Below are 72,089 nucleotides of genomic sequence, written 5' to 3'. Positions count from 1 at the left end.
ATGAATGTAGGTAGGCGTGCTTAAACTCAAAATTCTACTTATCTATGAATGTAGGTAGGCGTGCTTAAACTCAAAATTCTACTTATCTATGAATGTAGGTAGGAGAGCTTAACATGTTTTTTACTTACCTATGAATGTAGGTTGGCGTGCTCAAACTCAAAATTCTTTCTAACGAGGCTGTTTTATTATGATGTATCCATTATTATTAGAAGACAGGAATTGTGAAAAAATGTGAAAAATTCACATTCCATTGAATAAACTTATTTTTTCAGCTATGAAAGTATAATATAAATTATCTGACGTGTTGGTAACATTTGGGTTATGAATGGTTGAAGTTTTGAGGTTGTGAATTTCGGTGTTCCTAACTACTGGGTGCAATTTTAAGGTGGAAATAATATAACTGTAAAGAATAAAAATAATTACTCTTTTGGACTATGTTTTTCACTTGATTATGGGTTTCCTCGGGCGCCCTTGACTTCTTCTATCATTCACTACCACGACATACATTCTCCTCACATCCTTTCTTCATTCATCTCGCATGCCACCAAGAAGTGATCTCACCTTTCAGTCAACCAGAATTAAGCACATAAATAACTTTTCCTTGCCCGTGATTTATATTAGTAAAAAAAAGATACACGAATTACATAATATAACAATTACATAATATAATTACACAATATAGTAGGTTATTAATTACATAATATAAGTATTCGATGTACCCCCATAAATAAGCAGGGCTTGTGTGTATGGGGGTGTTGTTATATTTGTTTATATTTGGTACGATTCAGTTCAAATCATCCATTACGTATGCAGATTAGTACGAAGTTAATCATTGAATAGCGGGAAATGACATACTTGACTTCACAATATGGACTAGTTATACCTTTGGTTATGGCAATATGGCATTCATCAATCATAATTGACTGATAAGTAATTGAAGGCCGTGCCTTCGCGAGAGGATGTAGATGTCAAGATATTATCTACTGTTATTAATGTAGATACCTGCATAAAAAACGGTAGCTGACTGCTGACTGCTATGTAGGACATTATTAATGTTTTTCCCTGCAGGAAAACATTATCAAAATACATTGACGTTCAGCAGTATGATTTGTTTACTAGTAGCTACCCCTGGAAAGATAACATCAACACGGTACTATTTTGAAATACTAGTGCGATGTCCCAGAAATGGAGAAATATTGTTTTGCAGGCAAACCACCTCTACCAGGGAAAGTAGCAAAGAACATTACTACATATCGCAACTTCTGTCAGCAATCTACCGCCCTGCCAACAACACCACCTTTCTAAAGGATTAATTATTAAATGTGTATCTAGTTGTTATTCAAGGCATTTATCTTAAACAATACACTTACACACCCCTCCAGCAGGTGAAAGTAAGTCCGTCTGCATCTACACAAAAGACAAAGTTTTTAAATGCATCTTGCAGCATTATTTACAGTATGACATGCAAACCTTCATGGTAGATATTATTTTTATTTTTTTTACACTTCAACACAACAGGGGTATGTTACCCCTTGGACAGTGTTTAAACCTACTTCGTACAAAAGTCTTCGAATAATTTATTTGAATGCTGAAATTAGTATCGGTGACATTTTCACGACCCACCTCCTCCGATAATGTTGTCACCCAGTGATTGGCTTGCAAATTTAATGCCAGGAATGCAGCAGGCTGAGATCGATATCTCTCGACTCCCGAGGCACTCGCAATTAATTACATTTTAGAATCAGCAACAGGAGCGTGGGCAGAGATAAACGCGATTTCTCTCTATTAGCAACCCGCTCAGATCGTGAACAGTTTACTATCATGACTGTTTGACATTTACAAAGAAGTTGTCGAGTCAAGACTTGCACTCAGGAAAGCATCTGTGACGGCACAATACTCGCATCTCACAAAATCACAATGATCACTGGGTCTGTTCAGAGCTCAGGTTTAGAGAGGCCATTACTTACCTGATCAAACACTTAGTACTCGGGCACACTCAGAATGATGGACTTGTTGACTCTGGGACTTAAGGTCAATAATCACACGAACAGTTTAGCGTTCTGCCTTACGAGGCACGGATTTTACTGGTCGTGCCACCAGCGAGTGTAGTGATTGCCATGATGTCCTATGATTGTCATATCAAGAATATGATTTGTGATTGTATTTGATGTGTGACAGCTGTGATTACGATCAATTCCGAATAAATGGTGTATTGTACAATGAAGATGTTATAGAAGATATTTTATTCAAGGAGTAGTTACAAAACAGCAAATTTTATCAAACGTTAATATAAATTAGAATTAACAGTAACTACCAATCAGAATTAGAAAAATGCCCAGGCCATATTTTTTTTTTTGAAGTGCCAAAGAGCTCTAGATATTTTACCATTTGGAGCATATTAAAACTATAAGTACTATAATGAAACTATATTCACGATTGGTTAATTTACGAAAAAATATGTAATGCAAATTACTAAAATATGTATACTAGAATATATAGAACCTAACATAATCTAACAGGTTACGTAATCAGCACACAAAACTTGTGCAAAAAATTGTATAATGTTGACATTTGAAACAACAAATTCAGTTGTTTTATGACTCATTGTGCTCAAAAGTCATTGGTTTGTATGTTATTCCATCCCACGACACGATTCTTTGAAAGACACGACTTTTAGTTACATATTTTAAAAGGACCATCTACATAGCATCCCTACAGGTTTGCCATTTAATTCAACAAAAATAGTTTTTAAATGTTGAATCATTCAATTGCAAAAAGATTCCCCTGCATCCAACCTACGGGTGTGATATTGCCCGAATCCCCATGACCCACCACTGAACAAACACACATTGAACAAACAGTCGCGGCTACTGCACTTAAATGCCTCAGATCTGAGATGACGAACCTTTCGACAGAACAACAGACCAACAGACAACAGACCTGATGCCGAGAGAAGTGTTCAAATAGCGACCGGGACGTGAATGGAGAACGGCAAACCCTCGACAAGTCGAGAAGACAGCGGGAGTCGGACCACTCGACCACCGAGACTGAACCACGAGTGGGCGCAAGACAGGGTTTGATTCCCAGAAGCGTACGTTTCAAGTGGCGTTGAAGTAAATTTGATTGATTTAAAGATGGCTCAAGGGGTATTCAGTGTTTTACTTGGCACCAGGAAGCGGCTAAGTTGGCTTCAACATAACGGACATACTTCCAGTGTGTGCTAATGTAATAATATAATAATGATGTGTCTTGACGTGATTGAAGTCTAGGTGGGTGGTGAAAAAACTATTCAATGTGGAGGTTAAAGCTATACATAAGTCAACTACAGCTTCCTAATAAAATATGAATGGCTTTAAAAATTAGATAAATAACCCACCAATACAAACATACAAACCATCACCTTACAACCTGCCTAATTGAGAGCTAATAATTAGTGACTTAAAGAATTATTTTTAATAACTAAAGACTCACTTATGCTTTAACTAACATTTTCAATTCATATATTTTAAAAATGTATACTTACCTACACAGGTTGTTAAATGGACGTACTTGACTTACTTTAACCTGTTATTCCCGAAATTAAATTGGAGTAAGAATTGTAACTAAAATTTTGGTTCCAGTTTTGTTTTTTTTTTTTCAACTTTTAACACTACAAAATCAGTAAGTATTGGATACTTAGGGTCAATGTGAGTGGTTGGGTGGGTTACTTGGATGATTGAAAAGAAATAACACGTGGAAGAATTATTTTGTTTAGTTTTAAAGAAAAAAAAATCAAAAGTCACCGAAGACCAAAATTTTATTTACTGTATTTACTCCTAATAATATCAGGAATCACTGATTCAAGTAAGTCAAGTACATTCCTCAACATCCTGTACATTATCAATTGGTTTATATTGTACATTAACCATTGGTTTGCCCGACGCTCACAATTAAATTATTTCTGATGAACGTATTGCTAAAATCTCAAATATTTCTTGAGGAATCCCTGGGGCTGGAAGTCATTTATATTTAATCCGATAAGCACCATATGTAATTTTTATGGACCGTGAATTAGTAACTTCCCGAGAGACCGAATTTTGTTTTTACATTGACTTCATCACTTGTCGTTTAGAATCCCACTTTATTTGAAAGATTAGACATGGCAAATTCAACTGCAGGTCTGTCCAATACACTAGGGCAGCGCGTCACAATTTTTTGTGCACGGCTGCTTCACTTACGTCGTTAAGATTCTGGCTTTATTTTAAGGTATTTTCTAGTCCTAAAAAAGTTGAATTGTTACTTTACCCCCGGACACCATATATGCATATATATATATATTTAATGTTTTGCTTTTATAAAAACTAACCGTAGATATTGATAACAAGAGGGTACGTGAGAAGTTTACAATGTTATGCATATTTTTTAGCGAAAGAACGAAGAAAGAAGTGTAAGGAGAATATATGATGCAAATGTTAATTGTAGAAGAAATCGGAGGCGTCCGAGAAAGACGTGGCACGATCAAGTAAACCAAGCTCTTGAGTCGGGCCATGTAAAGAGTCAGAATACAGAAGAGTATGTATTAGACCATGTGTGAACGTGAAATGTGCAAAGAATGTGAGTCAAGACCGAATTGTTTGGCGGTATGTACTCTCTGCCTTAGTTAGTTAGTTAATTTTAGTTATTGTTTTCTGTGAGCGTTCTATTTTGATCAACTATATATCGTATCTTTTGAGAATATTTTTAGAAAATAATAAACAAAAAGCACTCATGTTGACTGTTGCAGCCCTGAAAAACTTGATTGAATATTTAGTTAGACCTCAGACCTTCATCTTTTAAAAGCACACACATCTTTATTAAGTCTACAAATAAGATGCCACTGCAACCCGCAGTGCAAACAATTTAATTTAACGAAGAAAGGCAACAACCGTCGCCTGAGAACACATCAAATAAATTGTGTAAACTCGGTTTATTTGTCGATATTTAGCGCTACAGGATTATTACCACGGAATGATAAAAATTAATGCTGCAGAACAATAATGTCTACATTTACACAACGCTTTTTGAAACACCTATAAAATAAGTACCTACGTATTCGTAACTAATATTCTAATTACAAAAGTGTATTAGTTTGTCCTTCTTTCAAGTCACAACGGAGCGACCGATCGAAGTGACTTTTTGTTCGAAGTGAGTTTGAGGACTAGCAAGTGACGAAGGCAACTTTTTATCCCGGAAAAACATTTCATTTCAGTGGGAAAATTTTTGTACATTACTTTCACCCTTATGACACGCGAGCTTAACAGTGAATAAAAGCGAATACAGGGTTTTCCAATAAGAGGTGTTATTTTGATATTCAAAGAAAAATGCCATTTTTTGAAGTGAAACTTCTTTAGGCGCGTAATGAATTTTCGGGGACGGAGTAAAACCGAGTCACGATCGAAACGAAAATGCGGGTACCCCCACCACCGATTAAAGTTCATTTGATCTAGTCAAAGTTTTGAAGTAACATATAAATGCTTCTTAGCTCATCCCGACAACTGGCGTTGGTGGTGTAATGGTCAGCATAGTTGCCTTCCAAGCAGTTGATCCGAGTTCGATTCTCGGCCATCGCACATTATTTTTTTGTTTTTAACGCCTTTTTCATTCAATATCTTATTTTTTAGTAGGTCAGAACATTTTTTAAAAGAAAATAATATTGCAAAATAATAAAAACACTTATCTCACTGTGATAAAACATTACTCCGCTAGAGCGCGCTTTGCGTTATTGTGTTGGATTAAAATTATTATCTAATCCGTATATTATGATAATTGTATTACATTTATTTAATTAATTTATTTATTTTGATAATATGTAATAATTTTCAAAGTTTTGAAGTAACATATAAATGCTTCTTAGCTCATCCCGACAACTGGCGTTGGTGGTGTAATGGTCAGCATAGTTGCCTTCCAAGCAGTTGATCCGAGTTCGATTCTCGGCCATCGCACATTATTTTTTTGTTTTTAACGCCTTTTTCATTCAATATCTTATTTTTTAGTAGGTCAGAACATTTTTTAAAAGAAAATAATATTGCAAAATAATAAAAACACTTATCTCACTGTGATAAAACATTACTCCGCTAGAGCGCGCTTTGCGTTATTGTGTTGGATTAAAATTATTATCTAATCCGTATATTATGATAATTGTATTACATTTATTTAATTAATTTATTTATTTTGATAATATGTAATAATTTACAGAAAAAAAAATTAAAACTATCTCCCTCTGATAAAATATCCGTTCGCTAGAGCGCACTACGCGATCTTGTGTGGGATTCTATTTCTGTACATTGTACATTATTTTTAAAAATATATTATATTTTATTTTGAAAATTTTTGGAACTATACATTAATCGAACGTCATTCATCTATAAGAAATTATTAGAAAAAGCAAATCCATGCTTCGTCGTTGAATTATTTAACCTCTAATTTTCAAACTAACCTAAGAGAGAAAATAGAGATGATGAAATGAAAATAGAGAGAGAGGAATACTAGAAGTTTCACTTCTGTCTTGCGTAGGCTTGACACACCCAGTTTTTTTTTTATATAAATGATCGAATGTTTATTTTATTATAAAGAAAAATATAGGCCGTTAATAGTGAAAAATAACATCAGTCAAATGATCACCACGACCACGCCTACAGAACCATTTCCTTTTCATGAAATTTTCCATAACCAAATGGCTGCCTTATGTCCTCGATAGCCTCGCGAATTCCATCTTTGAGGTCTTGAATCGACGCTGGGCTGTTGACGTAGACCTTTTCTTTCACGTAACTTCAAAGGAAGAAGTCGCAAGGTGTTAAATCACAAGATCTCGGTGGCCAATTGTGATCACCTCTTCGAGAGATAACACGGTCCGGAAACTTTTCCCGTAAAAGATCAATGGTTTCGTTGCTTGTGTGGCACGTAGCGCCGTCTTGTTGAAAGTAAACGCTGTCCAGATCAATACCATCCAATTCCAGCCATAAAAAAATCATTAATTCCTTAATAAATATTCAAAATAACACCTTTTATTGGAAAACCCTATATTTAACATTTTGAGTCATCATTTACGATCACAAAACGTTAGCATCAGCACTGTCTACACAAGACTAATTTCCATTAAACCTTGTTTCAGAACCGACCGGTTTCACTACGCTCGTGTTATCTGCATTTTCAGAATGGTACCTACTTATATCTTTATGTAATCAAGGTAACTTTTTAATTCAGGTGTAAGTAAGACGAATTTTTAAAATATTTTTAATAATTACTGAACCACATGGAGAAAAATTTATTTATTTAAAATGCTGTTAATTTATTCAAAATCTGGTAAAACTATTTGTTTTCCTGTTAAAACGTTAATAGCGATAACCTTTAATGGATGAATTGACAGTGTTCCTAACAAATTATCAGTTAAAAGCGAATGTTGAATGAGGATGGCGGAACACGTATTCGTACAAATACTGATATTAATATTGACAAACCGATATTGTCACATTCCGTCATGATATATATAAGGAATAGAACACATGTTCTCGATATATTCTGAACGACTTATATGTTATTAGAAAATTGGCATGCTATCACTTTTTAACAGGATCATTTTTTTTTCGAGCCAAAGCGTTTTAAACTCAAATGTGGTTTAAAATATCATTTCCATTTATTATAATTGAGGTAATGTGTTTATAATTATTCTAAAGTTTTCTTCAGCAGTAACAAGATTTGCTTTAGTGTAAAATACATCTGAAAACTCTACGATAATGTAGAATGTCATAATTGTTAGAAAAAACAAAAATAAAAATAATTCTACAAACTAATGAGCAATGTATTTGTAAAACAACCCAAATGCCAATAAAATATTGTAAAAAACCTTTTCCCACCCTTCTGAATTGCGCTTAATATCAACCAATCAGAACAAATAAATAAAATGAAATATTTTCTTCAAAAAACTTGTATTCATAAATTAAATATTTTTTACCAAACATAACAAACATCGTAATTTACAACCATAGTAAAAATTGTGGCTCCCTTATCAGGCACAAGAGCTCCTCTATATAACATTTTTTAAATCAATCAAACTTTTACAAACATCTCAATATTTTCGAATTCATCTTAGTATTTTGATGATCAACAGTAATTATTATTACTTCATAAAGAAGTGCCTGCGCATTTGTCTGAAATATGGAATGTAGCGAGACATTTTAATTGGTAATAAATCGAAAAACAAATTGTACGGTCTTTGAACGATGTGTAATAAATACATCGTTTAACGGTTGTGATATGATTTTCCTTTAGTAAGGCTCGTAGATGCTAGAGTCATACATTTCATTTCTGTAAGACTTTATTCATGCAGAATACATTTTTGTGTAGAAAACCATTTGCAAGGTTTTCACCAAGGCGATATTTAATAATAATCTCGTGTTTTGTTCAAAAATCAATGTAAATTGATCATTCATTTCATGAAATTTGATATGTTTCACTAACAAAGGCAATATGGTCTGATTACATTTCTGATATGTCTTTTATAGATTTATCAAGCCAGAAAATTTTCTGTAATCACAAAGTATTTGTTGTTGTTATATAAACGAGCGCAAGCACAAGTCTAAATTATCGATGTGATACTGTTATATTTCAGATAAAGATATGACCTTATTAAATGTGTGATCTGTCATATTTCAGTGACGTCTTAATTTTTTCTAAAATGGTCCATGGCTGTATGAGAAAGACACCCGGTTAGCAATCGCATGATAAACAAGGTACACATTGGCTACATAAAAAAATAGATATGATTAGATCTGTAGGTATTATATTTTTTTTATTATGGTTACTAACTCAAGTTTAAAATAAATTGCTTTGTTAGTTATTTGTTCGTTCGACTGCCTCTGTGGTCGAGGAGTAAGCGAAGTCGCGAGTTCAAAACCCGGCGTGCGCAATCAAATTTTATTTGATTAATTTGTGTTTCCACAAATTACCCATTAAAAATAAATACGGTACTTGACTTACTTTGACCGGTGATTCCTGGCATCATTTCAAGGAAAAAAAATGAAATTTTGAAATAAGTAGGAATTGGACAGCCAGATTTTTTACAATTTTTTTTGATAAAAAAATAACATCAAAAAAGTGAAAAGAGACAAAAATTTCGTTTACATTTTTTACTTCAAAAAATGTCAGGAATCACTCGTTAAAGTTAGTTAACTTCGTCCCTTAACACCCTGTATAGTATGCTTGTGGCAAGTTCAAGTGTACTATCAGTATTGCCCTGGTGTTAGACCATCATTCAGAATTGAAACGTTACTTTAAATGGCTTTTACCGTGTTTGGTGACGCGGTCTGAATAGCCAGGAACTTCCCCACCTACCTCTTTCTCATTTTCTTCTTTCCCCACTACCTTCAGCCTCACAAAATACCCCAATTGGGGATGCCATAGTATCATTGTCTCTAGATAGTTGGGGGCAGTTGGGACTCTTGAATAAATTATTATTACCAACAGATATTTAATAGACGTCATTTTTATTTCAAGCTATTTCCGAAAAGGTCATTTTTTTAATATCGGCAAAAACACTTCATTAATGTCTATATAATATCAAATGTTTGATTTACCAAATCAAATACTGAACACATAATCGAATTGGCCGAATTTCCAAGCAATTTGTAACAGACCTGGTCAAGGGAAGTTAACGAGGGAAATGCGAAAATGGCCGTGTTTTTGAGTATTGGAATAGTGGTAGTCAAAAACCAGTCTAAAAAATGAATATTATTATTATGCTGCACTAAAGGCCCTCTTCACCGTATAGCTGTACCAACACTGCACTTCTTCAGCGCCCTTGAGGTAATTTTGCACAAAAACGGCGCTATAAAAATCATCAAAATATTATTATATATAAATATAATGTCTCAATTTTTTTTAAATTGTAAATGCTATTACATACAGCCAAATTTATTTACTCTGCCTAATTACATTTAGTATACCAATTGGAAACACTCGATCAAAAATTATTTTTTTATTGTACCTGGATTGCATGCAGTTGGCATTACTTTAATTTAGTTACATAAAGACTACAATAACGAACCTCATAATTAAATGTTAATTTTAGTTTTTATTATTTTTTAAGTGTTCCACTTTATGAAATTTCTTTAACAAATTTTAATTATTTAATAATTTTTCCACTCATTTTTTTATAAATATCACGTGTCTGCATGTGAGTATTTTATGAATAAATAATTAATTTCTTTAGTTGAAGGTATCTTATTACTAAACAAGTCTTAACATCCAGAGTAACTGATATAATAAATTATATTAATGTTTTCTAGGCCGTAGATTCTATTGAAACCTTGTTCGCCAACTTCCCACTCACTCCATGAGAGTTGCTACTGTATTGAATAGGTTTTATTTATCTTTCTCCAGGTGTTGAATGTCCTATTGGCGAATTACATTACAAGCACTGGAAAATGTAGTTATGATCACTATTTGGACTGCAATGTGTTGCCGAAGGATTTTAAAAATTGAAATACGATCTTTTGAACACGCGAAAATGATTGTCATTATGTTAAGTCTCATTAAAAGACAATTGAAAATGCATTTTGTTTATGCGATTCATTTCGATTAGATTTCATTGATAATTAATCTAAAATTAGATTTAATATTGAAGACAATATTAGTGATTTCTAAACGAAAATCTGAAACAGAAAAATCAGAAAAGGATACGGTCACATCTAGGACCGTATCCTTTTCTGATTTTTCTGTTTCAGATTTTCGTTTAGAAATCACTAGTATTGTCTTCAATATTTATATATTACAATTTGAGGTTTTACTCAATAAAGTTATTCCGAAAATAAATAAAATTAGAATATTTCGAAATTGATTTCTCGATTATGGTTATCGCTGTTAACTCGTCGTCCCACGGGTCGGTAAGCAATCGACATATACCGAATGCTGCAAGACCCAGCGGATAAAATTTCCACGATGAACTAGGCTGAAGACCGTTACCTTACTATTGAAAACATTTGTTGCGCATCGTTTTGCAGCATTCTGGTTATGTTGATTGCTTACCGACCCGTGGGATTAAGGGCTTACACTGTAAGCTTTGCGGGATTGGCCGTCAAGATTGGACAGCTTATGAAACAAAAGAAAAAGTGAAAGAAAATGACCTTTAAGTGAGCACCAGGTAATTCGGTCTAATAATAATAATAATAGTAATATTTTGATCATTTGTACAGTACAGTTTTTGTGCAAAATCACCTCGAGATCACTGTACAAATATATTATAAATTCATAAAATGCTATTATTGTAAACTATTGACCAGACTAACCATTATAAAATTAAATCAACTTATGGCAAGGTGATTTTGCACAAAAATGGCGCTATACAAATCATCCAAATATTATTATTATTCATTCGTTCGTCGATCAATAAAACAAAACTTAATGTACAATGCGTTTGGCCAGTGAAAGTGATGCTGCGTCAGAAAGTACATTTATAATTATACTTTTTTATATTCTGTATAAACAGTTAATACACTGAAGCATCCTTATAGAGAAATTTAAATACAGTTCGCACTCGGAGAACATAAATTGAAACACGTGTAGTTGGAAATGCTATTATTTAATTCTGGTATTTATTTTTAAAGTAAATATATTTAAGTTCTTTAATGAACATGATTAGGATAAAAGGCTAATTTTATGATGAGCTGTTAAAATTTTATTAACATTTATCTTTATAAATTTAATTCGTCCATTGTTATGAGATGTAATCAGGTTTAGAAAAATGTAAATCCAATAAAGTGTGATGGTGGCAAACACCTATTTTTAAATATGTAGTTACCCGTTTGTCATATTTTGTAGAAATGGTTTATCTCAATGACCTGTCGATTGTTTAATAGCCGTTACTTGTTATAATATTGATTGTAATCTCAACTATATTAATAGTTATTTTAATATTCATTGTGATCACTCAGGGAAACAACAAAAAACAAATATAAGCCATTACGTAGAACACCTGATTGGTATATTACATAAAGGATTGATTGTAGCAAATCGAGAACCCTTCTAACCAGGTACTTTAGAAATGTTAAGTTGGTACCTGTTTGAAAGTGTAACAATTATCTTTGATAATAAATAATGTTGTTATTATCGGATGATTGTTTAGTATTACATGATTTTATCCAGATACATTGTAGAAAGTAGTTTACCTTTAGCACAATAGATTGACACACTTAAGTTTGCAATCGCAGTAAATACGAAACAATTCATGGGTTTAAGAAAAAAGTAATTTCTTTCGTTCCTCCTTTGAAGCCTCCAGAGATAGTGTGTCCAGCTTTTTCCTCTCATAACCACTTTAATAAAAATACTTACTCTAGTATCTCAGTTCCCTTCGATTAATAAATTACTCTTCTTCAATCGGATGAACGTTCTTAAAATGCAATCTCAACTGGGGTATCCGACAGCCGTGTACTTGTAATTCTTGTGAATGGACCATTTTAGATCTTTGACATCACTCAGCGGGCATTACAGAAGCGTTCGTTATCTCGAGATGCATTTTGCACTTGCATATTAATGAAACAAGTGAGACAGGGTGGAATCTAGGAGCAAATAACAAACATGCAATCAAATAAAATTGAGAGGTATCCGTGCTTATATTGGTATACACGCTTATATTGTTAGACCGATTTACTGAAGTCATATTATCTCTTAGAATTTCACGATCAAATCGCAAAGCTTCAGAGAATTCGTCATTCACGACAGTGCAAGAAAAAAATTGTTTTTAAGTTTTACAAACAGACAAAAGTCTCTACTTTTGTTTGTTTGAAAATTGAGTTCGAGCATAGCTTCTCCTTTTACCATAGACTAAATTAGACTAGACACGGCATATTGATTTAAAAATAACCCCAACACAATTTTGGTTTGGTTCACATTCACGTTTATGAAAAGGCCCACGCATTATGTCGCAATGCGAAATGGGCACTGTGCATTGCGTTTTACCTTTTGTTGGTCTATTTTGCTTCTCAGCTATGCTGGGCAAGTTCATTTTTTCAATCATAAAAATAACCGAGTTCCAAATATTTAAATTTGAATTATGTCCATATTACAACACCTCTGACAACAAATTCTCCGTGGTTTCGCTTACGAGTTTGAACGCTTGTACAAGGAGTTTAAACAGAGTTTGGTTGTTAAGTTTATCTCCATATTTGTGAGGTACGCTACGTGGCGTTATTTTAAAAATGAATTTAACTAGACAGGGCTAATCTAGTATAATACATCAATGCCTTTTATATACTTACCTATTGAGGTTACGGGCGTCAATCGCTTATCATATTCGCAAAATATACAGGACCTTACTTACTTAATGAACGTGTTTAAAATTTTACATCACTGGTAAACAACCATGAATTTATCGGAAACGGTTGTTTTAATTTTATAACCCATTCATTACATAAGATAAGCGTTGGTACGATAGTTAAAATTTTTTGTCAATCGCACACACATTTAAAAAGAGTGTGAAAATTATTAAAAATAAAATATAAATTTATCTATCTTTACATCCATTAATTAAAACCCCTAGAAATTTCACAGCACGGGCTTGAATTGCTGAATTTAATGTTGTAGGTAATGTATAAAAGAAGGTAGAAATACGAATCTCCAAACAAATCAGTTTCTAAAACTACCAAGGATATAAATTGATCGAATCAATCAAGATCCAAACTTAAAAAATATAAAATATGTCATTAAAAGAGTATTTTTTTAACGATATTTCATGGGTAACTTTTTTTTAAATATAAGTAATTAATTATCTTATGATCTTAATTTGCATTGTGTACATCTTGTCTTTGTATGGTTACCGATAAATGAAGACTGTGACCACAGGTGTACTAATGGTGACCGGATAAATCATCAAAATGATAATTCATCACATCTTTAAAAAGTTATATAAAGTCATGGGAAGTGATGAAACAAAAACTTTATTAACTGGGTTAAGTAGGTTAGGTTAGGTTAGGTTTCTAATGACTTTATATCACTTTATAAATGTGTGTTGAATTGTCACTGTTTTCTAACTTATTATTGTCTTGGGTGATTTTTGTTGTTGTGGTTTTATATTTTTCTTTACTAAACTTAATTAATGTGATTTCATATCTTATTATTTTTATTTTTGTTGTTGTGGAATTATATTTTTCTTTACTAAACTTAATTAATGTGATTTCATATCTTATTTTTATTAATAATATGATATCGTGTCTTAATATGATATATTGTTTTAATGTGATATCTTGTATTAATATGATATCTTGTCTTAATATGACATCTTCAATCAACCTCTAGAATAAACTCTATAAAATAAATGTGTTTCCTACTTGTTATGTTTATATAATGTTGTCTAATGGGTAAGTCACAAGGAGGAAATCCATAAGTGGTTTAATTTTGGCTTTACTACACGTGTATATACTAATAAAGTGTACACTATTGATTTCCCCAAAAACTGATAAAAAAATGTATGCGTATATAGTTTTTTTATTTTCAAATTTGGTCCTAAAGGAGCATTCAAAAGGATTCGCTATAATTTGTTAAAATTGCATGAAAAATAATAAAATACTTTTTTTTTCCACTAACTTATCGTTCATTGTGATTGTTGGCATCATTGAAATATCAAAATGATCCGATCCATGCAGCCGCGGAACCAAGCCAGAGCCTGCCCGACTGAGACAGCAAGAGCTGTGGCAGTAAATCGTCCGGCCTGCGCTCTGATGAGCCATAAACTAGGAGTGGCGGCATCCGGCCTTACCCACAAAGAGATTGAGTTATGGCACTGAATCCTCGACGTGCCATCGCCAAGTGAAAAGTTGCCCGGTAGGTAGGTATCTAACCACCAATCTGCGCAAGGATATAAGCACGCAAAGTGTTTATATAAAATTTACAGACCCGTGAAAAATCACGGGAGAGTCTGAATGGGTTCGTCTGCTATTTTTTTAAAGTTTTAAATTTTATCATTAAACATGCCAATTCATTCGTTTAGGGTCAGTTTTTAATAGGATTACGGATGATTTGTAGAGATTTTTAATAAATTAACAACATTTTATATCAAGTTAGTTAGTATTGTAAAAAAGGTTCCATGATAACTCAAAACAGTGACAATTCAACACACGTGATAAAAAGTGATATAAAGTCATTAGAAACGATGAAATTTTTATTTTAACCTAACCTAACCTAACCTAACCTAACCTAACCTAACCTCACCTAACCTACGTAACCTAGTCAATAAAGTTTTTGTTTCATCACTTTCCATGAGTTTATATAACTTTTTAAAGATGTGATAAATTATCATTGTAATGATTTATCCGGTCACCAGGTAAAAGAGATGCAATGGTGTATTGTGACGTCATTCAAGACACTATTCAGTACAAATCATAATTCGAATGGCAGTGCTGCAGAACATGCTCTAATTGGATACATTTTGTAAAAAAGTTATTGTAGAAGCCTTGGGCACCTTATTCTCGAAAAATCAGGTTCAATTTTAAAATGTCAATTTAAATAATATTGCTTTAAATATAAATAATATTGCTTTATTTCACTTGAGTGATTTTTGGCACATTATGCCAAATTTGAAAACGTTTTCAGCGATCAGTTGGAATAATGTGTTTACCTTAAGCTAAACCTAAAAATATAAAAAAGTTGACATCTAGGTATATTCATTGGCTTTAAATCGCAGAAAGCAGTTTTATATATTTCCATTTTAATATTTTGAGGAATTGTATTAAATAAATAATATGGTAAATGCATATACATGATACCAATCGCTCGAGTGAAGAATAGGTAGGTATCTTTTATCTGAATTCTCCAAACAGACATATCCAATTTTGAAAACTATGACACAATTCAAAGCCACACAGTTCATTGAACTGGAATTAGACAAAGAGACAGACAACCGTAATTAGTATTTTTTTTAATGATGGTTCCATAATCTACCAAATTGAAAAATTATTATTTTATCAGAAATCGGCAAATAATAGTGGCAATTTTATTTTTGTATTTAATTGAACGAAATGTTGTAGATGACCAACTAAAACCATAGACATATGAATATTAGTAGACCTGCCCTAAGTGATTAAAAGCGTATTATCCCCACTCCCCATACCGGTTCCATTGGAGCCGGCTGTGCTCGCGTATGGCCTCAAGTGAAATTTGAAAACGTGACGTCATCATTCTTGTGCGAACTATGGTCGAGGCATCATCGGTTCATTTTACGAAATAACACGGCAAAATGTTGACTTGTACTATGAAAACTTGTAAAAATAGATGTGAAAAAGAGAATAAACCCAATTGTCGTATTACATTCCATATATAAGCATTATTTTACTTTATTTTAAGCATATTCACATCGTATAATATAGATCAGTTTTAGAAACATATTATACTATCACATCGAGAAACGTCTGGACGCGAAACACAAAGCTGGTTGGTTGCTGGGAAGTAAATTATGAACATTTATAAAAGTGTCTTAACTAAATACTTAAACGAAATATTCGACTCTGAAAATACAACCGAATTTTTTTGCCGAATTTGGACTTCGCAAATTTGTTCATAACGTGGCGAGTAATTTGCGCTCCCATGTAAAAATGTCTATTCATTCAAAATCAGATTTTACTTTTAAGAAGTAAATGGTGATATTATAATGCGAGATGCCTATTTACTGTCAGATTGATTTATTGACGAATCACAGTCAGCTTCACTCCCTTCGTTCTTCAACAGTTGATTTTACCCCTCGCCATTATCTTCTCGTCTATTAATTCCTATGTCTGTGACTAAAACGGATCAATCATTTCCCCATCAGCATACATACCCCAGATTTGTATATAGCGTTGACCTATAAAATCAGAAAGCCTTAGGAAGATTGAGAAGTTTCAGGAAGATTCAATTGAGAAAAAAACATGACAGGTATAACGTCATTATACCCACACAATTTTTTTATTGCAATCACATTCAAATCTTTCAGGAAACCCTATTTAGCGAAAATCTTCGCACTTTTGTGATAAACATCGAAAATGAATTAAATATTGCGATAGCATGAATCATATTCCTATAAAAGCATATTCTTTTAAAAAACAACATTATTTGAAACCTCTGATTTGATCATTGAAAATCGTCAAGATTGATTTTATCACCCAACAAAACAAAATATTATTTATCTCAATCGTTTCGAATGACGTTATTAAAAATAATAACTGCTCGTAACTTCAGAAATAATAGTGCAGATTAAATCACACGATTGTTGATAACAATCACATGATTACTTACTGCTTCAAAAACATAACTATTATAGATCGTAATATGATTAAAATATTAATTACTGAGATAATATTGTTTTATTTTTTATTTATTATATTCTTAACTGATCTTGGTTATATCTGCTAGTAAAATCTTTATTATGGTACTATACTGTTAAAATATGATTGATTACTTTGTATATCTGCTAGACCAAATGGCAAATACATAGATAATATAAAAATATACACGGGCTGTAGAATATCAATCAATAAAATAGTGGAAACACGTTTTAATTATAAATGATATCGTACATTTTGTTTTATTAATTTGAATCAATCATCTCAAACGTGTTTACAAACAATATTTAATTATTAAAATTGGAAGATATCACTCAGGTCACTGGTCAGGTCAATTATTATTATTGATTTAATTGCATAATATATCACAAAATTCAGAAGCAAATTCATAACATAAAAAATTGTTCAAAAATCAGTTTATTTCAACTCATTTATAGAAAGGACAAAATCATGAAAGCAGTAAAAATTAAAGATAAAAAGAAACAACAATATTGCTTTTTTTAAAGTTACACCTTACAATAGCGCTCCTGTCTGCAGTGTGCAAAGACATCCTCACAACGCTTGGTCTGCGTTGTGAGGCGGGTTAAGGCCGGGCTTACTAATGTGGGTCTTAAAGAGTCCCGGAATACAAAGAAAAAACAGATGTTGGTAGTTCGTTCAACACTCTGGCCGATTTACACAAAAACGAATCGAAAAACAACCCTTTCTCACGAAGTCAACTGTGGACGGGTGTTCCGCTACCGTACAAAGAGTTTCCCGGACGTACACTGCTTAACAGGGAATCAATGCTGCCAGCTCCTTCGAGCAGATTCCATTGAGATACCTAGATACGTAGAACAGACTCATCATACCTACATTGCGTCGCTGCATTAGAGATGGCAATCGGTATGTTAACAACGGATTGTCAATCAGACGAACAGCTCTCCTTTGCAGAGAATCAAGTAAGGATATCAGGTATTTTGGGACTCCATCCCATTTTCTTTAAAAGTTTGAAATCTTTACAGTTTTGTTTCCGTTGGGTAACGATTAACCGAATTAAAGCAGAACTCGGCCTAGTATATGTCCTATCCTATTTTCATCTGCAAATTAATAATCTATGATTTACGTGCTATACTGCTGTGATATGCTTGCAATATGATCCTTAGTCAAAATTCTTCATTTTCTTTACTTTACCAAGCTGCACGTACGAATAGATAGGCAGCTACCTTGAAAACGTATGAGTGACTTATTATGATGTCTGATACGGGGATTGAACCCAGTCTGTCATAGCCATATCCATCTCTGCCACCATCGCTGTCAATTAGATCTTAACCAAAGTTAACTTGAATTCTCGTTATTCCTGTTGATTGTGAAACCGGCTTTACATATCATCCGGCCCGTTACATAATTCCGTGTGATACGTAGTTGTTAGGAGTCGGCGGCGGCGTTCGCGCAAGTCATAAGGTTGATATTCCTTTGAGACCGCCGCGCCGACACAGGCAGCGGACGGTAGCCGGACATAAATCCGTGACACCAACTTGTCAATCAAATTTGACCACTCGGGCGAATCTTGGGGCTTCCACATCGTGTCCATTAAGAGAGACGTCAGTTGGAATAGCGGCACAATTGAAGCACACAATCAACATGAAATTGCTTCTGGATTAAATGTGGTATCTCTTCCTAGTTACTTTCAATCAATCTCGGCCTACAGGAGATAATAGTCTCATTCATTTGAACTTGCCTCCTGAAAAACGAGCTATACTTTTATCGATTTTATCACGGTTTTCTGCTCTTATAGCTTCTGAAATAATTGTCCTGTTCATAATAATGTAATTACGGACTTAAACACGTACTTACTTACTCTTCAACAAAAGTACCTATGTGTAATCATTGTGACCAAGTGCTGAAAATCTGCACGAAGAAAACTTACTGAAAAAAAATATAGCTAATTTACTAAGAATCTCTTCAAATTATTCGTATTCCAGTTAAAAATGGGACGGTAGGCCTTTAAGGGAATGAATAGACAGGTGGCAAGTCGATAATACGTGTTCATAAAAATTCTAATATTTTCGAATTTCGTCATTGCGTACTATCAGTACAAATGCAGGTGCATTGACACGTGTTCCGAAATATTTAATGTGTAAGAAAAATTTATAAGAAGTTGGCATGCTATCCCGTTTTAATATGATTTTAATAAATCGAATTGGTTTTAAAACACTATTTATATCTTGATCGTAGTTTTTACGATATTAAAATTAATCATAGTCGATGAAGCAAAGCACAGGACATAATGTGATAATGACCATTTGGATAAGTAAGTTTTTCCTTCAGATTTGACATCTCTTCACCCTTGGAAGTTTGGAAGGCCAAGGGTAAAATACCAATCTCGATATTAAGACTGTTTGCGTCATTACATACATATTATTATTACGAATAAATTGTTTTGTTGGTTCGGTAACTCAATTCTTTCCAGAAAGGCATACGAATTTTGAAAGACCTGCGCTTTTTACGGACAAAACTATTTATTCATATTCATATTGCGTATGTACGGACGCAAACAAATAATTTGTCTTAATATCGGAAAGGAATATCTTGCGAAAGGTGTTTTAATCAAAAAATTAATTAGTCGCGCTTAACCTTAAGGTTTTTTGGTTTTGTATACCTTATCGAAATAGAGGAACTATTGTGCATGATAAGAGAGCCACGGTTGTTACTTTGGTTGCATATTATAATATAGAAGTAATACATAAATATTCTTAAGTTTTATTACATCATCCAGCTAAATAGTTCTTCACAGTAAAAATAAGTCACATCAGGCTTTCCTGTAAATAAATACAATACTACGACTTTCAAAAATCTGAAGTATGACATTTGACCTTCAATACGTTTGACATGGAATTTTGAGACGCGCTTTTTCACAGGTAAATATTAATGTTTGCAAGTGAGGAAACGAAAAGCAAGAAAAATCATTAAGATACATATTACCTTGCCAAGCGTATAAAATATATTTTAGTACGCTAGGAGCATTTCTTAAGGTTCAAAATACCACATAATCTAGCACTGCGAGCTACTAACAAATCCACGGTGGATTTATTCGCATACCAGTAGTTAAGATCAATAGCAGCTCCAGAAGAAAGGTAAATTATTTTTCGATAGTTTTCTTAAGCCTTTTCCATAGTTCTTTACATAATATTAAAAACATCAATGATTGTCTATCTTTTTACATAAAGTTCAATCTACGAACGTTAATACTAGGTACCACCAATAATCGATTCTTTATATTCCTTCAGATCCGCCGAATTAATCTCGCTCGAATCTGACGGATGGAGATTTTTTCCTTACTCGGCGTGCAGATCAAAAGCCAAGTTCTGAGGCACCGAAAGCCTAAACAATGGCTTTGTAAAGGCACAGGTGATGGATGAACTACCACTTGTCAACTGCGGATGCGGGACCGGAAAATTCCCCAGCCTCTGTCGGAATAATTTGGAAACAGGTAGCTTTACGTGTCTGCCACTAGAGCGACATCTTACGGTTTTTTGCATCATCATCAAGTCATTAAATGAAACTGTTAATGAGTACAATAATAATTATTATACAGGATTTTCCCATAAGAGGTGTTATTTTGAATATCCCGCTATTTCGGTAGATGTTACTTTTGAAGCTGTTATTTTTTGACATTTGACAAGTAGAAACTACGCCATTAATAAAAATGGAACGATAAATAAATAATTCAAATTCACTTGAGTGACTCAAATGCAAATCATCTTGAGTGATGAGCCCATTTTCAACTCGGTGGCTTCGTCAACAAGCAAAATTGTCGCATCTGGGGCTCGGAAAACCCAAGAGTTATTGTTGAACAACCTTTCTACCTTAACGTGTGACTGTTTGGTGCGGTTTATGGTCCAGCGGAGTCATTGGACATTACTTTTTCGAAAATAAGGCTGGAGTAACAGTTACGGTGAATGGATTGCGCTATCGAAAGATGATTAATGATTTTTTATGGTCGGAATTGGATGGTATTAATCTGGACAATGTTAACTTTCAACAAGACGGCGCTACGTGCCACACAAGCAACGAAACCATTGATCTCTTACGATTGAATATAAAAATAACACCTCTTATTGGAAAATCCTGTACTAGCTGACGTGTTCCCGGCGTTGCTCGGGAATTTCTGAATGGTTTCATGTAAAGTTTTGAGGTTATGAACTCTAGTGTACCTGACAACTGGGTGCATTTTTATGGTAGAAATAATATTATTGTATTGTAGTAAGTATTTGTTTCACTTGATCGTGCCATGTCTTCTTCGGGCATCCTCAACTTCTTCAACCTTTCAATTCCAAGTCATTCATTCTCATGACACCCTTTTCATCGCTCATCACGTACACTTATTTGATTCGTTCATTTTCTACCGTCACTTCATGTATTATCACGAAATTCACATTGTTACTTTAATCTGCATTATATCGAGTTTAATGTGACTCCGTATATCATTACCGTACAGAGATAATGAGTAATATCATCCTAAGGCGTCTCCGACTTGTTCTATAGTTTAAAGGATTCAGTGTTTATACTCTAAACACTGAATCCTTTAAACTATAGAACAAAATCCATTCTCATGTTCTTACTGTTATCATTCATGTTCATGGATATCCAGCTTTATGTTACAAATTCGGTTCCATGATAACTCAACACAGTGATTATTCAACACACATTTAAAAAGTGATATAAAGTCATTAAAAACGATGAAATAATTTTTTTTAACCTAACCTAACCTACTTAACCCAGTTAAAACAGTTCTTGTTTCATCACTTTCCATGACTTTCTATAACTTTTGAAAGATGTGATGAATTTATCCGGTCACCACAAATTCGCACTCATGCTTAGGTAAAATGATGTATCATCTTGGTGTAATTATTTATTTTATTTTAGGAAAATTAACAGTTAATTGGTTGGTTTATATTTATTTCCTCATTATACTTATACATTATGTAAAAAAAATAAAGCAGTATATATATATAGCTACATCCTGCACAGTTTCTGTGTTTTTAGATAATTATTGAAATTGTAACAGGTTTCATTCTATTTTAAGTACAATTTGGCGTATATTTCAATTTTGTACATATCAGGCATTTTTTGTATGATCGATGAGAATTGATGTATGATATTTCGGTAGATGTTACTTTTGAAGCTGTTATCTATGAAATATCTGTTTTTTAAATGTAAATATCTTTTTACTGGTTTATACCTATATAATAAATTTGATTGATACTGGTATGTAGTAGAGAGAACCCAAATAAATTGTAATATATTATTAAAAAAAGTTGATAAAAAAAATCTTACTACTTTTTTTTACATACGTACCATAATTATTTTATTCGTGTGATTTTTATAATTAATATCTTTGTACCCATATTCAGAGTCCTCCTTACTAGGATCATATTATAATCTATATTTTAATAATGGCTCCATGAACGGAAGATTTATGATAGAAAAAATAAGTAAGAACACTCTTCACTCCTTTCCAAAGTTTCTCCAGTACTGCGCAAGATAATTAATAGATAAATTAGTTAAGAAATATGATTTTCTATTTTAAATCATTTAAAAATTACTATTCATTTTACAGCCCACGGTTCCACATCACCCACAAATAAATAATATCGAAACCGGAAAGGCAAAATAGCGTAAGCAACAATATTAAAAAAAATCGTACAGTTTTGATTAGAATTTTTTTCTGATCAATACTGCATATTTAACATATTTTTAATGAATTGCCGCTTACGGGCTTTTGCCTTTCCGGCGTCAATATTTCAATTGTGCAACTTTTCCTCAACTATAGAAATTAAACACGCGTTTTCACGGCTTTAAATCGAATTGCAAGTCAGCTTTTACTTATTATTGTAATTGATTGAAAAACAAATATTATTAGAAGTAGTAGGATAAGCGGAAAATGATAAACGGAGAGAGGAGAATAAGAAAAAGAAGTGTTGACCGTGCCGCTACCAGCTGTTAGCTTCAGATCTGGGAACATAAGGAGAACATCGAGGAAGCTGATTGGGGCCACTCAAAGACTCAGATCACAATACGTGGCCACGCTAACAAAGGACATCTGATGTGATACTGGCCAGGGATACTGCAAGATTACTACATTTTAAAAATATATTAATAGTATTGATTTTTATTCAAATAAGAGGTGGTCGAATAGTTACGTACCTTAGTTTCGAATCCGGGGGTCTCAGGTTCAAATCCCGGCGTCAACAAGAAAGTTTTATTAGATTTACATCATAAATTAAAAATAAAAAAATCACACATAGTGTATTTGCGGCACGTTGCAGAGTGGTACAGACTTTTTTAATTTTCAAAAAAACGAACGATTCATCATATTTCAAAGTTAAAATTCAAGTTCTGTGGAGGTTCCATTCACGTTCTGTTATTATTTCACCGTGTGCCTGTTGTTCCACAGTACTTGGATAATAACAGAACTTGAATAGGACTTCTACATTACTTTTCGTTTTTTGAAATTAACCGTCTTAAGAGTATCGTACCTACTGGTAAAAGAGCAACATTCAGAATCGAATCTTTTCTTGAAATTGTTTTGGTCGTGTTTGGTGATCAGTTCGGAATAGCCAGGTTTTTTTCCACCTTCTTGTTCTTCATCTCCTTCCTTTCCCCACCAGTTTCATCGTCTCAACATATCCTGATTGGGGATACCATAGTCTCACTGACTCCAGACGGCTGGAAACAATGCAATATTCAAAAAAAAATATATATTGATAAAAATCTCAAATTTCATATTTTTAATATTTTCACAGATTGTACCGATAACTCGAAACGTCGAATTAAAATAATATTAAGGTGGTCTTATGTTTCAAGTAACGCAAAAGTTAAATAAATTTATATTAGTACTTACTGCTAGTCAAACAAGATATGTTACTAAGATATATTCTTGATATAGAATTTAAACTTGAAGACACGCAAGCACTATTTATTAAATAAATATGGAAGCCGTACTCTTAAATACCTAATACCAATGATTTTTAAATAAAATCAATAAAAACTTAAAATTTGAAAAAAATGAGAGACTATGTCCTAAAATTATAAAGCTGTGGTTAATTAACGAATATTTCACGTATCTTTAAATTTCTTAATGTATCTGCCTACATATCTTGTTACTAGGCAGGTATATTGAGATATTTTATAGATGTAATTTAAATTATCTAATATTACTATCTGATCTATTATAATGTTTCCTTAAAAGTATAAATGTATTTATCTACAAATACATCAAATTAAAAATGTTTAATTGGTAAAACCTGCAGACAAGCTGCCATATGACAGCTTTGTGGGACAACCCTAAATTTGTATAAATATTTTATTTACTAAATAAACAAAAATTAAAAAACTTTTTGTGACATGTTATTACAGAATAAAGAAACAGTAACAATAATAAAACTATCGATAAATTCCATACCCGCTTGATCGCACAGTAGACCTACTCGGCAGAAGATAAACAAAGAAACGCCATTAATTATTTAAATACCCCTGTTGACGAGTCCCGATAGCGTGGCAGCCGCCATTTCTGAATTGAATGGCCAATCATAATGATGTGGAGATAATGTATGGAGCTGTGCAGGAATAATAAATGAGGGCCAAAGAAATAATAAGAAATCTCCTCCGCTCTGACGATCAAGGAGGCAAGGGGCCTAGGAAGATGTAATGATAGGCAATTAATATCGGTGGAGAGCATTCGGCGCCCTCTGTGCGGTGGCCATTGTTTGGCAGGGCAGCCGATGTCACGTTTTTAGAAGGTTGATAAGATAAGTTTGGGGTTAAAAGACAGATCAGAATTTCATTTCCGGCAACAAAAGGGTATATTATTTTTTGTTTTTACTTACCTGCCTCAATGGACAATGTCGATTCTGAGACGAGAAATTGAAACATTTAATCGGTTACATTAAAATAAATAATCAGCATTTGGGCTTTACTTGGTAAGCATATTTTGAAAGTCTTACAGACTTGGAAGTACCTACGCAGGCAATACTCATAATCTTGATTTATTAAATCCGTATCCTCCCAACAATCACGGAGCTATTTTAAAATACCCTCACATGGAGCATGAAAGGTTATTTTAAAAATCGTGGGTAAGCACACTTTTTAGCATGTCCCTATGGCATTTGTGGCTTTAGCTAGTTTAGTTTTAATCTAATCGTAATAAATTAATTAATGAATCAATATTTCTATCATAAAAATTACGTAAAAGTACCTGCGTATTTATCGTAATTTATTTTTGGGGTATTATTCCGTGTGGCGCTTCCTCCTTTAGTCAACGTTTCGGACAGCTTCACGGTGTCTATCAGCAAGGTAATGCCACTCATGCCACTGCACTGATGATGGGCTCTGTAACGCTGTCTTGGCATTGGATAAAGGAGGAAGCGCTACACGGCATAATACCCTTAAAATATATGACATTAATTTCTCCTGCATAATTTTATTAATTCGTATTTCCGTGCTTAAAATTATTGCGAACTAAATAAGTTAGTATTTTTTTTATTTATAACCTAAAACCTCCAACATTATTGCATAAAGTACTTACCCATGAGGTGATTTTTTTGTGCGCTGTAAAAATTACTATTAATAAACATATTTTAAAAACCACCGCAGTTGATTCAACGTCCATTGAAAATCGTGCCTTGAACGCCTCAAAGTGACTAGGCGGGATTGTGCTAAGATAATGATAGTGTGGAGCCAAGGAGCCATAGAAAGACAACTCTGTGCTGACAAGCCTTCACATTTTTAGCTTTGAATAGCGAACACAAAGACCCGCCAATAAGCGCGAGGCGACTGCGCACACCCGGCAAGTGACGGCAGCCAGCGGAGAATCATTACACTGATGCGGCACTTGTGACTATCTGACACTCCACGTGACTCTAATACTATGTGACTCTGACACTCGGTGTGACTCGACTCTTTTGACTCGACTATTGTGACTCGATGCTCGTGACTAGATTCTGATGGCTCGACGTTTATGGAGTGGCTTTATAGGTGCCAAGACGTGCTAAGCCAATTAAACAAAGGTGGAGTCTGATATATCATTTTTCATGTTCCGACTAAATCTTTAAATTCAATCCTACCTCTAGACTACCCATGCCTTGTCTCCTTGAAGAAGATTTTGTCAATGCGAAATTGCAACTTAGTTTTTACTTTGCATTAAAAAAAAAATTACCTAACGTATTTTTTTTGCACTGTCACATCACAAAGTGTAACTAATGGTATTTTTACCTTGACGGGGCATATAATTTTGATTTAGTTAGTTGGTTATCAAGGTAATGGAGCTTATTTAATTTATTTGTTGGTTCGGTAATGGAGCTTATTTATTATTTGTTTATAGAATTTCAGGCGCAATTCCGTGGCTCTTACTTAAAAGGGTACATATCGGTAAAAGTGAATTTTTCGGATAACAAAATACAATATTAGATATTTTTCAGAGAAAAACGTTCCTGCACTATCGACGAATGTACTTCAAAAGAATCTTTGAAATTTGATCGAATTTCAAGTGTATTGGATGTTATACGAATTTATAAAAATATGTTTATTTCCGTAAAAATATATATCTTTCATTATTTGCATTTAAACATTACATGATATTTCAAAGCTGTTGATTTGCGTAAAAATATAGATCTTGAATTATTTCTCTGTACAACATAACATTACATTTTTCATTATTTTGAAAAGCAGTTCTTTTGCGTTAAAATATATATACATTTTTAATTATTTCCCTTAACTCTAACTTGTGTAAAAAAGATCTTGAATTATTTCCCTTTATTCAAACAAGTAACATCATATTTGTCTTTCTAACACCCTTTTCAATACTGATATTACCCTTCACTTAAATAAAATTTTATCATACTTTACTTAACTCCATTTGAGCGAAAATTCGAGTTACACCATTTTACTTGAGAGCCAGGAAACTATTCGAATTAAAGCATAACATATTTTGAGGGGATTGTAAGTTTTTTATGTTATGCCTTCTACCAAGTTCCCAAGTGTACAGGTTCAGTTTTCTATTTCACTACTATTTACAGCACTAGGAATGTGAGTGGGGAAGTTTTTTAAATATTAACATTTTTATTCAAATATCAATTCGTGATGCTAGGCTACTTTGGTATAAAAATTTGACGAATAAATACAAGAAATTTAAGAACGTACCTACCTAGTTTATAAATGTTTGTGTTGCACGTAAAGTCCTTCAAAACCGAGTTTCTTTTGAAAAGCAGATTATTTTATATAAAATAATAGATCACGTTTACATCGTACCAAATCAATTCTTTCAATGAGGCCGCCAAACAGAATGCCATTGGGCAAACAAAGTCCAATAAAATTGGATTCACAGCTATCGAAAGATACACCTGATTAAATAAGTCGGAAAAAAAACTCTTGACAAAAGAATTATGCGGGATGTGTTACAATTTGTATCAGCCTGTCTTGAGGTGTAGTATCCATCCCTTAATGTCAAAGATGACAACTTGTAGTTCTAGGTTCTAGGGAACAACTAATAAGATAAGGTTAGTGGTCTATAAGAAATTCTGTGTTATATCGGGCTAGTAAACCATGTACAAATCTGAAGTACGCTCAGCAATTAAATATGAGAGCCCCCTCTGGGCTGGATTCTAGAATACTTGATAAACCTACTTGATTCGGTGCAAAAGAAAGCGGTCCGTCTGATTGACAATCCGCAACAGACCGATTGCCATTTCGAAATCACAGACGCAATGTAGGCATGCTGAGTCTGTTCTACGTGTATTTTAATGGAGCCTACTCTAAGAAGCTAGTAGCATTGATCCCCGGTGCACCGAAATACAGGTTCACAGTTGATGTTTGCTATATGAAGACGGGTCATTTCTTCGACTCGTTTCTCGGTGTAAGTCGGCTCGAATGTGGAACGAGCTACCGGCATCTGTTTTTTCTCCTTTAATAATCCGGCTCTCTTTAATTCCCACATTAATAAATTCCTTCCTATTGCCCCTACTTTAACCCGCCTCACAACGTCGCCCAACTGGGTGATGACATAGCTCCCCTGCCTTTACACTGACAGACGGGGAAGCTCTGGTGAGGTGTCACATAAAAGAATAGGAATTTGGTGCATCGGCACGGGGAGCATTAAAACGTTAAAATAAATTCTTTGATAGTCGCTATGATAACAATTACATGATTTGAATATCGTTGAAACAACCGGCCCTTAGGCTGCATTCTCTGACAGTCTATAGTCTTCACTGCATCAACCACAAAAAGCCGATTGATAGTCAGTTCAACTTGGTCGTGGCAACTTCACGGTTCCCGCTCAATGAGACGATGTTTTGTGGCCGGAATCGAAATGACGAGCGCGAGACAGCCGTGGCGCATTGAGAATAATTACATCAAAACTACCGACCGTTCATTAGTAATGAGAAGTTGGCTAAAATGCAACCAAGGTTTCACAAAAAGTGTTCTTATGAATACGTGTATATTGACATCCCACCATTGAATCCACCGCCTGCAGTTGAAATATTTTGTTAATATAAACTCTTGATTGAGTCGTTTGTTGATGATCGTGACCCTCACTCCAATATTTGCGAGATCAGGTGACATATCGTTTTATACTTCTCTCGGTTCTGCGTAACATTTGGAGCCGCGGTCGTTTATTTATAAAATTATGCATCTTAAAATATTTCATTTTAAATTGACAACTATATTTATTTATTTACGGTACAAGTATTAATGTGCCCTTTAGGTGATTTTTCAAAAAAATGGATTTACATAAATAATCCAATTATTATTATTAATATTATTATTAATATGATGCAAATGAACTAAAATTTACAATCGGTCTATAGGAAACAAAATTGCAGAAAAAGTGAAAAAAACACAAATTTTATATATCTACAACAACTGTTAATTTGTCTTGGAATTTAAATTATTTTGTATTTTGAACTGGACCGACTTCGTTCTGCTATGAACAGAATATTTTCATGACAGGAAGATTCTCTAAGGACGGGTTGTTTCAGAGAATCTGAACAATTCATCAAATTTCAAGTTCTGTGAAAGATTTTTTCAAGTTCTGTTTTTATTTCAGTTTTGTCAAGCAACTAGCCTACAATGATATAAAAACATAACTTGAATAAGTCTTTCACAGAACCCAAAAATGAACGTTGAAATTTGATGAATTGTTCAAATTCTCCGAAACAACCCGTCCTAAGTATCGCTCTGGTGTAAGGCCACCATTCAGATTTGAAATGTGGCTTCTAGGAGTTTGGTAACCAGATCTGAATAGTTAGGTACTTCCCCGCATTGCTCTTCCCCATCTCCTTCCCCTCCCAACTGCCTTCGGCCTCACAATATACCTCAATTGGGGATGCCATAATCTCACTGGTTTCAGGCGATTGGGAGCAGTTGGGACTGTTGTGCCGCATTCACATAAAAAACGTCATTTTTTTTGTTTGGTACAATATTTGACATCTCATAGTACAATCCAGTAATGTTGGCTTCACTGGCTGGTTTACCAGTGCTGAGAATGAAAGATATTTGAATATTGAAGGTCATTCAATAGCCGCGAAACATATTAACAATCTAGGTTATTTTGTGGAGATTGTCAGAATTGCCTTGTTGCTTTGAATACTGCCAACTTATTATTTCTCAGCATTGTGTCGACCCACAGTTTTATATTTGCAGTTTATCTTATACGTGGTAATCTCACGGAGCGTTGCGGACGCAGACGGTTGCCTTAAATTCGTTACGACTAGTTTCCATAAATCTACAAAGTCACCGCTCCTGAACATTCGGCTCCTCTGATCCACGCGCATGACTACTCGGCTTCTATTTTAACCAATGTCGAGAAACAACGTCAAACAATCGAAATCTTACGTCACTTTTACATAAAGATCATTATTCCGTGAACAGGCTGATCAGCAGTAGTCAAACCTTGTGTGAACCCTGATCCCATGCTTTCTATATTCCAAATCATTAGTACACGAACTTGACATTGAAGTTCCCTTGCCATAATAACCATTATTGCATGCCTAATTCATTTTCTTTTGGCTGATCAAACACGGCTGGACAACTTATCCATCTAAAATCGGGTTCCCGTGACCTTAATACAATTATCGCGTATCGAAAGTTTTATCAATAAAACGGTTAGATAAACATCACTTTAAAATACGAGCAAGGCATTAACAAATAATTTAATATTTTAAAAATTATGGACACAGCTTATTATTTTAAATGGATTGAATCATTTGAATTTAACACGATCTTACCCACCATAACATAATAACAAATTTATTTATAATTTGGAAAAAAGCTGGTAAATCCAAACTTCGTGTCTCACTTGATCTTTCGACTGTATAAGCAAAAAAAGGTTTATTCGTTGATAAATAACATTGGACCCATATTGAAACTTTATCGGGACCCATATGAAAAATCTTTTTTGTACAATAATTTTTGAAAATATATATATTTTTTTTATTTCTACCAAACGTGCTTGTATTGTACAAGCGAATTAATCTATAAAGTCCTCCACGCTAGGAGTTTACCTGTGTTGAGAAGGACATGTTATAAGGGTAATTTGATTTATTTCATAGGAAGATTTCAATTAGTAAAATCATAGATATAAATAATTAAAAATAATATGTGTAGGTACCTTTAAGCAATCTAATACTAAAATTATTATAATAATACGATAGGATACGATAGTACCACCTAGCAAAGAACACTATTTTGTTAGGACTTAGAACACTTCGTCTTGCCTCTTCTTGGATCATCTTTTTTTCTATTTGGCTCTTCGTGGCCTTCTTTCGAGGCCTTCTTTCGACCGGGACGCATAGCAGCTTAATAAGCCAATACTGGAACCTAGGATGGGCAGGAATAAATCAATTATTATTTTTCGGAATAACTTATTGAGTAAAACCTCAAATTATAATATTTAAATACTGAAGACAATATTAGTGATTTTTTCAAACGAAAATCTGAAACAGAAAAATCAGAAAAGGAAACGGTCACATCTGGGACTCGAACCCAGGACCCTTGTCTTTCCGGGACAATGCTCTACCAACTGCGCTAATGGGACCCTATCCTATTCGGTCACTTTTAACTGTATCATACTTCGAATAAGAACTACCAACGTTGTCTTCATTTTTTCACCGCACATTTTTATTGGCAACTATCTTTATGTATGATCGCAAGATTCAACCCGAACTAAATGCAATCCTAGACAGCGTCTTATAGATAAACCTATCTTATTGTTTTTATTTTTAATGTGCGACATCTATTGACTTTTTCTGCAAGTCTAGAAAATGAATTATTATTTTTCGGAATAACTTATTGAGTAAAACCTCAAATTATAATATTTAAATACTGAAGACAATATTAGTGATTTTTTCAAACGAAAATCTGAAACAGAAAAATCAGAAAAGGAAACGGTCACATCTGGGACTCGAACCCAGGACCCTTGTCTTTCCGGGACAATGCTCTACCAACTGCGCTAATGGGACCCTATCCTATTCGGTCACTTTTAACTGTATCATACTTCGAATAAGAACTACCAACGTTGTCTTCATTTTTTCACCGCACATTTTTATTGGCAACTATCTTCATGTATGATCGCAAGATTCAACCCGAACTAAATGCAAATGCAAGTTAAAAGTGACCGCAGAAAAAGTCAATAGATGTCGCACATTAAAAATAAAAACAATAAGATAGGTGTATCTATAAGACGCTGTCTAGGATTGCATTTAGTTCGGGTTGAATCTTGCGATCATACATAAAGATAGTTGCCAATAAAAATGTGCGGTGAAAAAATGAAGACAACGTTGGTAGTTCTTATTCGAAGTATGATACAGTTAAAAGTGACCGAATAGGATAGGGTCCCATTAGCGCAGTTGGTAGAGCATTGTCCCGGAAAGACAAGGGTCCTGGGTTCGAGTCCCAGATGTGACCGTTTCCTTTTCTGATTTTTCTGTTTCAGATTTTCGTTTGAAAAAATCACTAATATTGTCTTCAGTATTTAAAGGAATAAATCAATTTATTGAGCGTCGGTTTCTCGCTTCCCGATTCGTTATTGCTTCCCACTACTTCTTTCCAGCTTATCGTTTTTGTAATTTTATTGTCTGTTCTGATATTTTATTGGATTTTTCTTAGCTAATTCATGATCTCCTAGTATCTGCCTCTTTTTGTTTCTTATCTCTGTCTTATTTTTTTCTTCTTGGTTCTTGCTTCTTATTGGCTCTTTTTTACTCTCCTAGTATTTGCTCTAACATCTGATTGCAACTGCTAGCCTCATCTTGGTTTTTATGGCTTCAAGTTGCCTCTTCCTCGCCTTATTGCTTCTTTTTTCTTCTTCTTGGCTTTTCTATTCTTCGCTTGTGTCTTTTTGGTTCTTTTTGGCTTTTCTAGTTTCTGTAAGCATCTTCTTGATTCATCTTGAACTTTCTTGCCATTTCGTGGCATTTTTTCTCTCTTCTTGCATTTTCTTGCCTCTTCCTACCTTTTCTTCATTCTTCTTACTTATCCTTACCTATTTTTGCTCATTGTTGGTTTTTCTTGTATCTTCTTGCTTCTTCTTACCTCTTCTTTCTTATTCTTTTTTCTTCTTGAATATTCGATTCAAATAATCAAATGGAGAACAAATGACACTCCTCCAAAGCAATGGGTAAAAACCGACTGAAATAAACACAAAAATAATTTATTTAGTAGGTAACCACAATGTTCGCACTAAAAAGTACCTTAAAAGACCTACTCCTGGCTCTGAACCTTATTGAATCTTTGTTTCCTACGCTGTGTTTAGCTGTAAAACTCATTATTTACCCATGGTCTTCTTTATTGTTTTACCCATTATCTTTAATGGCGAGTTTAAACTGTTAATTTGAATACATTATATGTATATATATATCAAAAGAAAATCAATTATTACACTCTGACGTAATCTGTTGACAATTTTAGGTTTATGTCAACAATGTGTCCCAGAACAATAATCAATGGTTATTCCTAAAAACATAACCGTTAATAAAGAATACAAGTGTTCTGTAGGAAGGTCAATTCCAACTGAAATTTAAACAAAAAAATTAGGATATGTAAACAATTAAATTAAAAAGATCTTATCTCAGTTCAGATCATCTTCTTTGTGGGCGTTGTAGGCACCAGTGGGTTGATCATTTCAGGCAACAAACTTTTGAAACTCAAACTACTAATTTCACACTAACGATTTTATACAAATATTTCGAGACGATAATATTAGAAAAATTAAAATAACTTGAACCTATTATCATAGATAAGATGAAAGCATCTGCCATTTGCCATTTTCTTTACCGTTGCCGTAAGCAAATTTTCAAAAATTCATACGTATTTCATAGTACCGAGCAGTTATAATATTAATAATAATAATATTTTTTATTCTAGGATGTGGGGAGGTTAGTGCAATCCCTCATAACTCATATAGATATACACATTTTCTATACAATATCATTGTAATTGTACAATATCACTGATTGTAATACACTCTCACAATTATTAAGAACGCATAATATTGTAGTATTGTTTTCAAAGTGTATTTTGAATAAATAATAAAACGAAAAAATATGCGAAATTTCCACATAAGATTTTACATAATGTCCGCTACCATAAACTACAAGAAAATGGCTACCAAAATAGAAGACGTCCCTTTACTCACCTCGAATCCATATGAAAACATGACCCATATGGCATCTTGTAAAACGTCCATTAGTCCATTTTAAGCCACCGCATTCCGAATTTCTATCGATTTATAACATATTTCTCTTGAACTCTTCAAGTTTTTAAGTTCCTAAAAGAATATTTTGTCTTAGAAAATAACATCTTTTAACTTGTGGAGCCGAAACAGTAATTGTACGAAATCCCCTTAACAGAAAAAAATCGCGAAGTACGCTATATTAAATTTTGTTCTGTTATTTAACTTTACTTCGGCATTTGGCAAATTTTACTCCATTTTGAACGAGTCCTGTTTAATTAAATGGTTTCACAATTTTCGCCTAATTCTTAATGTTTTTTATTTACATTAACTCCCTCTAACATTCGTATTAACGTATCTCCCTTTCAAATCATCCTTTTCTTCTTTTTGAACGCTTACTACGGAGTCTTATACAACAAGAGTGTATCCTTTCATCTGGATAAATTATTTTATTTCAATTAGGTGTTCATAATCCATTTAAATTATATTCATATTTATGGCGAAGAGTTTACCACTTCGCCACTGATATCGATTTTGCACCGAAATAATGTATCCACGAAATATAATGCGAACGATAAATTAATACATTTTGTTCAGTGCTATTAACCAATATCAATCCAAACGAGGAAGTTACTTCCGTAGTGAATAACGATAAAGGTTTTATAATATAAAGATGATTACCTTCAGTACGTAACCAAATTTACTTGTGTCTGCGACCGTGGCTGAAATTTTCCAAATGACTCCCCAAATAATAAAAAGCCCTGGATAAATAATGATGCAGCGGAAGGATGACTTGACGCTTAGTGTGAACAGTTGAACAGCCCTGGATGTTTTTAGTGTAATTAAGGATTTATTATGATTGATTCGGTAGTTTTTTATATTTTATTTATTACGGTGGTTTTCATAATGCTTCCACGCTGAATAAGCTTGATTAATTACCTCCCAGATGCTATCAAAGTTCAAATAAATGGACGAAGGTGACGCGTGTATTGAATAATAAAAGAAATATTTTATTTTATGTTAGTGAAAAGCAAAGGTTATGTGGGTTGACTATTCACTTTGTATAGACTAATAATTTTATCACACACCGTGTTTCACGCTCATACTACGAATCTTTATGGGGTGATTATACTTAAGATATAATAAAGTTTTTTTTTTTTATTCTTCTTTTTGAATTTAGATTTTGTTTTCTTGATTAAATTAATTGAGTGGGGTCTTAAAGGTGGAAATTAACCCACTTCCCGACATCCGATAGAACTGAAACTGAACAGATAGACTTGTTGTCGACGACAATACTTTCTATCAACTTATAGTGGTACTTGTGCACACACACCCTCGTAAATACGCATTTTTATAAAATTCTATCACATTATATTAAAAAAATAAAAAATCTACAGCACTTGATATACGAAATAAGTGTCGGTCCCATCCAATTAGAATTTGGCTTAGGTGTTAGCGTTGTTTACTATAGTCCCTAGGGAGGAAGGCTCAATCCTTATTCAAACTAAAATATATTATATATCTATTAAAAATAGTTGGTTTTTATCTGAGTGATGTATGTTGTTAGTTAGCCAAACTTTACTTGCTAAAGTTATGCTCGTCAATCGAATTAAATCACTGTCGCAAACATCTGAATGTTTACCTACGTAAATATTTTTGCATACCGGACGCAAAGTACACTTCCATATATCTTTGGCTTTACTGATAAACACAATTTTTTCATAGGTTTTAATTAATTCACTCAGAAAATTTGCGGCTGAGCCTGAAACACATTGTCTTACGGACTATGCTGATAAAACCTACATCTACAAATCAAAAACAAAAGTTGCGCAACATAGTAATGAGTTGAGTAATTTTTTTAAAAAAGAGAATCCATTTGATTCAAATTAAACTAAAACCTTAGCTTAATTATGTAAAATTATGTGACATAGTGATTTATACTGTAAGTAATGTACAAAGAGGCGATGAATGCGATAAAACTGTAATAAACATAATTTTGGCTTATATTCAACGATTTAAAACTGCTTTTTTTAAATATTATTTTAATAATTCGTGGAAATTATTATAAACTGACGCTATAAATTTGATTTCTTTACATGTACCTCCGAATAATACAAGATGGAATATATTATTTCACAACAATAACTTCGTGTTCAATTCTGTTATGGAGAGAATACATAGACTGGACAATGGAACTTGATGTCGCTAATATTTTCGATATTTTAACATATTCAAAGCCAAATTAGTTCAGCACTTTTTTAATTCATCACAATTGTTGTAAATTACAAGTAATAATTGTATTTGCATATACTTACTTAAGCATAAATAAGAAAAGATATTATAAATTTTTATTCACAATATCTTTCACAAAAATATTTTTTATTACTCGTTTATAAATTTCAAGGGTTCTTTGAAGTGATAATAAGTTAGCAAGAATATTGTATTTTAAGCTTTATTTATTTATTTGTGTATTTTGTTTTTTTTCAATTTAATTTATAATCGTTATATAAAAGCCCAAGTAAGAGTTCATAAATAAATAAATTTCGAAACAGCGCCTGCCTGACAGACACGTACAAGTCATATCCTAGTTAGGTATTCAATTAAATCAATATTTTATTGGTGTCATATTTTGGTCAACAAATCAATAGCAATGAGTGCAAGCTTCGTAGGCCGTAGTGATGTGACGGGAACACATAATTACTTATATTATACGATTGCGATAATCACGATGCTCCGTCAATCAATAGGCCATGAATCGACCTCGATATGCCGATCCGATCAGCAGATATCGATCGCCGCTACGGAAAAAAGACAACTCCACATCACTAGTATAATAATCAACACGTCATGGTCTGAATTAAACGAAAGGTGATTGGTCCACATTTAAAATACGGCCAGTCACGTGGTGATTATTTAAATCATGCTGAACCGCATCTGTTTTCAAATGATGACTTAGTGAGGGTGGAAAATAAGCCTAATCAAAATACCTATTATGATATTGAATATGTTACATACGTAACTCACACATTTTTATTATTTAAAGCAAATAATCTTAACGAAAGTGTTTTTTCCAGTTATGAAGATATATCATGATAATATTTAGTAGGGTAGACCGGGGATAATAATAATAAAAATAATAATACTGTTTATTCCGGTATGTGGGGAGGCTAGTGCAGTCCCACACATTCCATATAGAGATACAAAAAATATATGATCAAAAACAAAAAGATAGAACAGAAAAAAACAGAGTAAATTATAAATAAAATAGAATAAAATGGTAAAATTAATAGAATAATAGAAAGTTGAAGCCTTTAGGGAGCCGTGACTATATTAGGCGCTAGTATTTTTCTCCAGTGTGCGTCAATGCTGGAGGATGGAGTGAGGCGGGCTTCCATAGTGAGGATATTTCCAGAGCTTCTTATCCTTTCCCTCATTCCTGCCACCCTGGACCTAATAAGGGCTGCATATCCGGGAACTCGCCCCTCCGTGAACATACTAGAAGCGCTGCAGTATCTGGGGAGACAAAACATTGTGTGGAAGGCGTTGTTGTATTGGACCCGTAGTCTTTCTATACTACTCTTTTTGTAGTTTGCCCATAGTTCGCACTTGTACAATGTTGCGCAGAAGGAAAGGAAGAGCGTCCTTTTTACTGCGGTACTGCAAAGGCGAAATCTTCTACTGAGCATGTTTGCTTTAACGCTGAGAGCTCGTCTTTGTCTATCGATATCATCATCGTCCATCAGATTACTGGTAATTATGTGTCCAAGGTATTTAGTTCCTTCGGTCACCTTCAAGTTCACACCGTTTAAGGTAGCTGGAGGAATATTTTTCGGGCCTTGCCCATGTCTTATGACCAATAGAGCCGTTTTAGCGGGGTTATATAATATATTAGATGTATGAACTTTATCTTTCTATGCTTCTTAGGCACCTATAAGGAGAATGAAAAATCATGCACAACAGCAGATTATTTTTATATTATTTTTCTTTAAATCTTATAGAACTTAAACTAATAGGCCATAAACAGATCGGGATAAAGGCTAAAACTCACAATCACCCCAGGGTCAGTTTTGCCAATGGCGGAATTTGTATTGAAACACAGAATTTAGGCATAAAGTCTTCCAATTTTTATAATTTCTTCGAGGAAAAACAGTTTCTAAAATTATATTTCAAATTTACGATAATATTTAATATGTTGCACAATTTATCTGACCTCAAGAAAAATCTGTGTCCTGAGGGCTACTGGCTACTGGCGGCACGTCCGCACGTGTCAAGGCCAACGCCTGAAGACGCATCGTGTACGTGCCTATTATAGTTATTATTCGTCTTGGTACTAATGACAATTGTCCCCGTGATACAACTGTCCCCGGTCTCCCCTAACTTCCAAGGTATTGTTTTTTTTGTTGTGAACTACAATTTAGATTCCTATTATATTTTACATACTACGTTACGTACCTGCATTATTTTACACATTTGAAACTCCACGTCTCGACTAAAGGAGTAAATTTATTTTATGTTTAGACTCGAAACCAAACTAAAACTAAATATCTCCTTTGTTACACTAAAGTCCCTCGAAACTAAACATCTAGCGTGATGAAATTTGAATTTTTTTTAAATATACATACATCACGAGAAACGACTAAGCCACGTAGAATATTATATACTTTATTACATGGTGTTTTTTTTATCACAAACCTTTAATATTAAAAATTTTCATAAAAAGTTCGTCAATCGAGTGCTCTCACAAAATGTACAATTTCCAAGAACACAGTAATAACATACATTATATTACCTACTAAAGTACAGGATACCTGCTTATTTCCATAAGTAATAAAATTTTATTATATTACTTATTTGAATGTTGCGTACTAAAGATCACGTGGTATAATTTATCAAGAAATTTCACGATTTGTTCACTATCTGACATGGTTTCCCGGAAAATGGCTCCCCGCATGATTGATGTGTTTTTAATCATGACCCGCTCAGCATTTACCAAGAACTTGACAGCGATTTAATTAATTATCACTTATAAAGTAGAACTATCAATCAATCGATGAGAGAAGTATAACATGATCACATGCGAGATAGGTTTATCTTTGTCTCATCAGTTTTGGCCCACGATTCGAAAAGTTCAATTTGATTGTTATATTTACGAAAACGTTTGGGGGGTATGTTCAGACGTTTTCCATAAATGGGTTAAGGCTCAATATGAAATCTGTAGCCTTTCAAGTTAATTTTTTACAATCTTTGTACCTATACGATATGGTGGGAATGATAATGTTGATTGCTCTGCTATGTAAGAGATCTTTACTCACACTTATGTGGGTCCCTTGTATGTGCATAAACTGAGACGCAATAAGAATTTCCAGCCCCTTTTCATATTTTTTTTTATCATAATATAACTATGTATTTTTGTTATAGTTAGTTATAATAGTTTTAATAATTTTCGTTTATTTTTTCTGATCTCCCCAAAACGAAGCAAATCTGTGATTTGTCGGTGCGATGACACCAGTCACAAAAACCTACATTTTTATTTCAACAGGCACTGTATTTTATACGGCGTCATCGAGAGTGGAGACGTCGTTTATTTTTAAGTTTAACCGCTTGTAACATTGAAGACCATTAGGTAAAATGTCAGCATCTCTTGATCACTGTACACATTTGCGGAAAAACGTGAAAATTTTTAAAAACTCCCATTTGGTAGTTCACCACCAATGAAAAGCAGCCTCCCTTAATGCCATTCAAAAATCCACATAAATCAAGAACATTTGAAACAAAGAAGTTATGTAATATTGCTCCCTTTATCACAGGTGTATAGCCGGGAATTTTTTTTATTTTTTTTTTTATATTAACTCCAAACAGGAGGCCCTGAAGAAAATAATTTCCCTCAGGGCCTATGTCATCTTTGGGGATGCTGTGTGGAGGATATTTTTGTGGAGAGGAAGGAGTGAACATGGGTCTTGAAGAGTCCCATGTTGTAGGAGGGAGGAAACACAGAGGCCGGCAGTTCGTTCCACAGCCGAGCTGTTGAACTTAAGAACGAATCGTAGAAGCGACCCGTTCTCATGTGACAAATGTCAACCGTGTACAAATGTTGGGCGCGCGTTTGGCGTGTATCCCGACTACGCACCGGTGCCGAAGGGATCAATGACGCTAGTTCCTCAGAGCATCTTCCATTGTAATACCGATAGAACAAGGACAGCATGCCTACCTGACGCCTGTGCTTTAAAGATTGCAGTCCGTTTGTTAAGATTGGGGAATCTATCAAACGGACCGCCCGTTTTTGCACAGAGTCAAGGGTTTTTTTCAGGTATTTAGGGGCTCCGGACCAGAGATGGCTGCCAAATTCGACAGTAGGGCGAACTTTGATAAATTTTGATAAAAAACACCTTTGATAAAATCTAAAACAATGTGTTTTACGAAACCCTGTTTCACCCAATCCATTCCTTGCAGACCATCTGCACAGCATCCCCAGAGTAATAAAATAGCATCTAGCAATGGGATCTACAGAATCCCATATTGTGTGAGTTTGATATTCTAATAGTTGAAAACCTTGAAACAAATTGTTTAAGGTAATTCAATCAGTTTCACTTAACAAATCCTGTAAGAATTTAAATCAATAAAATTGTTTCTATTGAGGTCAGTTGGCTAAATGTGAAAAACCTGGGTCTCAGAAATCGCCGAACGAGTCGGTACAAACTAAGCTTAGTTACCAAGCGGTACAAACCACACACCTCGACGAGCACGAACACTTGTATGATGAATGCGTATGGTTACCTTTCTAAGCCACTCGGCGATGAGTTTACCTATTGATCCCATATTTAATCATATTATTACATTGTGCCCAAAACGTCAAACCATGAATCACCGTTCCCATCAGTGAACAGACCCCGTTTACATAAAAATACTAAGTCATCAATCATTACCTTTCACGGGAAGCAGGGTTTGTAAACCGAGGATATTTGAAACTGTTAATTGAAAGTGTAATTAATTTGAGTGGGTAGATACTTTAAAAGTTAATAGTAGCTATCAACACCCACTCTCCCGCAAACTTGATTTAATCTAAACAAAGAAAAAAAGAGTCCTTGTCCAGAAGCTACTAATAAGTCCTGTTTTCGATAGAAGTGTTATATAAATTGATTTGAACCACAATATGGAAGAGAGAGTATTTTTTCACTTTATAAAATAAAACGAATTAAGGTTATTAAAGGAACTCGAAATTAAATATCTTGACAAATGGTAGGATATCTTCGCATCTCGAAATCCATAAATAATCTTTTTCACAGATAACACAAGAAGTGCTTTAGCGCGTTTCCTGATCCAAATATTTGGGCTTAGTGTTTCCTTACAAAACTCTGTTTCGAAATTCAAATGGGATGGACATTTTCATTTTTCTGACACTATCTACTGTTGTAGCATATCATCCGATATCTCAAATAGTTGAGTTCCCCTGCCAGAAGCGAGCTGGAAACATGATGAATATGAAGCAAGCAGACATTAGCCAATATCTCCTTGGCTGCGGTAGGTACCCTTCAGCATTCTGTTTTGATTGAAGGCTGCGATGGATGCTCAATCAATGGAAGATGATTTCTTACATGCCGAGTTATTGATGGAGATCAGAGGGAACGTTAAAGATGCGTGTAACGTTGAACTTTATTCACATGGACTGTGAATAAATTGCTGTTCACTCGATATCTGGATCGCTTACACAAGACGGCCAATGTCGTTTAATGATTGGACCACCTGCGGCAATATCTGCCGTGTTTACTTATAGATGTTTTTCTTGATATCTCTAGACTTTATAACTATACAGCGATAACGAACTAAAGTTGTCCAGAAATGATAAATTGATATATTGCAATGTTCTGGTGACAATGAAAAAATAAAAATATATCGATGTTTACTATGGTACTGTCAACGTGTTCACCTACATTATTATATATCGATGTTTAGTATGGAACTGTCAACGTGTTCACCTAGATTATTATATAATCGATGTTGATTATGGTACTGTCAACGTATTTACCTACATTATTATAAATCGTTGTTTGTTATGGTACTGTCAACGTGTTCACCTATATTGTTATATAATCGATGTTTATTATGGTACTGTCAACGTGTTCACCTATATTATTATATATCGATGTTTAGTATAGAACTGTCAATGTGTTCACCTACATTATTATATAATCGATGTTGATTATGGTACTGTCAACGTGTTCACCTATATTATTATATATCGATGTTTAGTATGGTACTGTCAACGTGTTCACCTACATTATTATATAATCGATGTTGATATGGTACTGTCAATATATTCACCTACATTATTATAAAATAACTGTAATATATTGGTGACCATTAAATGGGAAATTGCTTAGTATGGTGATTCAATGTATCAATTTATATTGTAAATGTCAAAATACAATGAATTTTATATAAATTTAAAAAAAAATCTTGATTTGAATAGTACATTTATATTCGTGTTATGTTTTTGAAGATAAATAATAAAAAGAAAAATACAGCATTCCAATATCAATAATCAATAATTTACAAAGAGTTCGGGCTTACATGGTTGACTTTTTTTAAATGTAAAATATAGGTACGTTTTTTGGTTTTTCCTAATTATAATGATATCAATTTCAACAAAGAAGCAAGTACACAAAATAAATTAAACTCAACACGTTTGCAAGGGTCGTCAATAAGAGTTATGTTTCACTTAGGTTTACAAAAGCCATAGAGCTGTTCTCACGTCCCGTCTCTGTTCGGTTATCCCGTCCTTTGACTGTCCGGCATTACTCCACCCCCGGTGATAAATGGCGTCGATGGCGTCCCGTCCCACGATAATAGTCACTAGTCAGTCCGCGGTGTCCCGGTGTCTGCACCCACCCCATCATCCGACTAGAGATTGCAATTCGAAAATCCGGATTTTCAGATTATCACAGTGAAATCAGAATTCAGATTTTGAAATATGAAATCCGGATTCGAAATTTAAAAAAATGTTATTAATTTACCACGCAAGGTCCTATAAAATGAACACACCCAATAGAATAACAGGCATATAAGCTCTAATATTAAGACATTTCTTAAAAAAAGCAAATATTCACACCATGCACAAATACTAGATTTTGTATAAAGAAGTATGCAAATTTATGGAGCCAGTGAAACTATACCATCACCAATTGGTGAATGTTGTGAGGCTGAAGGTATTAGGGAGGGGAAGGAGATGCGGAAGAGGAAGGTAGGGAAGAAGAAGTTGGCGAAGAGGAAGGTGGGGAAGAGTAACGTGGGGAAGAGAAGTGTGGGGAAGTACCTGGCTATTTAGATCTGGTCTTCTTTCAAGTTTATAGGTTGTCTTACACCAGAACGATACTGAGAATATCTTCCACTCTGGAACTATATATTATTTTATGTGATTAAATCAAATAAAATTTACTTGCTAGTCCAGAGCCTTGCCCCTTGCCGAGGAGGCGGTTACAATCAAAACAACACTGTTGATATTTTTTTCAAAGATTAAATAATTTGTGAAATCCGGATTTTAACAGGTCATCCGGATTTTGAGTTTCGAAATCCGAGAATTCGGATTTTCCAAAACAGCTCCCAATTTTGAAATCTCTATTCCGCACCCACCCCATTGTCCCGGTGTACCACTGTCCCGCCCTCTGTCCGGGGATGAGTGCTTTATTGTGGACTTGTCACGCCGGACAGATCCTGAGGAAAGTGGCGACTGGGTTCTTCTTTCAGTGAACGCTGGAGGTATAGTAGTCCACGTGAGTTGTTAGTGGCTTTAGGCATTATGATACGTGACAGGTGCTATTAACAATGTACGTAAATGATGCTCAAAAATACTTTCGTAATCCTTTCAACGCAATGATAATCTCTCAGTCGATTTCGTAATTTCTCTGATCTTAAATGTACTGATGCAAAAACGAAAAGAGTAGAAAACCTACATGAAATAATAATATAATGGATTTTCTAATAAGTAATACTTTCTTTGTTGACTATATGATTTGTATCCAGGTTCGCGTTGTGGGTTCAATTCTCTGTCAAATTCCTCCTTTATTCCATAAGTTAAGATGGTAAGTAAGAGGACTTTAAATACTATAGTTTTATTCCTAGTCAGAAAGTATTAATTATTTTAAAAAGTTGATTTACAATTGATTTTGAAGTAACAATGTTACATAAACAAGCTCACGGATTTCGTAATAATTTTTTTATTAACAAAAATATTCTTCCTCGTATTCTTATCGTTTTAGTCTTCTGAATAAAACTTCTAAAAACGTCCGTTTACGTAAAGAAGAACAAAAAACAATAGTGTAATTAATTTCGATATTTCCAGTACAACCGATACTTTTTATACAATAGTAATTAATCATAATCATTTTCCTTCATAGATCTTACTTTTCATTTTTCTTATTGGGGATAATAACAAAAACAATGGTCTTGCCTTGGTGGGTTTTTTGTTATGTTTGCATTAAAACATAGGTACATATAATTATACACAAACAAACATTTATTTTCGTATTCTTCTTTTAAGGAAGAGAAGGCTTCTATTTATAATCCGTTCAATGAAGGTACCTGTGTAACAAAAAAAAACATCTGTATATATAAATATCAATATCTTTTATTTTATTTTTTTACAAACTCTTAATGCCTTTTAGACATTTTATAAGCACTTCATTCTTCCTTATACTACTTTATTGTATATTATTACATATAATTACTTACTTTGACTTATTAATATACTACAGATTGCTACTTATATTATATTTGTATCTCTTTGTTTTTTCATACTTTTAACCAGTGGCGGTTTTCTCTAAAGTGCGTTTGTGCGGCGAACCCCCATTAAAAAGATGAGAAAATAAAACAAACTTGTTTTATAATAATATAAGCACATTATAGATAGCACGCTATTAAAATTTCGCCTTCAAAACCCGCGCCACCGAAAAATACGATACATATTCCAAATTTTGTGCGAGTTGAAATCCGCGCCAAACTCTTCACACAAAAGAATTTTAGCCGGTACAGATCCCTATGACGGTGACATACACAAAATTTGGTCTTTCTTTGCAAAAGTAAGACAAATTGTGTGCGCCGAACACGCGTTATGTTATCACGTGACCTCCGAACATTGACGAATGTAACCGAAGAAACCCGAGAACTTCGCGGTCGACGTTTGACCTTTAGGGAAGCAAGTGTTATTTTTTATGTTATATTATGGTATTTAACTTTGTAGTCATTTTTGTACATATTTTTGTTTTCTTGTTTCTGCATTTCTCCAACCGTTTGCTTATGGCATTTGCAAATCTACTACCTATTGAAGTAGACTTAGTAAATTTATTTCGTGCCACCTTTATTTGTTTTTTTTTTTATGTTTTAAATATCTATTATATGTATATTCTACGAAATTATTCTTCTCGAAAAAACAATAATAATTAGCAACATACATTGAGTGCTATAAAAACATTAAACAATTTAATTCCTATAAAACTTTTCTCATTATCTAATATTTGTGTCTAGTGAAGTGATTTAAAAACAATAATATGTAGGTACCCCTCCTTTCTTTAGAAAAAAAAACAAACACCCTTTTAAAATCTTGTCCTACAGTTACTAAGCGACACTCGAGTCACTCGACTAAGGTAGGTACTTACTCCTTTGAGCAGAACTCTGAAGGTACATAGCTTGTGAATAGAGCGCTATATTGTGTTAAACATGAAACATAAACAATAAACATCCACGCAGTGTACAATGCAATACAATACATCATATTTCATATGCCATAAATTTTGTGCCGGGTCGAGTTTTGCTTCAAACAGTTACGAACGGTGGGTACCAACGTACATGATGTATTGTAAAACTGATGGAACCAACGGAAGAATACGTCTGACGGAGTTAAAATAATATATAGATTACGATTGTACTTTGACAAGTGCATAAAACAAAAACTATAAAGATGTGAAATGAAAGGTAAAATAATATTTTGTGTAGCACAAAACTTTTTGGTGAAGGAAAGTTGTGTCTTTATTTTTACTTATAGATGTACCTAATTAAAAATTATATTTTTTGGTTTGACTGAGGATTGAACCTTCCTCCCCAGGGAAAATGAGTAAACCGCGCTATCACTCAAGCAAATCCTAATTGGATGGAACCGAGATTTATTTCGAATATTAACTGCTGAAGTTTTTAAAAATGTCATTCAATTTCAGAGAAAAAAAAAGTGTATGTGCACGTATTAGTATGTGTGCCTGAGTGCCACCAAAGTTGATTGTCATCGACAACGAGTCTATCTGTATAATTATAGCTCGATAGATGTCGGGAAATGGATTAATTTCCACTTCCAAGATTCCATTACATTCATAAATGTATTTGCTCATTCATTCCAGAAATTATAATCAAATATCAAATAGATTAAGATAAATTAAAAATTGAATAGAGGATAAAATTTTTCAAAAATTAAACTGTATAATATTTTACAAGCGCATCCAAGAGGTTAAAATATTTTTTCTTTTTTATCATCAATTTAAAAGTCAATCAAAGTGCCGCTGTGGAGAGATTTTATTTTGGTATTAAAACCTAATTATTTGCCACTGGCCCTTATATTATTATTTGTGAAAAGCAAGTTTATTTTTCAGCCTATTAAAAATCACCCCTACTAAGTAAGACCTATTTCAGATTTCGACCACCATTTATTTGTTGAAAATTTCTAACATTTTTCTTTCAGTATTATACAAGCCATATACCTAGTTAGAGGAAATTTTGTGATCTTAATAGTAAGTAGATAGGTAGGTACTGCCATAAAATGTGCAGTTTCCGTGTCCTCGTATACGACAAAAAAGTATTTCAATACGTGAAAACACAATTTTCACAAATTTTCGGAATTCCAATGTTTTCCAATACTATAAACAGTCAGCCGTCTCCCATCTTTGGGCCAAGCGCTCTCTGAGACCATCCCCCGTACAAAGGTGAAGATAAAAATGATATATTTGGTAGCGGGGCATTATTTGATATTAGCCTGTCACGGGCAAACGATCAATCTTGTTGAATGTGTACCGGGTCCGGGCCGTGTTTTCGTTGTTTCAATTTAAAATGGCGACGTGAAATATGACCCTTTTAAATGTTTAATGTGACCCGGTGGAAACGCACTAATATTTCAAAGGGCTTGGTGTCGATTTCAGATGATCTATGAGCCGACTCAATTGCACGATAACAAGTATTTTAAAGTGTTTTGTACCATTTTAGATCTCTCTTTAGCATTGGTATGGATTGTTCTCTAATCAAAAGTAGGCTGTGTATATTTCAAGAATTAATGAATATTGTGCAGTAACAACATGAAAATTACCATTTTTTATCGTCTTTCGCTGATTGTTGTGGTCATCTGAATACATGAGCGTACACTTACCACATTCAAGAATAGATTTTTGTAATTTCTTATCATGTTTCGTTTTTATTAGGGGATGCATAACTGTTCGGCCTTTGTGGACTGCCCACCACTGCTTTTTAAATACATATGTTTGAATATCACTTTTTTTTCAGTAATGAATGCAAATTAAACTAAACTGTTCAAGAACTCTAATAGCCTAATAATTCTAAATTCAATTCGTTAATCCGTAGTGTTCTTGAGTACGGGTCAACAGTGTGGAATCCACATTACATTACACAGGTATCCAGACTTGAATCTGTCCAAAACAAAAATTTACACGGATTTTGTCTTATCGATCAGTTGTCTACCATCTTCTAAATGGGTATGAACAAAGACTTACATATTTCAAATTAGAGAGTTTAGTGAAAAGACGAAATATAAATGACCTCTTAATGCTTTACAAAATTGTGAATAATCGTGTAAATAGTAACTTAGTCAATCAAATCAATTTTTACGCCAGGCCCAAATATACTAGAAATATGAACATATTTTGGACCAAATTTTTTGCCAATAACACTGGATATTTTAATCCTATGTCAAAAATGTCTCGATCATACAATGATCTTGCTAAAACACACACTGTCATAGATATTTTTTCAAATAATATAACTTGTTTCAAGAAATATCTCCACGATTTCTGTACTTAAAAAAAAAAGAAAAATAAATAAATAAAAAAATTGTTTAGTGGTTTAGAATTTTTTTTTATGTAGACTCTTTAAATTTTTCTACTTATTATGTGCTTCAATCTTTTATAATTAAGTTTTAAGTTTTGTATATAAATACTGTCATTGTTTTACGTGTTTGCTTATGTGAATGTGCAAATGTGATTGCTGCAGACACATTAGTCTAGGGATATTTATAATTGTACTTTTTTTTATTTTGTAATCCATAATCAATGTTTTTATAAATATCCTGTTTGTGTCTCGAATAAATAAATAAAAAAATAAAAATAAAATTACTAACCCACTTCCCGACATCCGATCTAGATGAAAATCGGCAGATAGACTCGTGTCAATGACAAATCTATCAACTTTCAGTGGCAATCACGTACACACATACGTACACACGTACACACGCGGACATTTACCAAAACGGCAGTTAATTTACGAAATAAATATCGGTCGAGGTTGGTAGAAAGGTTCAATCCTCAGACAAACCAAAAAAAAAAATTGAAAGACATTTTTAAATATATTTATTTTAATTAAAAAAGGTTTTTAAATGTTGATTTTACCATCATTTGGATATCATTTCTATATTGAGATTGTGAAGTCAATGTAAATATAATGCACACATTTAAAGACGTGACCCGGTGGAAAAAGCGCTTGGTGAGCTGACTGAATTGAAAGATAACTTGTTTTTAAGTGCGTGTTTTTGTGCCCTTCTAGAATGTTTCTGTGTAGTTTCAATCATATTATTCTGAAATCAATGTTCAATAACACAGAATTTGCAAGTTTTTGTCAAAACGTTTCGTTACATGTCTACTATGATTTATTGAAATTATGACTCCTTTTTTAAATTCTTTATACAATATACCAGGAGCTAATCAGATCATGGCATTCCCATTTAAATAATCGTAAATAAAATGTAATATGTACATGGACATATTTGTATATAAAATAAAAAATAAAATCATAACTAAATTAATAAAAATATTCAAGGTTGTGTAATTACATTTTTTTTTAAATAATAATAATAATATGATAATATAATTTAAAAACCTATAAACTTTCATAACATTTCAATAAAAAAAAAATAATAAAAAATTGAACCCACGAGAGCTTCAATGAGATTAGAAGAAAAATGGAGAAAAAATAACGATACTTAAGCTTTTTTTTATTTTTATGTTGAAGAATAAATTTTCTATAACGATATAAAATGTGCCATTTTTGATTTACCACCAAAAGGACACGTTCGTTTTTATTCGTGAATTCGGTAGCGTTGACGTCAAGCTAGGCAACGGCAATGACAGCTGCCTTACCACCCAGTGGTGTTTTCTATGGCATAAATGACCTCGCAGCCTATTGGAGCCGTTTTGGAATGTGCGTTATTATCAATAATAATGAATGGAAATATTAAAATTACATGTTTATAGTACGATAGCCATAATTAAAAAAATAAACTTTAAATGTTCCACACATTTTTAACGATATTGATTATAGTTGGTGAACACACCACATCCCTGTGTTTTGATTCCAATTATTATTCGTTATTAGATTAATAATAATTCCAGGAGAGTTCCAGACTTATGATTTTATCGATTGCCAAAATGGTGTTTTCGGTAACGGTGGCAAAACTTTATTTGAAATTCCGGCCCCGAATTTTTGTTGTAATCTAACTAACTAACCATCACGCCGTTTCCGCAGGGGTAGGCAGAGAAGACAGACCGTCAAACAAATCGGTCTTTGCACACGCTCCTTGCCTCATTCACATTACATCGTCTCATACGTACTGTTCTACTATTCTGACTCGTTCCATGGCCCACTCAAATAATTGGTTCACTTGATCGTACCATTTCTTCTTCGGGCGTTCCTGACTTACATTCGATCTACATGCACAAACCATCTTAGCGTTCCTTTTTTAATCTTGCTCATTATGCTTCCTTGAATTATTTGCGAATATCCGCAGTTAAATCTGCTAAGTACCTAAACTTGCTAAAATAATTGTGTTTATTTTTATTGTCAACTTGATATCATCAAAGTAAATATAATTGTATTTGATTGTTGGTAGGTATTTAACAATTTGAAGCCTATGCACTACTTTAAACATTTTTTTGTCTGTTTTATCATCGCAACCAAAGAACTAGTCGATTGTCATCAGTTTTGTAAAACTGTTGTTGGTATAAATATTAATCGCTTCGTTATACATAATATTGGGAAACATGATTAATAGCTTTCGTGTCAACTGCTTTATCAATGTGTTTACCATGTTTATAATTCACAATGGTAATGTTTGTAATAAATCAACCGTATTTTATATTTTCGTCATTGATAAATTACACCTCGGCTTGTTGTTATATTTGTTGTTATATTTTCAGTAACAGTAAAATATATCATCATCACACGTTAAAAATATATAATTTTTTATAAATTTATAAAAGAAATTTAGAATGTTTCAGATTTTAATGTTTTATTGCGTTAGGGAAGTAGGTACTTAATAAAAGACAACATAACGAAATATTATAAACTCCATAACCGAACATTTTTTGTTTTGTTTTTTAAGGTACCTAAGTATGTCCTATATGTATGTCAAATTTGGTTTCAATTTAAGTGTTATTTTCAATACAGAAACATTGTCTGAAGAATTCAGACAAGCAAGAAAGAAACTACTTACATAGCTATCATATAATCTTATTCAAAATTAGAACTGATTGTCAAGAATACAGACAATCCCGTGATTTTTTGTTCAGCTAACAATACACTTTCGGTTATCTATACGTAATTCTAAAATTGAAAAACACACTTTCTTATATTATTATCTTTTAATTTATTCCGCTCTTACAATAGTTGATAGTGTCACGGTCTACGTAGCCAAGCAGTTTATCAGGGTTCGATTCTCGGCCGTGACTCGATATATATTTTTTTTAAATACGTTTTCTTATGTTTTTCTGCATAATTACATTGCGTAGAAAACCGTTTTGACTCTAAGTGCAAAGGTCGATTGTTTAAAAACCGAAAAAGTACAAATAAGAATGAAAGAAAACTGGTTTTATGACATTTATATAATCAAAGGTTTTATGCATATAATTTACATATCATACAAATTAAATAAGCTTCAATCTTTCAAAACAAAGTAGTTAGGTACTTTCCAATTATCATTTTCACCATTTTTTTTTTACCTTCTACATCAATGAAATGAAGAAAGGAAAATAATGGTAAAAAAAAATATAAATACTTTTTTACAGTTTTAATATGACATTGACCTTCCGATCATTAAAAAATAGGTATATAATTAATACATTTATAACCAAAAATAATTCAACCGGAGCACAATCTAAGAATTTGATAGTGCGCAATAATTAGCAGAAAACTCCTAGTTCCAATAGAGACTTCCACATGAAAAGGTTAAAAGATATTAAATCATTACAACATTCCGATAAGCAATCAGCATTCAGAAACTGCTCTAGAATCGCAGGTAACTTAATAATTTTAACCGCTCCTGGCGGTAACCTTTTGAGTTAACGTTGTTTATCGTCCTTAATCTGAAAATGGCGTGATTTTGTATTAATTTTCATCGCTCTTAATCCGGAACAGGGTGGCAAGCTTGTCACGCCAACGTGACGGCTGATTGATTTATCGCGGAGGTAATCAGGCATTATTCATGCACGTAACCGTTATCAGTAACCGTTACAGCGCTATAAGGGAACTGTTTGCACGCGCAGTTAACTGGCAACTGTTTGCATTTCCGAATTCTGACCATCGTTTGGCGCTGTGTTTGCGATCTGGCGATATTATTTCAACATCTTCCATACAATTGCGCGATTTATTTAATAAAAAGAAAATCAGTTTAAGGGTGAAGCGGTCCTGAAAAGTACACAGTTATTGAAAACAAAAAAAGATTTCTGGAAGGAAAAGCTAATTCTGGTAACCTAAATTTTACAAGTTTTGTAAAATTTTATAACTAAGAATTTTTTACTAGGTTAACTAGAAATTTCAACGATATTAAGTGAAATGAAAAGCTATCGAAAGAATACAAAATAAATTCTTACATTTTCTAAGTTTTAAAATGGGTTTTCCAGAAATTTTGTTGAACTACAATACTCTTTTAAAATAAATGAATATTCTTAAATTGTCTGACAGAAGGATTTTCACTGACTTTGTATTTCTATATAAAATTCTAAATGATGCATTTGATAGTCCGGAATTGCATTGATAAGCTTTCGGATTCAACTACGTAATTATAGAAGGCGGGATTTATTTCAGTGCAGAAATTCTGGTACTAACTACCTTATTTATTCCCCATTAATGTATTCCCCACTATACCGAGTCAGTGGACATCTTTAATTTATCACTTAAGGAGATGCCATACGTAGTAATGCAAAATCACGTGTTTTTTGTTTGAAAATTTGGTCGCCTAGAAATGTTTCAGATGCTTTAATTAAATACTGCGAGTAGAATACATCTTGGTCTTTGAAATAATCGAGTATTTTTTAGATAAGTCGTTTTATAAGCCCAGAAAAAAATAATTCATAAGGCCTATGAAAACTGCTTTAAAGTTCAAATTATCCTACTTACAAACCCATTTTCGGTTATAATTTTATTGTATAATGTGGCAAATTAAGTTATTTATAAAATTATCGGGAAAAAATTAAATATTTATGCCTGAACATCCATAAAATAAAATAAAAGACACTTTAAGACCATGTTTTTTTCTTGCATAAATCAAAACAGGCGGATGGTGTTAAGCGGGAATTTAAACCTTATCGCCATCTACGTAAGGGTTGTTATTGATAGCGGCTCAATTTAAAACATTACGCGACGTAGTGCATCGCCTTGACAAACACAAAAGATTATTACTGATACAGTTTAGTTATGTATAATAAATATGTACTATATTAATATATACTTTTTACTATTCATATGTAAAGGCCCCTAACAAGAACGTTAATAAATTAATAAATAAAAATGCATGAAAAAAACATACACTTAGTAAGACACCACTTTATTTTTAAATCAATAACGATAGCCAACCGGGTTTCGCTTGTCCAAGCTTCATCAGGGCTAAATATCAACTAATGCTAATTAGATACAGGCACATATATATAGGTAAATGAAAACAATGAGTGAAAGAGATACAAAACAGATAGAAAGAGATGCAAAATAGAAAAGGTGGAGACAAATTATTAAGGACGAGGAGGAGAGAGGGGGGGGGGGAAGGAAAGAACAGTTTCAGCGGCGGAATAAATTTAATATGGGACTATCAGATAAATTAATTTGGTTATTTATGATATTTAAATTATGATTAACTCCTTTTTTTTATTTCAAGGTCTTCTAAGTTGTTTAATCTAATTCCAGATCAATTTTTATGCAATATTTTAGTTCCAGAGATTTTATCGAATGAATGATTAGATTCTATTAAATGATTCGCGAATTCTGAAAAGGCATTATTGTTTAAACATCGTGTATGTTCTTTTACTCTTAAGTTGACATTCAGGGCCGTTTTTTCGATATATGTCACACCACTCACACCCCAAAGTATTTGCTTCCTTCGAAAATAAAAATGTCTCCGAATATCGCCGGTACCTTCTGAACGTAGTTTCTGTAATACTCAACACAATGTAAGTGTCCATTTTTATTTTACAATACTTTTAATGATAGCATTTTAAAAGTGCAATACTTTTGGTGCCAATTGAAGGTTGTGACTTATGACCTTGCCCAAGACATAAAAAATAAATAATTTGTCATTGAATCAGGCTGGTAAATAAAACTGACACGGCGAACTATGCCGTTTATTGTAATAGTTATAACAACAGTAGCGGCAGCAAGGGAGTGTATTGAAACGGCTCTACCGGGGTAGTAAACACAGGTCGTAAATTGTTACGTTTCACAGGCTGTCACTGGTGGCTTTAACTTAACCAACTCTAGTATTGTGGTACGCTTCACAGTGGCGTAGAAAAAATACGTATAATGAGTTTACGCCAATCCATGTCCGTAGAATGGTGACTTCATTTAAATTGCCTGATATTATAACAATTTATTATGCGAGTCTTTTCTCAATCTTAAGGCAAGAGACATTTTTAATATACATTGACATCTAAAACATGATGGAACCAGTTGCTGAAGTATGAGAAGTTGGATTAAATCTAATGTTTTTCTAAACATTTTTGATACTAACAAATCTTCAGATTTGATCTCCATTAGAATCGACATTTGTTTTAACTTTTCTGCTTGAATTTTATTGATCGCCGAAAAACCTCTGTGTTCCATTCTACTTAACACAAGGGTCCGTCGTTGAAATCTATTCCAAACAACTCAAATCTCAATACTTTCGTATTACACGAAAAAAATGTTTAAAAGCATAATTACATACATAATTCATTATATCTTCATTACCCCGCATTAGCCCTTTTTCAATAGTAATAAGTTTGTAATTCATGACATCAGTGACAGTAAAACATATTGATCTATAATATCTACTTAGTTTAAGTTTGAAAGAATGTAATACCTGACAAAGTGGGTAAACGTCATCCGGATGCGAAATCTATTATTTACCTTTACATTTTATCATTATTAGCCATTCAATTTCAGAAGATCAGAAGAGATTAGAAAGATACCAGAAAGACTAGAATTAAGTCCTTCTACACCATAGTCGGGAAACACGCTAAACGCGCGTCCACCATTTGTACACAATTGTTATTTACTTAATCACGTTCTCCATAAAACGGTGGCACGTCAATATATTGAAAACATTACAAATTTACATGTAAGTATAAAAAGGTCACGAGGGACAGTTTTAAAATTTTGTGACATGCATCAACATATGAAATTTGTCTCATGAAAACGGGTCATTTCTACGACTCGTTCTCGAGTTCAACAGCTCGGTTGTGGAACAATTTGCTGGATTCTGTGCTTCCTCCCTTCTCCCACATGGGTCTCTTCAAGATCTGTCCTCTCAAGATCTCTCCTCCAAAACACCCTCCACACAGCTTTTTCAAAGATCACATAGACCATATTGTATCTCCGGAGTTATCTTTAACTTTTAATAAAAACTTCGGCTTCCACAAAACACCTTTGACATTTTTTTTTAAATTTAAGAAAAACCAGAACTTTATAATAATTTTATCAAATAAGATTTTTATGAAATAAAAAAATCAAATGAAGTTCTACGAATTAAACACAAAAACAATAAATAAAAAATGAAAATTGAAATAATATGTACATACCTTGGACTTTATTGTGATAGATTGGCAATGGTTCCCTATCATCTTAACTAGTAGGTGATTGGAATAATCTGGACCCTGACCTTGAGGTTGCTAACTTATTTATTATACTATTATTCTCGACAGCTAACTCTATCTATAGGTACTACTTTGAGTGTCATCTATGTGTAAACTCTCACATTAATATCAAGGACCATCACGTATCAATGACCCTGAGATAATAAAATAAATTAAATGAGATAACTTTAAGAGAGAAGAATGTTAATACCTGAGGGAATCCATTACAATTACCTAGAATATTGCATAACAGGAATATGTAACTATCAATTACGTGATATTACGCTAAATTACAGTTTATTTAAACCTAATACATTGAAAAAATATTTCCACGTTTACCAAAATGATTGAGCGGAGTTTGATATACCTAATCATTTTTTGACAGAAGAGTTATATCCAAATAATTTGATCGATTTTCCCCAATTTAAGAACAGCCCAAGGAAATGTCAAGAAATGATTAATTTCGTAAAGTCATATTTTCGTTCTGTCAAGATAATTCTGATTGATAGTAGATTTTATTGCGATATCTGAACAATATTGATGTAAAAACACGCTTTGAGTACCTTCAACGACTATTTTACATCGAAAGATAGGGACTCAAGTACTTGGGTAAATACTAAAAATAGGTATTGGTTAGTACGATTGCTATATTTGCTTAGCTTTAAAAACGTAGAACTCGATGTTTATGTCCCTCATTGCTGAATTATCAATAAACACTGTCTTTGAAAATATGAATTCTTTATAAACCTAATAAAATTTTTAAAGTAATTCTTTACTCTGGGTTTCTTCTCTTTGCTAACGACATAAAACTTTTCTTAGAAGTACATACTAACTTTAGAACATTGCAATCATCCCAGTCTAATATTTAAAGAATTGTTGACTGGACGGTTTACAATGGACGCCCGAAGTTTAAAAGGTTTCTCCACCATAAAGGATCTTAGGATCACGTATGACATTTCATGCTCATATTGAAAAAACTTGTAGCACTACTTTATTGAGAATACTTGGTTCTCATACTTTTATCATTCCATAGTAAGGAGTAGACTTGAAAATGACTCGGTAATTTGGAGTCCACGCAAGGTAAAGTATTCCCTCATGTTGGAGAAAGTTACTAAAGTTACTAAAGTTACCCGTGGCTCTATCCTTGGATATGCTTTGTCCTTTCTGGAACCCATATTATAATTTACATGAACAAGCTGTTGAAAGAATACAAAACAAATTCTTATGTTTTATAAATGTTGTATTCCAGCAATTATGTTGAACTACAACACTCTGTTAAATTATATGAATATGCTCAAATTGTCAGACAGAAGAATTTTCACTGACTTGGTATTTCTATATAAAATTCTAAATGATTTAGTTGAAAGTCCGGAATTGCTAGAATTGATAAGTTTTCGGATTCCACAACGTAACACTAGAAGTCAGGATTTATTTAATTATAGAAATTCTGGGACTAACTACCATATGTATTCCTCTATGTCCAGAATACCAATGGAAGGAAACAATTATACCAAGTCAGTGGACATCTTCAATTTATCTTTAAACAAATATAAAATGTTGTTAATGAAGCAATTCATTAACATGTACAATAAATAATATATGTTTCTTAATATTCGCATGTAAAAGCCCCGAAAAAGGGCGTTAATAAATAAATAAATGAACCATCTACGGGTCACAATGGATGTACACATTGCTAAACATTTCTTCTGACTGATTCGTGGGTGAATTGACACATTGGCTATCGTGGTGAGCATTTATTTATATGTAACCGTTGGTTATCTTCGTCACCGACCGCGTAGACTGTTGTATTTCCCAGCTTGCATGACTAACTTGCCAAAGATCACGACGGTAGGAAGTGCAATGTTGCCATTGTATAAAATCAATTCAGATGACGACATATTTACCATCACTGATGTTGCCTTTAAAAATAAAGCTCATTTACCCCCTGTTTATATTTATGTAATGATTTTTCTTTACAAATGAATTTAAAAACACGCCCCAATGAACAATTATAAAATGTATTAAAAAAGATAAATTGAATTTAATACAGTTTACATAATATTAATTATTAGAAACTAATGACTTCTTCTAATGTTATGTGAATTATACTTGCACCTCTTACGAGTACTAGAGTTGAGGACACTCACAGTATCGCCCTGGCTAGAGACCGCTATGTAGAATTGAAACATAGCTTGAAATGTCAAGCAATATTCAGAAATTTAAATATCCAGGTACCTACTTCACAGCCTTCTTCTTCAGTGTTTCATTCCCCTCTCTATTACTGTCAGCTTTACATCATTACCAATGAATGAAGTAAGTTTTAGAGGGGTTAGGTGGGATTGTCACAGTTCAACTGTTTAAGCTGAAAGTCTTGTAATATTTATTAAAACATCGGTTAAACGAGTCCAATTATATGTTCCCATTGCGCTCATGAGATTATTAAAAAGCAATTTCAATGACAAAAATCATTTAAACAAAATACTTATAAAGACTTCAGTGTGCGAAAAGGTTTTTTTTTTATTATTTTCAGCGCAGTTTATTTTCCAAAACAAATACTCCAATATGTCAATATCAATCTTGACTATTTGCTTGCTGCGGCCCTCCGTCGCAGCCTCCCAACCGGAGATTACATCCGCCGCGGGCATCACCAGATATTGTATTTTCTTTTGTGCCCGACAGACAGTAATCGAAATCTAAAATGACAGCCTTCCCCCCTGTGCGAAACAAGAATTTAATGAAGCGTGCCTTTTCTACGGCAGTAAGAGTAAATAAGTACCTACCAATGATATCGGAAGTACTGGGAAATATTCTTAGAATATAATTATGCCGGTTTGTCGGGAAGCAGTCCACATACATTTCGACAAATTAAAATTTTAGCCCTCTCCCTGTGCGAACTGCGAATCAATAATTTAATGAACCATACCTTCCGCGGCAGTCAGAGTAAATAAAGACCAATGATATCGGAATATGCCTAAAGGGATAATTTTTAAAATTTTATTTATGCCCTTGGAGCTTTTACAAGTCGTTATGAATTAAAATTTATTTAACAATAGTATAATTTTATTTTTATTCCCAGCTCCATGATTGGGACGTGCAATTCAATTTATCCACATTGGTTTTATAGCAAAAAATAGAATATAAAATATAAGACAGAAAAAAATGATTCATCGTAATACTCGTAAGTACAATAAATACAAATGAAAGAGAAGAGAGGAAGAAAGTATTTGAACCTGCCTACAGTATTTTACAAAATTTAACATTAAATGAAAGAGTAGGGTTAATAATAAAAATTATCATAAAAGTTACAAATTATATAATAATATTCGTGAAACAAAATGTTAAATTTTAACATGGAATAAATGAGACTGTCAACGGAACGGGATTTATTTCCAATCCAATATATATACTTTGGACAAGAGAATTAATGAAATAGTTTGTTTTCGATGAATAAACAAAGAACAACTAAGGACGGGTCGTTTCACAGAATTTGAACGATTCGTCAAGTTTAAATGTTGATTTTCACGTTCTGTGAAGTTTCTATTCTAGTTCTTAATTTCATTAAATGAACATATTTAATTTTTTCAATAGGTTTGGACAGTTTGAAATTGATGAACCTTGAAAAATAATGTGTTGAACTCCCTCAGTTTTTATTTGATGTGCTTTATAGAATGGGGAAATGTATTCTAAATTACATCTCACTTCTAGAGAACCAAATGAATAGAGTGACGTAAAATACTTTCTCTTCTTAAATAAATCCCAAACATTTCACAGCCTTGTTTGTGACATAATATTATTGATACTACAATGCGACATAAAAGGATTTTTGTTTCTAGAGAATGACATAAATTGACACTAAAATTAGGATTAAAAAGAGTTCACTGTAAATAAAAGAATCAATATTACTTTGTTTGCACCACGATATATTTATATCAAAGCCGACCGGTTTCGGAACAACCGTTTCTTCCTAAGAATATTTACTAACTTAACATTTCAAAATAATGGATGAACACTGTAAACATATATTAATAAGGGTTGAATCGGAGGTGGAGACGTAACTAGGGATTATTGAAGACTGGGCAGAGGAGAAATAACGGACAGAGTATGGGAACCCAAGGTTATAACTACATTCAAAATACAGAATTCATTAATTCTACAACTCGCACTTCGGTAAGCGCCCAAGATATGATTGAAGAATATTACAAACATTGATTTAGTTAATCATTTTATAAATCTCAAATAATATTTTATTCTTAAAATACATTCGTGGTGAATGTCGTTAAAGAGTCTTACTAGTACTAAGTGTTTAAAAAATTAGTGAACACAAACAACTCATTTTTTTGCTAAACTTTTGGTTAATTTGTTTCGCCGTAAACAAGAGATGTTTTCATTAAATTTATTTTAAGTTACTGATAATAACATATTTCTAAGCCAAATAAATAAATTAATAGCTACATATTTATAGTTTTTTTCTTATCTACACATTTTCTATTAATATCCATTCGTTCATTTTGATCCTTCTATTCAACTTTACTATTATCATTCATGTTATCGAAGCTTTTCTTTACTTTACATTATTCATAGAATAACATTTTTTACATGATTTGGTAGTGAGTTAAATATCTTATGTATATTGTACTCTGCTCATACTTATTGACATTTATATCAGTTTGTGAATCTATTAGTACAAAAATATGTTCCAATTTTTTATCTCTTTACGCTGCGTGTTAAATGTTTGTTGAATTACAATGAACCATAGTAAGGCCTTATCAGTCAAAAAATGTTCGCACTCTGGAATAACAAAAGGGTATCATGTCTCTCTCTGTAAATACAAGGTAAAACCAATAGTTTTTCAATTATGTTTTGAACCGTTTGGATTTATTTCGGATTCTTTTTATGTATTTCCCCATACTGCAAATCCATATCTTATAAGAAATTTTGCCAGTGACAGTAAATTATTTTCAGAGATTCAATTGGAATAAACTTTTTTAAAGTATGAAATTCTGCCAGCAATTGTATTTTACTAAGTATTGGAAGCATCAGTCCTCTACACTCACAAAACAACGTGGCAACGATTTTTCACCAAATTCTCCCGAAGATTTCAGAAACGTTCTATAATAATTATTGTAATCCTAATTTTACAATATTTATGACAAAAAATTTTCGGCATATTATTTTGGAACTAAAATAGCACCTTGGTTTAGTTTGTCAAATTTAAGGACTTTTACTAAAAAAAACTTCTTCCTGAAAGACTGAACTCGGCGTTCCTGAGGAGTATAGTGATCCATGGTTTTTCAACTTGTATTCTGCTCCTCAATTTGCAAAAATGAGAACTTCTTCCGACTTTTGACCCCATATTTAGAGTGAAGATGGTTTAGATATGAAGTGATTGCGACATTTTTAAGTTCATTTTTGTATTTCATTGTTTTGTTATAGCCATTGAGAGCGTCGTTTTACAGTGGTAATTTAATGCGATGCAAAATATTGAATTGTTGAATTGTACAGGAAAATAACTAATAACGCAATAGCTCTAATTAGTTGTTTATGTGAACCTTTGGGAAGAACTCTATTAAAAACATTATCACTTGTGCTCACATAATAAGAGTAAAACTAGTAGAGACTTGGTAGTTTAACTCACCCTTATACATGTGAGTTACTAAGTATGTATATCAAGGTATGAACCGAAATTTATAGCACTTAATTCGCGTTTCCCCGTGTTAATAATCTCCACATTTACTACGCATATGGCCCCGGCTTACCCCACCCCCGCTTCCCCTAAACACAATCTCCACGTAATAAGGGAAAGATAAAAGCCTCATAATTCTGTGGTCCCACGTATGGCGGGATTTTCCGAGCGTTTTCCCTCTAAGAAGCCCAAAACCCTTTTAGTCTCGCCACTCTTTATTAGCGGCTTAAGTGCCACTAACTCACGCTAGATGGCAGTGCGGGAGGACTGGTTTGTTTCCCGGCTAAGCTAAGACACAAAGGCACGCGCGAAAACAAACACGGCCAAAGGCCGACAAAATTTAGGGGCTATTCAAATAAAAGCAAATTCAAAGAGTCTCGGTTCTTGGGGTTTGCTGAACCACCAAATTTACATGGAGCATAAAGGAAATTAATTTTCTAATTTTAAATAATAGCAGAGTGGAAAAGTATCAGTTTATGTGGGGTTGTGGTGAGCTTAATTTCAACTGCATCTATTATAAAATCACCCCCTCGAAGTCAGCTCGGTCCCTAAGGACGGCTTGTTTCACAGAATTTTAACAATTAAACAAATTTCGACGTTAATTTGCAAGTTCTGTTAAAGTTCTTTTCAAGTTCTGTTATTATTTCAGTTCTGTCAAGCAACCAGCCCATAATGATATAATAGCAGCACTTGAATAGAATTTGCACAGAATTTGAAAAATTTACCTTAAAATTTGATGAATCGTTTAAATTCTGTGAAAAAATCCATCCTAAGGCGGCTTGTATGCAGAATATGATGATTGATTTACTAAATACCGGTTTTATGCAAAATTAAATAAAATATATCTTTCTTTGAAGAAAAAACTTATCGAGAAAAGACAATTCGCCACTGCTCAGGGAAGCTTCCACATGAATGGAACAGTTAATAAATTCTGAGATTTATCAAAAACTTATCAATACTTGGTACTAACCATCCATTAAAAATCTTCCTGCTTAATTTGTTCGCCTTTGGCGCACCTTTCTCGTTATCTTTAACGGCTAACGGCGCTCTAAGCCTCGTCGCTAAACGCCTCACAAAGAAACCCCTAACGGCTAACGGCTAACGGCGGAAGATCTGAGAACCCAGCGCTCAGCATGTATGTAAGTAGCACATGTGACATATGATTTACTTCGCCCATAATGAAAATGGGGCAGTAAAAACCACACTAGCGGGGGAATGAGTGTAATCGGTAATTTATAGTTCCGCGATTAAGTGAACGCGTGGTCGTTCTAAAGCAGGGGAGGATTGGGAAAAGTCATTCATGGGAGTTAGCAAGATGCGAAGTCCGAAATTCACTGACCAAACTAAACAAAACAATTGTATGAAGCACGGGAGGTGTTACACGTTGGTGACGTGTATCGTATATTTGAATGTGTATTTCTTTTTGTATCTAAATTATAATATAACTCCATGCCTGCTAAGATGCTTCGAAGATATACCCAGTTGTGTTGCATATTATATGGAGTATAAAAATGTGGAGTTACGGTCGAAGGGCTTATATATTCATTAATATAAATACCTGTTATGAGTAGTGGAGGTTATTGTGAAGGTAATTTTAATAAAATTATGACTTATAATAATATTTCTTCGTCCTTCGCTAGATTCTGCCCTTGACAAACTGCTGATTCACTCTGTAGTATATCGAGCATACAAATATTGCCGAATGCATCATAAATCCAACCACATAGTACCCACACAGTGGTGGTCTCAAGTGCTCCCTTTGATTTATAATGGAAATACATTTTCTTTAACACACGTAAATTATATAGGAATTTAATAAAATAAAATACTTTTTGTTTTAAAACCACGATATTTATTAATTTAAGAACCGACCGGTTTCGCTTTACTTAAGCATCATCAGGGTACAAATTAATACTAAACAAGAAGTACATAATGTGTGTATATATATAACAAAATATAGAGGGAGACAACATGATACAAATATAAGCAACACAAAGACGGTCATAAAATACATTAACATAAGTATTTTATTTTATTAAATATGTCAAACCACAAAGTGATTGCTTTCTACAATAATATATATAGGAATTGTCTGCAGGGGGGTCTAAATAAATAAATGTAATGCATAGAGAAGAATTGATTTTGAATTATATTTTATCATTACTGGGTAATTTGTATAAAAATAATACTCTCTATTTGAAAAACAAACCGATTAATTATTTATAAGGAACAAAAAATTTCAATTAATTTTAAAATATGCCAAATATTTTTTTTGTTGGGTTTTTATTAACCGCCATTTTATTAATCTCACTGCGCCCAGGACTTAAAATACATATGTTCAAGAAACGGTGTTGTGAAAAAAGCGGAAAAAGTACCCCCAAAAGTGTTGTATGTTGTCAACAATCTCATCTTCAATAATTCAATTTTTTTAAGTTCTGTTAGGAAGGAATCGAAAGTAAAATATAAATATAGTTACGCTGACGTTCCAAATAGCAAGGGGTGATTTAACTGCTTCAAAATTTTAATAATCTTCTTTATTTTTTTTTTTAATAGTAAAGTATTTTTTTATGTATCAAAGTATAAGTATAAAATATAATACAAGTTTGTAGATGACGTAAGTATAAAATATAATACATGTTTATAGATGACGTAAGTACAAAATATAATACAAGATTGTAAATGACGCAAGTATAAAACCAACTTTTTCACCGTTCTCCTCACTAGGGTTTGTAATTTTTGTCTTAATTTCTAGTACCTAGTTATCTCCAAGATATTTGCAAAATGATTATCACTCTGTCCTCTCCTCCATGTTTTTTACTTTAGTTTTAAATCTATTCATTACCGTTATTACTTTTTTGATATAGTTGAGCATGAGACATTTTTTCAGCAAGGAATTTAACATTTCTCTGTCTAAAAGATGTATTTAAAGTGGGAGTAACCAGTAAAGTTTGGCTTATTGCCCTGATAGGTGTACGAATTACTTTGACAGTGTTGTAATTCCTCCTACTACCAAAATCTATCATACAGTAAATGTTGCTTGCACAATTATGAAAATCATTGCTGGCAAAGAATTGGACACGCAACTCCTGACCGGCGCGCTCTGGACTACTCCGCCACTTACCGGTTAAGACAAAATTAATTAACTTTTGAACCTATATTTTTAATATTGTACTTTTACTGATAAATTTGACGACAATTGCAGAAATATCTGATTAATTACCGATTTTAATAAAATAATCTTGCATTTGACCGTCATAATACGTGCAAGTGACTGGTCGGATGGAGGTCGAAAGATTTTTAGATTACCAGATGAAGATTTTGATTATTATATTATTGTTACTAAATATCAATAAGATTATTACGAAATATTAAATCAAATGTTTTTCGTGACATCTGAAATCTTTATCGGAGTAATTAATTTAATTGTGATGGCTCTATTGCGTTTTAACCCTTTTAATATGATGGAAAAGAAATCAAGATTAGATATTACGTATAATAACATATTATTGAATCTTATTTAAATCTCAAATCTTGGACACTGTCAGTAATTCAATTAGGTAATGTTGTTTTTTTTCATTAACGATAAATCATTCTTTCACGTATTCATCAAATAATTTTTGACAAGGTATACAAATCTAAGCATTGATAATGAAAATATTAAAACAATTCAAAACTTAATTTTGTAGAAGCAGGTTGAAACTGGTCCGGTTTACAAAAAAAGCATCAAAAATACTTGTTAGAATCTTTATACACATAATAACATCATTGTACCTAATCAACAAGGCTATGCATGCATTCTTACAAATCTACGAAAAATTCATATTAATGTTCACATGAAATTGCAGATTGCCGATTGCACGCGGTTGGCAATACTTTCGCAGAGATAGTGGACGTGTTCAATTGCACGAAATGTAGTTTCAAGAAGGTAATAAAAATACACATTTATTTATATTAGACAACATGAAGTGGAACTATTTTAAGTTAGATAAATAAATACTTATTATAATTACTGATGTAAACGTATAATTTTTTATATATCAATCACTTATTGGTTCTACATAAATGAACATATTTGTACTATCCAAAATTCACTATATGATTACTCCTATTTCACTTAATTATGATGCCGTATGGATGTAAAAACCCTTTTTGTATTCAATGCAATATTAATATTTAAAAATTACAGTGTTAATACACGCTAATTTCCGAAACCACCCAACTAATTTCAATGAAATTTTATGAATGTTTATGGTTGGTTCCAGCTTGAAATATAGGATAGTTTTGGACCCGATAGGTTGCGCTGTTGTCAAGTTCTAAAAAAAATTAAGCTAATCCGACCCTATTTCCTACCATTATATTTAACTGTATCATACTTCGAGTAAGAACTACCAACATTATCTTCATTTTGTTGCTGTTTTGGGTGTTGCTCTCAGTTGGTATAACAGCGCCCCGGCAAGGCGAAGGTACAGGGTTCAAGTCCTAGATGCGACCGTATCTTTTTTATGATTTTTCTGTTTCAAATTTTCGTTTGAGGATCGCTTATATTGTTTTCAATGAATAAATATTATTATTTGTACAGATTTTCATAATTATGGAAATAGTTACTTTTGAAAATGATGTCGCCTCAGCTGTTAGATTTATAGGACAAGGGGCTACGCATTCTACGCAAACGCCTTGACTCCGCGTGTAGCCCCGAATTTAGACTCGCCTAAACCCATTTTCGCTTTATCTTCGCCATCATTGTCGCACATCTCTGCCATCCATCTACATTTAAGCTTTCATCTCCTCGCACTATAAATCCCGTAATGTGTAAACATCAAGCCGAACAGAACTATCAATATCCGTGTCTATCGAATCCGAGAATCACTATTCCAGAACATATAAATTACTTCCTCCCTGCTCTGACTCCCTGGCCCCCAGTTCCACGAAACCATCCCACTTCGTCATTCCGCTGAAACTAGGGGATGTTCCAGAAGTTCTTAAGGGGAACGGCTGCGCGGCCCTTTTCATACAAAACCTAAATTAGGATTTGAGGACAAATTACTGGACCAAACTGAAAAAGTATTATTTTAATCAAAGGGTATAGCAAATATCTAGTACAATATGAGCTACTATATTTATTTGTGATTTTACTTATAAAAGATTTTCCATAAAGTAATTAAATTTCACATGATTTGAGAAGAAACTTTTGATTTTTTTGTTAATTAATTTTTATTGTTAAAATAATAACTTTACTCTATGTACTCATTTAATATAGTGAAAAATTAAATTAAAAATTAAATTTCTCAAGAAAAACGTTTTTTTTAGGAGAAATCTGAGTTTATCTATGACAATTTTTTATGACAGTTTATCTACGACAATCTGTCGTTTGTTATTTGAAATTCGCGCCCATGAAACTACTGTTTTTGATAATTTAATTTTTTATTTTTTTAAATTTTATCACATTTACACAGTATACAAAATAATTTTTTATGTTAAATAATTACCATTAACTCGCAAATAGTTGTCAAATTTGCCTCTAAAAATAGGACAAATGAAATGCTTCATATTTTAAAATTTAAACCATAAATAAATAAAATGGCACTTCTCCGTACCATATAGTTGCTACACATCTTCATTAAAAATAATTATTAAGTTTGATATTTTGTCCTCAAATCCAAATATAAGTTTTGCATGAAAAAGATCGCGCAGCCTTTTCCCTTAAGGCGATGCACTACATCGTGTAATATTTTAAATTGACCCGCTATCAATAAAAACCTTACGTAGATGGCGATAAGGTTAAATTCCCGCTTAAACCATCCGCCTGTTTTGATTTATGCAAGAAAAAAACATGGCCAAAAAGTGCCTTTTATTTTATTTTGTGGATGTTCATGCATAAATATTTAATTTTTTTTCGATCATTTTATAAATAACTTAATTTGCGACATTATACAATAAAATCATAACCGAAAATGGGTTCGTAAGTAGGAGATTTTGAATTTTAAAGCAGTTTTCATAGGCCTTATAAATTATTGTTTTCTGGGCTTATAAAAAGACTTATCTAAAAAATACTCGATTGTTTCAAAGGTCAAGATGTGTACGTTTTGCAGAATTTAATTAAAGTATCTGAAACATTTCTAGGCGACCAAATTTTCAAACCAAAAACACATGATTTTGCATTACAACGTATGGCATCGCCTTAACATCTAGATATTTGTAGGTAGGTACACTTGTAAAAGTTTTGTTGGAACTTTTCAAAACATATTTTTTAAGACTATAACTTCTCGTAAAAATTAATGGTTCTTTTTGAAGTATGGGTTTAAATGATAATATAATATTAATAATACTTGAATATTTTGTATATCACTATATCGTTTTGTCACCAATATCACCTCAAATACGTCTTATCCTTGCTTTGAGTACCTAACTATCCATTGTTAAAAATATGTATACATAAAAATAATTTTTAAAAAATGGAATAGTCTATAGGAAATTTTGAAATGGAAATTGTTTTGTTATCAACTCTCAGGTAACTCTAAATAGAAAAAACATATTCTCCACAAGTATCTCTTATAAAAACCTCTTTAAAATTAATTAAAATAAATGCTATATCGCCAGAGTCAGTGGATGGTAACCCAACTTGAGAATGCTGAGAATAAGAATGAAGTGGGGAAGAAGGAGATGATGACGTTGTTTGTGAAACCCGGCTGTTCATATCTTGTCACTAAACAACACACCTGTATCTAATGCAAGCAACGTTTTGGTTATGCGTGTCCAGTGTCCAGTGGTAACTTATCACTGATAAAGAGAGTAAGTTTGATAGTGGAAATCGATAATAATATTAAAAAAATAAATGTTTAATAATCTTTATTTTTGTAACTGATAGAGATAACGATATCCTCGCTGGGATCTCCCGTGCTGAGGATTTAATTTATATATTATGAAAATTGAATAGCATGGATAATATGAATTTATTACAAATATATTATGTAGTGTTTTGTCTGAAATAATTATAAATAAATTACATTATGATTTTTAATGCCGTTAAGTGGTTCCTGTTTCAGTCTGTATTTGTTGTTATCATATTTTCTATTTTTGATCTCCCTATGTTACGTATTCAGCTTTTTATTTGACATTCAAATGTTATAATATTGTTAAGAGTTTTGAATGAGAGTGGTAATTTGTTTTAGAACTTAGTTCCATAGTAAAGGAAGCTTTTTGCCTAACTGTTGTATTTGCAGTGACATGTCCACTCTTCTAGACACAAGCGCCAGTTTCTATAGAAGAGGAACATTAAGAAATCAAAAGCAGTGAAAACTAATTTTATGAATTATTTTAGTTAACATTAATGATTATGCTCTGTAAATTTATTAATTATTTAATAAAGAAAAAAATGTTTTTGACCCAGAGATCTAGTGTTTCTAAAATAAGTGTTAATTGTTATTTCTTGTTTTTTTTTTGATTTATGAATATTAAAGTGTCTTGTTTTAGAATATAGATGTATAATTCTTATGGTTTAAATATTTTTGAAAATTTCAACACCATATTCTAATAGTGATCGATAAAGACCCATATAGATCTTGATTAAGTCTCGATTGAGTTTTGCCAACTTTACGTCGTAGAAGAGACCCAAATAAGTACCAAATACTTCACCGTCGTCCAGGTCCATAAACATTAACATAAAAGTTTAAAAACTCGCACGATCTTAAAGCCCTCGATTGGGCAGTCGAATCTTCGGGGCAGAGTGACGCGAGTAACGACCCCATAACGAATGGTGTATTTCCGAGCAGGAGTATAAATTACGTGTGTAAAGTCTACGGTCTACGTGGTGGGTGCAACTCACCCCCTGTCAGGGTAAACTAATCCCGAGTCATAAAAATCCCGGAGGCCTCGGGCGAATGACGCATCAAGAGTTGGGAAAGACGTTTATCTTCCCCTGCCGCTCGTGGGGTGTTCTACCCTTGCGATATGTGAACATGTTGGATGTACGCCATAGGAGGTGGGCCTGGAGATTCCAAACAGTAAAACAGTAGTTAAAAGACCTCATTTTGAACCCACGATGTAAGATTAACTCAAAAGTACACATTTACCCATGAATGAATGTTTTATTATTGTAGTAAATGTAGAATATTATACCTACAAGTGCATGTAAAAATACTTCAATTTTTAGAAAAGGTGCTAAACAATTGAAAAAAACCTTTGAGAAAACGGATAAAGAAAAGTAATTAAAACATAATTTATGACTAAATAATTTATGGCCTAATTAAAAATCAATTATGAGATATATTTTTCTGCATGTTTTATGAAATTGTGTATAGGTAAAAAGTGATGAAAGGTTCCTTTTGACGCTCACAAAAACTTTCACCAACTTCGAGTGCCTTAATACCCATCTTCCCCTTGTAAATTCCATCAAACGTCTTCGATTGTAACTAATTCTCAATATTCCCTTAACTCCGTGTAATTTGTTACTTTGGCCAGGCCAATAAAAATCAGGCTTAATAGGGAGGGAGGAAATGTTCCACTTTTAGTGGGGCGTCTAGCTTCTTTACTGCGTCGAAGGAACTTCATTCTCCTTTGGGGAGGTTTTTACGTCCACCCTTTTAACGGGCCTTAGAAGGTCTAGTTCGGTGTCTAGCAAAGGCGCGCCGGTGTCAAAAAGACACGTTATCAGTAATTACTTGATTTGCTTTTTTAAAATTGGTATTTAAGGTAAAATCCTCTTATTGTATCGACTATCATGTACCACCTACGAGTATCTAATTTTATTTTCAGGATGCATCAAGTGAAAGGCAAAGAATCTTTTTTTCCTTATAAGAAATATGTTGGAATACAAAGTAGAGAAGTTGATTTCCTAACAGTTCTCTAATATTATATCCCAGTTGAACCACTCCTTTCGCTTGTGTTGCCCTGGCGAAGAAAAGTTTAAAACGTTGGATAGTTGTTGTTCACGAAACTTTCGATAAAACAAAGTAAAGTAGTACCTACCTTACTAAACTTTAATATTATTTTTCAACTGCGTTGAAGTGAATATTTAGCACACCAAAGAAATTAATGGGCAGATTGGTTAAAAATGTGGTAAATATTTTTAGATCTTCTTCTGTTTTCCTCTTTTATTTTTTTTATTTGCAGTCTCAAACGTACGTTATGAATTTTTATTCTAATCTCGAGTAAGATCTTTTCAGACTTAAGACAACCGTAAGGTTCATCTAATTGCGCTATCTTGGCAACGTAACAGGCCCATAAAGTGCCAACTCGTAGGATATTAGCCAGCCAAATAGTCAGGATTTGCTTGGCGTTCACCACTAAGGTTTTACCCCTACACATGTTTAAGATGCTTATCCATTTTTCTGTAAGAATTACTGAATAGCTGAAATAAATTGAAATTTTATGTATTTGTGGACGATTCATAAAAAGCATATAACTCCCTCCAGATGTGATTTAAAAAAATCTTAAGTGCCACTACGCATTTCGAAGATAATTAATGAGAATTTACAAAAAATAATTAGAATCATTAACGAAAATTAATGTGATTAGATGTGATAAAAATTATTTAGACTTAATTAATAATTTTTTATTTATTGTTTTGTTTAATTCGTAACAATTCGTTTATTGCGCCAACAAAAAAATATCCAAAGAAGCGAAGTTAGCAGTCCACAATGGAGTGCTGGTACCTAACCTGATGTATGGAAGTGAGGCATGGAACTGGCAAAGAAAGGATGAAATTAGATTGAATGCTGTTGAAATGAGATCCCTGAGGCGTATGTGTGGTAAAACCGTGTATGATCGTGTGAGGAATGTGGAGATCCGCAAAGAGCGCAAGGCTGATGTAAGCGTAGTGAGTAAGATCAAGAAAGGGACGCTTAGATGGTTTGGTCATGTAGAGCGAATGAGCGAAGAAAGGAGAGTAAGGAGAATATACGATGCAAATTTATAAAACCACTACAAATAGTACAAAATCATACTATCAAGGTTATATATAATAAAAAGAGGACATTTTCGACTGATCAATTGTACAAGGAATCAGATCCTTGAGTCGGGCCATGTCGAGAGTCAGAACAATAGAAGAGTATGTATGAGACAATGTATGAATGTGAATGAGGCAAGGAGTGTGTGCCAAGACCGAGTTGTTTGGCGGTCCATCCTCTCTGCCTACCCCTGCGGGAAAACGACGTAATGGTTAGTTAGTTAGTTAGTTAATAAAAAATACTAAGAATTTAAAATTTAAAAGAAGTTAAAAATATTGAGATTTAATTAAACCACAAATTCGTGAAGCTTTTGAGAACCAAGACACCCCTTTTAATGCAGTTATTTTTTCTCTACTTTTCGTTAATAAATAAATATGAATATTTAGAACTTTGAGGCAAATAACTAATTAACCGTTTTCTTTTTTATCTATTTTCCCGGGGGGGCTTTTACATACCATGTAAAGAAAAACTATTTTACATTTGTTGTAATATTATCATTTGATAATTCACAATGAAAATAATTTAAAAAATACAAAAGTTAACAAACTACGAGAAACGTAATACGTACATAAATATTTAACACATTCAATAGATAATCTGAAATATCCATTAAATTTTCATTAATGATAAAATTGTTAATTACCAATCATTTATTGAAAAACTAGATTCTTAGATATAATTCGCACGTATGGCCTTAATTGGTAATACAATTTTAACAATATAATCATCGCCATGAACACAAAAATGTAACCAACAAAACAGACAGCCAATTTAAAACCACCGGAGTGATTGGTGTCATATATGTATACACAATTAAGATATTATTTAATTAATACCATTCCTCAAAATATTAATATGAAAACATAAAAAACTGCTTACGGCGGTTTTTAAAGCCAATCAATCCACCTATATTTCACCGTTTATTCCATATTTTTATGTTCTATAAATATGAAAACATATACAACTGCTTACAGCGGTTTTAAGGCCAATGAATCCACCTATATTTCACCGTCCATCCCATATTTTTATGTTCCATAAATATGGCACATGACAAGTGATCTCTCAAAATAGTTTTGCAAAATA

This window comes from Hesperophylax consimilis, chromosome 6, assembly GCF_061612785.1.
Source record: "Hesperophylax consimilis isolate HC1 chromosome 6, BYU_Hcon_1.0, whole genome shotgun sequence".
NCBI classification, from domain to species: domain Eukaryota; kingdom Metazoa; phylum Arthropoda; class Insecta; order Trichoptera; family Limnephilidae; genus Hesperophylax; species Hesperophylax consimilis.
This window is presented reverse-complemented; position numbering follows the sequence as displayed.